The 70935-nt window shown below is 45.4% G+C and overlaps 2 protein-coding genes and 3 non-coding genes across 5 annotated transcripts; all 5 read right to left on the reverse strand.

Moving 5' to 3' along the window:
- Positions 1 to 7995: 7995 nt before the first annotated feature.
- HSPA8 (heat shock protein family A (Hsp70) member 8) lies at positions 7996 to 12923 on the reverse strand. The gene is made up of 9 exons (XM_065738503.1): positions 12845 to 12923; positions 11932 to 12141; positions 11307 to 11512; positions 11059 to 11211; positions 10418 to 10973; positions 9898 to 10100; positions 9427 to 9625; positions 8888 to 9120; positions 7996 to 8476 (listed from the first exon to the last, which is right to left on the reverse strand). Exons 2-9 carry the CDS (start codon positions 12134 to 12136, stop codon positions 8291 to 8293), a joined length of 1941 nt encoding a protein of 646 aa, XP_065594575.1. The 5' UTR covers positions 12137 to 12141; positions 12845 to 12923; the 3' UTR covers positions 7996 to 8290.
- LOC136050006 (small nucleolar RNA SNORD14) lies at positions 8710 to 8806 on the reverse strand. Its single transcript, XR_010622363.1, has one exon. It is a non-coding gene; the product is annotated as a small nucleolar RNA SNORD14 (small nucleolar RNA).
- Positions 9705 to 9801, reverse strand: LOC136050005 (small nucleolar RNA SNORD14). Its single transcript, XR_010622362.1, has one exon. It is a non-coding gene; the product is annotated as a small nucleolar RNA SNORD14 (small nucleolar RNA).
- LOC136050007 (small nucleolar RNA SNORD14) lies at positions 10171 to 10261 on the reverse strand. The gene has a single exon (XR_010622364.1). It is a non-coding gene; the product is annotated as a small nucleolar RNA SNORD14 (small nucleolar RNA).
- A 4005-nt stretch (positions 12924 to 16928) lies between the features above and the next one.
- CLMP (CXADR like membrane protein) lies at positions 16929 to 53924 on the reverse strand. Its single transcript, XM_065738505.1, has 7 exons — positions 53542 to 53924; positions 22496 to 22653; positions 21799 to 22000; positions 20877 to 21044; positions 20427 to 20549; positions 18741 to 18882; positions 16929 to 17617 (listed from the first exon to the last, which is right to left on the reverse strand). Exons 1-7 carry the CDS (start codon positions 53687 to 53689, stop codon positions 17323 to 17325), a joined length of 1236 nt encoding a protein of 411 aa, XP_065594577.1. The 5' UTR covers positions 53690 to 53924; the 3' UTR covers positions 16929 to 17322.
- Between the last annotated feature and the right edge of the window lie 17011 nt (positions 53925 to 70935).

The raw sequence follows: 70935 nt of genomic DNA on the forward strand, positions 1-70935 counted from the left end.
CCAGCTTTTAGTTCTGAAAGGAGGACTGAGAAACAGAAGAAAAACATGTTTGTTATCGCCCCTCCTTTTCCCTCCAACTATTCACCCTAGAGGACATTGTTACCGTATAATAACTGGCCATGTCAGAATCAATTAGGCAACTCATAATAAAGCAGATGCTGCTATTGTGAAGACGATGCAGTGGAAGTATGGGTATAGGAAGGTCCTCAGTGCAGCCCAGGCTAAGCAGATATGATGCTAATTGAATTCTTGCTGGCAATTTTTCACCCCTAAGTGAACAAGAAAGAGAGGAATCTTCGAGTCTCATCTGTTTAGATTGTGAACAGGAAAATGTTTTCAAGCCAGAAAATGAGCAACCTAATCCACAGAGATGCTAGCAGGAGGGGTTTCCTTCAGAATAGTACCACACCAGAACCCTGATATGTTGAATGTGAATCGTGCCCCTTTACCAAGCGGCAGCAGGAGTCAGGGAGCTGGTTATTTTGTTTAAGCTTAAGGAAACTGAGTAGTGCTGTTTTTTGGTTAGAGGCTGCAGATCCCACATGAGGGGGGGGTTCCCTCTCCCATCAGTCTGCTGCTCATGCCAGGGCACTTGTAGGGGGCTCCAACAACACCATTATTTCAAATACAAACAGCAGAAGGACTTAATTGGACCCTGAGCACCCAAATTAGAAACTGCTGCTTTTTGTGCCCTTGCACTGCTAAACCCACACCAGAAACTTGCCAGTTTCTTTCCTTTTCCTCCAGAAGTCTTCAGGATAGTGAGAAACCCAACCCAGAGCCCAGCTGAGGAGATCCCTGAGCCCAGGAAAGGCACAGAGGGCTGCCCAGAGCTCCAGGTGCCAGCTGGCAAATGGAGCCTTACCAACACAAAGGTGAGGGCTCCTCCGTTTTAGTATGAACTGAAACCTATATCCCATGCTTAAACCTGCTGGGTGTTGGGTTTTTCTGGCTAACATCATTGCCTTTTAATGCTCCCAGCACAAAAGGAGTGATTTCTCCACCTCATAGTTATCAATGAACAATTAAGCCTCTTCTAGTAACTCTATGCTGAGGAGGCCTTTCAAATTAGAATATTTTCTGTATGATTTTGTTAGCTGCTAAATGAAGATAGGGAAAAACAGGCTAATTACAGCTACCCTAATTAAGCTCCAACAATAACCCATAATTACACCATATTTATCACCTTTGTGTTGGACTCTTTAACCTGTTGTAGTTTGTAATCAGCGTCTGCACTGAGGGCTGGAAGCTAACATCTCTCTGGCCTGGCCAGATTTTTCATTGAAAAGTGTGGAAACAAACTCTCTGTTTGTGAAACTGTAATTAGGGTAATTGATGAAGCTTCCCTATTAGCAGGGAAGGTTTGTGAGTTGGGCTGGGTGCGAGCACTCAACGTGACTCTAAATGTACTTCATTACATAGGGAGTGCCGCGTTACTCCTGAGCAGCACCAAAAGGACATCGAGGGGAAGGGAGAGCAAAGAGAACGGAATTTAGATTTGTAATTGGGGTTAAATGGGCTCCGCCGGGGCCGGGCTCCCTCTGGCGGCCCCGCAGTGCCCGGAGCGAAAGGTGCGGGGCTGCAGCATCACAGCCGAGAATCCGGAGTGACTCCGCTTCTCGGAGCCGCCTTTCCCTGGGTAAGGCTCTATTGCTTCCCAGGGAGGCGGGCTGCGATTTCTGCATCCCTTATTCTGACATTTCTCTCCCCCCCCTTCCCACTTTCTCTCCTTCCTGGGCTCTTTTCAGCCTTATTTATGTTGCTGAGCTGCGGAGACTTCGGCAGGAGCCAATCAGTGCCCCAATGTCTGTGAGTGGTGAAGTTTATCATAAGGAAATGAAACAAACCCCCGAAAGCAAAGGGTATAATCTCTGCACTAAACAGAGCTCAGCACTGCCTTCGTGGAGGTACTCAGAGGAAGAAATAGAAAAATTAGTTAAATCTCATCATTTTGCTGCTCTGAAATAAAGGGCACCAGCACTGCCCACGAGGCCATTCAGAGCTGATTTATTGCTTGAGACTGCAGAGACAAAATCAAGCCATTCCAACCTCTTAAAAGCTTTCTTGCCACAAACTAAAAATATCCCTCGCTGACAGATGCAGGCTGTCAATAAGGAACTGAAGAACTCAGTATGAAGAGTGGAAAGAGTGCAAAGTCTTGATAAACATCTCAAATTGGGTCTTACTCAGTGGGAAACAAGTAGTTTATAGTGGTAATGGCAAAGGGCATTTTACATCGAATCAATTAAATGAAAATCTTTTAAACCCTTTTTAAAAAGAGACCTTTTTAAGTTAACAGGTGATTTTAATTGGAACCATGGGACCTGCATCGTGGGAGGTGGTTTGGGTCTTTTTGTTGAGATTTTCTTTTTTGGATGCATTCAATACAGGGGAAAATCGATACACTTCCATCAGCATTTGAACTCCTAGAGTCTTGCAAGTTGAACTGGGAAACTAAGCAAGAATTAGTTTGCTCCTGCTTTGCCAGGGCCTTTCTAGCTATTAAATGTGTTTCCATCGTAACTGATTAATTGTGGAAGATGAAGGAGAGTTTGTCGAGGCCGCATCACCTTTGGGTAATCACTTTTAGTCAAATCCATGCCATTACCTGCTCTGAAGGTAACATAGGTCCTGCAGAAATGCCCTCTGCTGCTCTTCTCATAGCATTTCTCATAGCAGCTGTGTCGTGGCAGCCCTGGAAATCCACCCTGGCTAAGGAGGCAGCAGTGGGGATGTGAAGCTGTCAGCACTTTGCTTTTCCCCTTTCTGGTTAAGCTCTGCAGTTCACAAGCTTGAGCTCCACCTGCCCTGTGAAGCTCTAAGTGAAGAATCACTCCTTTGGTGGAGTCAATCACATCAACCTGTGGGTCCTTCTCCTCGCACGTTGTATGGGGACTTCAGCCCTGTAGTCCATGGGAAGTGCTCTGTAAAGCTGATGGGGCCGGGCTGAAGGGGGACAGCGTGAGAGCGGTTGCATGAAAGCTCACATTTAACAGAAGCAACCCAGGCTCTCCTTTTTGCCAGCTCTGAGCACATCCATTGGGGAACCAGCACCACAGGGGCAGAAAGCTGCTCCTGCAGCTGGGAGGGTCTGTCAGAGGACCCCCTGCTCCACTCAGGGCTCTGCTGGCCCAGGGAAACCCGAGGGGAAGGGGTGTGCTCCCAGCTCTGGGGAGCAGCAGCGTGTCAGAGCTGAGAACACATGGAAGAGGAAAGCAAAGGCAGCTTGGGGCACTTCGTTGTGCTCCTGGCAAGGAACGTGATGTCTACTAAAGCAAATCTGGGGTTACATCCCAGCGTTACCTCTAACAAGAAGAGTGCGGTCCCCCATCACATCCCCACCTCCTCCACGGAATTGCTGTGCTGCTGCCTGGTGCTGTGTGATTACTCTGCTGGGTGTGAAGTTACGGAGCACGGCTGCGCTGCTGCTCCAGTCCTATCTGCAGGGGTGAGCATTCTGCATTTTCCTCCCTGCCTGCAACAATCTCAACAAATAGGCTTTTAAATTAAGCAGTGATTTGGAATATAAGTGAGTGCATTTAAGCTGCTAAGAGACGGAAAGATCCTAATGGCTGAAATATTTGTCATATCACAAGTAAACTGGCTGTATCGGGAGCTACTAATATAACTAATTTTTACCAAATCCTTCACTGCTCTGTGATAGAAAATGAGGTCAGCATAGGTTGAGGCAACACAAAATGAGCAGCTGCCAGAAGGCAGAGCAGAATACTGATAAAGGACTCTGCAGGAACTGCGTCGCAGGAAAAGGAATCGGTTTGTTCAAATTAAGATATAGCTCTTCCAGAGGTTTTAATGACAAGGTGCCAACGAACACAGGCTCTCAATGGATCTGGAATACAAATGCATACCGGGGCTCTGCCTCCACCCCTCCCTGTCCCCGTAGAGCAGCTTGTCCATGTGAGGGCTGGGTGACTTCTGAGGGCAGGGATGTGCTCAGAGCAGCAATGGGATCTCTAGGAGTTTTACAGCTCCTGTGGTTCCTGCAGAGCTTTTGGAGGAAGCAAAGCTCCCCCAGAGCTGCCTGCTCCTGTGGTGCCCCACAGCTCTGCAGCAGTGACATGGCAGCTAAGCTGCTTCCAGTTCCCTCCAGCACAGATAACTGAGGATACTGCAGCCAGGAATGGGCTGTGTTTGTCCCACTGTGTTTTTAAGGCTGGCTCAAGTGCTCAGGAGCTCACGTTTCAGTTATATGAGGAAAACATCATTGTACTCATTAAAAGAATCAGGAATGCTTTAGAAGAACATTCTCCTTCTGTTACAGACAGGAAGTTTGAATAACAGGAGGATTTTGGTCCTAAGAATCAGCACTATCCATCCACAAACCTCTAACAAGTGAGGAAAAATCCAGCTAAGTCCGTTTGAGCAAGGGGGAAACTGAGGCACGATTCATCCCCTATTAAGTAGGAGTCTGAGGGTGCCCATGTCCCGTCCTTCCTCATCAGCAAACAGCGTGACTCCACTATGGCACAGCCACGTCAGAGAGGGGACTGGGGCGTCCAGCTGTGTTTGGGGTGATGCACCAGGCTTGCTCACTGCAGCCCCATGCTCAGCCCCATCTGCCTGGGCCGTGCAGCAGCAGCTGAGCACAGCTCTCCCAGGATCAATAGCCAAGAGCCTCAGCAGGGCAGCAGGGACCACTCAGGAGCATCAGACAATTTAAGAGAAATAAGATCAACATGGATTAACAATAAAACTTAAAGCATGCTGCACTTGCTAAATGGAACAGTAGAAGGGTTCATATTTGATAACCATTAAATGGTTTAATGAAATAATTATAACTCAGACTCCTGAGCCCAGCCACAATCGATACCCATGAGCTCTAAGCAACAGCATGACCCAACTTCTGCCATTTTCACAGTGCTCCCCAGCAGGCAGAGCGTGTGACTACAAATGCAATTGACAGTAAAGTTGCATTAAAACACCCCCATCGAGGGCAATCATAGATTAAAGGCTGCAGAGGCGCTGCAGTTGCCTGGTCAATACGCTTTATTTTCTGCATCACCCCCAATTTTGCCACCCCCCCCCACCACATACTATTAGCCTGAGTCGATCTGCTGAGGGTGGCCAGCCCTGGCAAGGGATGCATTAATGCACGCTCACAAAGGAAGGGCGCGTGGCGTTATCGCTTCGCTCGCTTTCAGATTACAGCCTAGTGCTGTCTGCAGGCAGCTCACAACGCGTCGACACGAGGTGCTGTTTGTTGGTGCTGCGCTAAACATTTCATGTCTGAGGATTTCATCCGAGATTTGATGACAGAAATAAAGCACCGCCCGCTGGGAAATCGTCCTGAGTGAGAGAATGAGGCGTGGGTGGAAGGATGGCAGCGAAGGGGTGGTGATGGTGGGGTGGGACAGAGGGGGAAGAGCAGGGGAAGTGTGCAGGGAGAGGGAAAGCTGCCTGGAAGGCTGCTGCATGCTCATTTTCTGCTAATTAAAGGCAGTGTTATTAATATATCCAGTGAAGGGGCGGAGATTACCAATCAAATTTGTCCATGCCTCGCCCCAGACCCCAGGCTGGGTGCTCTGCTGTTGCTTTTGTGAGTCAAAATCCCCACATGTTGGAGATCTTTCAGTGGAAAAACAGTAAGTGCATCTCAGAAAACACCTCAGTTCCCTGAGATTTCGTTTACCCCAGTGAGTGAGTGCAGAAGGCACTCAGCAGCATCCAAGCAGCCTTCAGAGCAGCACAGCCCAACCCTGGAGCTAACTGCTGCCCTGTGCAGCATGCTGCTGCTGCCTGCAGCATCAACAGAACAAAATTCAACCTCCACTGCTGCAGTACCGAGTAAAAACCTTCCCTCGGCCTATTTACTGCAAAGTTCATTGTGCTTTCTAAGACCTGCAGCACTGCTCAGTGCTGGAAGTTGGTTTAGTCGCATTTTACTGCACTGGTGAGTCTTAAAAGCATTGGAGAGCCCTGCATAGCTGTAGGAAAAGCTCTTCCTTCAGCTTTTCTGTTCCAGGCAGACTCACTCAGAGCTGAGATAGTGCTCCAGCAGCACTGCAGTGCTGAAGGAACAATAAATGATCACTCCTTTGCAGCATTAAAGCAAAGTGTGATGGAAGGAGCTCCGGTGCTGGCAGAGAGCACTCAGAGCCCGGAGCCTGACACGGACCAGCACGGGTGTAATGCAACCTCACAGCTCCTGAGGACTTTCCAGGGAGATGAGAGCATTTTCTGAGCCCTCCTGAACAATTTAGGGATCAATTTTGCCCTTTCCAATGAGGCAGCAATCACACGGGGTGTGGCACAGCCATTGAGGAGGGGAATAACTGTTCAGATCTTACCAGGAGAAATCAGTGCGTTACAGAGCACCATCCAGCTGCACCTGGGAGGGCACTGAACCCATCCCTCAGTGTCCACTAAGAAACCCTGTAGAGAAAAGGAAGAAAAAACCCCAGCTTTTACTGCCCTGTACTCCTTTGGTGCTTCCTTTGCTTATCCGTGTGTTACCCAAAACCAGTTTCCCTATTTTGCACACGCACAAAAAAATCTTTGGGTTTCTTTGTTCTTAAGCCAGTTATTGTGAGCACGAAGAGCTCCCAGGTTGGCTGCTTTGTGTGAACGCTCTGCCCACACCTTACTCCTGACCCCAAGCTCCTCCCCATCTCATGCCTCCCGTGTGCATCTGCCATGGTGCCGTTTGTGATTCCTCCTCAGGCAGACACCGCAAAGCAGTGCTGGTTTAATCCGTTTCAAAAAACATCCAGAAATAAAACCTTCCCCAAACCGATCGAATTGAAGCCTCTGTTATGGGAAGGAGAGCATCATGAGCTCTCAGCAGGATAGGAATCCCTTAAAGAGGCACTGCAGGGGCCTCTACAGTAAGAACGCGTTGGGGATCTACCTGGAGGAGGAGTGGTTTTTGGAGATGACGTGGGCAGATATCGGCCCCTGGTGGCAGAAGCCCAGCAGGACAGCTGTGCTCAGAAGTGCATATAAGCACAGGGATTAATGCCTGAGGTCACGTGAAGACGTGCACCCTTCAGAAATGCACTGTGCTGCTCCTCTCAGCATTTCTCGTGGAAATCCACCCTGGCCAGGGAGCTGCAGAGGCAGCAGTGGGGATGTGATGCTCTCAGCACTTCGTTTCTCCCCTTTCTGGTTAAGCACTGCTGCAGGAGCTCAGCTCTTCCTCTACTGAGAAAGAAGTTGATCAGGAAAGAGAGGGAAGCGATGTCACTCAAGAAACTGATTAAAAAACCACCAGTTCCAAAAGGCACAGCCCGGAACTCAGTTTTACAGACACGAGTGCACACTGCTATCTACATTCCCATCCCCGTGCCTCTGGTTCACCCCTACCCCACTGATCCCACTCACTAAGGCAGCAGAGCCACCTCCCAGCACAGCAGTGACCGCTCCCACGGTAACAATGCCTGACTGCCCCCGGGTGACACGGGGTGTGGAATCTTCGAGCTGATAAATGCTTCGAAGACCACAAAATGACTTCTTCATATTAAAATAAAACAAGCACCGTTTGCTGCTGTAGGCTCTGAAACACTGCCTGTCTTCCCAGGAGCTCACTCAGCTCATTACACCCTCCTGAACAGCTCATCTTCATGTGGAGCAACCACTGAGCAAATCCTAACACAAAGATATCAGTGATGGACTTAGAAGGCACCTTAAAGCCCACCCAGTTCGACCCCTCCCCCCCGGACCTCCCCACAGCTTTGGGCACCTCCACAGCTGCCCCTCCGGGTGGGCAGTGCCCAGCCCTCACCACTCTGAGTACTTTCCAGCCAACATTTCACCTAAACCTCACCTCTCCCCTTCCCCTCGTGCAGGGGGAGCAGGGCTGGAGGCACTCACAGCCGTGTTACACGAGGTTCAGGGTGGGCAGCAGCCCCCCAGCCCTGCCCCGGCTGAGCATTTAGGTGCCCCTAACCAACACCCACGACCTCAGGGAAACCTGTCACCAAATCACCAACTTCAGCAGCACTGACACAGCTCTTACACAAGGAAACCAGAGAGACATTGTGATGCCCATTAAATAGTTTTTATTCTTTTAAGACATTAATTGCATTTCCACTTGTTTACAGTACTGTAAAGTGCAATGGTATTCATCTCCCCTCCTGTGCACGTGTTCAAGTATCTAAAATGCCCAGAAAATTAAATTTTATTGTTTTTTTTCCTCTTTACAGCAGCTCAGTTATGGAGTTTTAATCTGGCAATATACCCAGATGTGCCTACAGGTTTGGGTCCTTCAATCCAACCCCCAGGCAGGGGCCCTCCAACACTAACTGCCAGTGGAATGCATTTCCCAGCATCTTTAATCCACCTCCTCGATGGTTGGTCCAGAAGAAGCTCCACCAGAGGGAGGAGCTCCACCACCAGGGAAGCCCCCGGGCATTCCTCCTGGCATCCCTCCCGCACTCTGGTACAGCTTGGTGATGATGGGGTTGCACACCTTCTCCAGCTCCTTCTGCTGGTGCTCGAACTCCTCCTTCTCAGCAGTCTGAAAAGAGACAGAGAGCTCAGGTAACTCTGCTGCCACAGGTGGGCAGACACAGCCTGACCATAACCAGCACTCGATGCCTCAGTTCAGCTCAGGGCAAGGCCACCCTAAACAACTAGAGTTACACCTGTACTGAACTAGGGCACAGAATCACTTTGCCTCATATCAAGCCAGCCTACCAGCAGAGCACTGGAGCCTCAATTAGAGCAGAGAGCTCTGCTTGCTAGCTGAGGTCGCTCAGACATCCAAGGAAGGAACTTGGACCAACACAAGTCTTTCGACTTCTGGTGGAAACTACGAATGGCTTTGGAATCACTTTCATCACTGCAACCAGCAGCAATGCTCCACCCCGGGCTGGCTCTCAACTTGGGAAGTGCTAGAGAAGAGCACTGACCAAACAGTACACCATACCTGATTCTTGTCCAGCCAGTTGATGATTTCATTGCATTTGTCCAGGATTTTCTGCTTGTCCTCATCAGAAATCTTGCCCTGGAGCTTCTCATCTTCAACAGTAGCTTTCATGTTGAATGCGTAGGACTCCAGGGAGTTCTTAGAAGACACTTTATCACGCTGCTTCTCATCTTCTGCCTTGTACTTCTCTGCTTCCTGAACCATCCTCTCAATGTCCTCCTTGCTCAGCCGGCCTGCAGAACAGAGCATCTCATGTTACAGCTTCCTGCCAACCTCCTGCACACTAGCAGAACCACACAGCTGAACTAGCTTGGCTATGTACGCAGTAAAAAGGACTGCTGACTACCAGGTGCCTCATCTCAAACCACCTCATGGGCCTTGGTAAGCTCAGGGATTGCTACGCTAGCAGGCAAGGCTCTTGTCTGCCACAGGGGACGCATTACCAAGTTTGATAATTTGATAAAAGCAGAAGTTGGACACTTCAGTTTCCTGCAGGCACCTTGCCCAGCCCTCCACCCCCAGAACCACACACTATTTACCTTTGTCATTTGTTATCGTGATCTTGTTCTCCTTGCCAGTGCTCTTATCCACAGCAGACACGTTCAGGATGCCATTGGCATCAATATCAAAGGTTACTTCAATCTGAGGTACACCCCTGGGAGCAGGGGGGATACCTGTCAGCTCAAACTTGCCCAGCAAGTTGTTGTCCTTCGTCATAGCACGTTCTCCTTCGTACACCTATAGCAGAAACAGGGAACAAATGCATGAGCCTTGACTATGCACTGCTGCAATGCACTGTTAGACTCGGGTGCTTTGGTCGCTCAGACATCCAAGGAAGGAACTTGGACCAACACAAGCCTTTCGACTTCTGGTGGAAACTACGAATGGCTTTGGAATCACTTTCATCACTGCAACCAGGGTTTTCTTAGTAGTAACTAAGCACAAGGTCTCTCACATAGGATTTATTTCAGGTACCAACCACTGCTCCATCACGAGCACCACGTGCCTACCTGAATCAGCACCCCAGGCTGGTTGTCAGAGTAAGTAGTGAACGTCTGAGTCTGCTTGGTGGGAATGGTGGTATTGCGCTTGATCAAGACTGTCATCACACCTCCAGCAGTCTCAATACCCAGAGACAGAGGAGTGACATCCAACAGCAGCAGATCCTGGACATTCTCAGACTTGTCTCCAGACAGAATTGCAGCTTGAACAGCTATGGAATGAGAACAGAATGTTCAGAACTGTGTACCACACGGACCATACGCTACAGCAAACCCCACGGCTCGCTCAGACATCCAAGGAAGGTTTTGGCCATCATGAGTAGACTTCTGGTGGAAACTACGAATGGCTTTGGAATCTGATTCATCATTGCAAGTCCCAGTTTCACTGCTCTGAAAAGCAGTACCAACACAGGTGGGAAAAAACAGACCTGCACCAGTACTGCTTTGAAACCAGTTAAGGTATCACCCTGCTCATTGAGAAGCCCACCCCGTTTCTGAATATGGAACACACATTTTAAGAGCTAATTACCTGCACCGTAAGCTACAGCTTCATCAGGATTGATGCTCTTGTTCAACTCCTTGCCATTGAAGAAGTCCTGCAGCAGTTTCTGGATCTTCGGGATGCGGGTAGAGCCCCCAACCAGCACGATGTCGTGGATCTGAGACTTGTCCAGCTTGGCATCCCGCAGGGCCTTCTCCACAGGATCCAGGGTGCCACGGAACAGGTCAGCGTTCAGCTCCTCGAAGCGAGCTCTGGTGATCGATGTGTAGAAGTCAATGCCCTCATAGAGAGAATCGATTTCAATACTGGCTTGTGTGCTGGATGACAGGGTACGCTTTGCACGTTCACATGCAGTACGAAGGCGACGAACTGCTCTCTTGTTCTCACTGATGTCTTTCTTGTGCTTGCGCTTGAATTCAGCAATGAAGTGGTTGACCATGCGGTTGTCAAAATCTTCTCCACCCAAATGAGTGTCACCTGCAGTGGATTTCACCTCAAAGATGCCATCTTCAATCGTCAGAATTGACACATCGAAGGTGCCACCTCCAAGATCAAATATAAGAACGTTCCTTTCAGCACCAACCTGGAAGAAAACATTCATTTTCAGAACAGCTTCATTTTTAAGACAGCTAGTTCCACATCACACAGCTGTCAGTCTGTTAACATACCTTCTTGTCCAGACCATAGGCTATAGCAGCAGCTGTTGGCTCATTGATAATTCGCAGTACATTGAGCCCTGCAATGGTCCCAGCATCTTTTGTGGCCTGCCGCTGGGAGTCGTTAAAATAGGCTGGTACAGTGACTACAGCATTAGTTACTGTCTGCAAAAGAGCAAGGAAAGGGAGTGAGTTCCAGGCCATTAACCTCTCAGCTATGCACAACTATTTATCACACTGGCTTTAGAGCCAGGCCTTACCTTCCCAAGATATGCTTCTGCAATTTCCTTCATTTTGGTTAAGACCATGGAAGAGATCTCTTCTGGGTAGAAGCTCTTTGTCTCTCCTTTGTATTCCACTTGGACTTTTGGCCTGCCAGCATCATTCACCACAGTGAAAGGCCAGTGCTTCATATCAGACTGGACAACAGAATCATCAAATCTACGCCCAATCAACCGTTTTGCATCTGGAAAAAATAGTTTCATCACATAAAATCATATTTATTACCACACAGAAGCATCTCTTCTAAAAATACAGTACAACCTAGCATCACACTTCACCTACAATTACTGAAAGAGATCTCATCTTGAGGAGATACACGATTACTGTTTTCTCACAGCGACTGATAAGCAATAGCCGAGTAGCCAAGGCCACTGAACATTGTGCCAAAAAGCAGCCTAGCAAAGAAAGCACATGATTCCCCAATACCCAGAACAAACTTGGATATTGGCTTAATATTATATTGAGAATATAGAAAGAGCTTTTATTTTGCAAAGAAACCAGTAATCTAGCTACACCTGAGCAAACAGATGCAGTTAACATCTTGTGTCACAATCTTAAGCCCCCACGTGCACACAGATTATGCAAGCCCTGCAACCTTCTTACCAAAGACTGTGTTGGTGGGATTCATTGCAACTTGATTCTTGGCAGCATCGCCAATCAGCCTCTCTGTATCTGTGAAAGCGACGTAGCTTGGCGTGGTCCTGTTACCCTGGTCATTGGCAATGATTTCCACCTTCCCATGCTGGAACACACCAACACAGGAATAGGTGGTGCCAAGATCGATACCAACAGCTGGTCCCTTCGACATCTTGTCTGGAAAAAAAATTAAAAATCGAAGCGTGAATTGAGTTTTCATTCCTCTCAGCCTAGTGCAGTAGCAACCATTTATCCCTCAGACAAAAAAAAAACAGCCATGTATCCCGCTGCTATGCCCCGCTCGGCCGCTAGCTGCTCACCAGCGCATGGGCCCAACGCAGCCACCCCCGGCCCCGCGCGGGCGCCATGCGGCTCAGCGCACGTGGCCGCGGACTCCATTTCCCAGCATGCGCAGCTGCAGTCACGTGGTCGCGGCGGCCATCTTGGCCGCAGGGCAGCGGACCCGCCGCCTCCCGTAGGCTGAGCTTGGCAGCCGCGGGGCCTGGCAGAGCCCCAGGCGCTCTCTGAACGGCATGGAGGGCAGGGACTGTCCCCCAGCCCTCGTCTCTGAGGAGCTGCGGCCCACCCTTCCCCCACACCGCAGCTCTCTGGCCCTCCGCCGCTTCCTGAACGGACTCGGGAACGCAAAAAGCGGTCGAGAGCGACTGCCCACGGGTGCAACGGGGAGAAGAGCCAAGCGAAGGGAGCGCTGCTGAGCCGCTATTTCCCAGTAACAGCTAAAAGCCGGTACTACGCTAAATTCTCCCCCCACCCCCCCTTTCCCCCTTAAGAGCTCAAAACCCTAAAGCCCTCTCCCTTCCTCCCCACACCCCAGGCACCCCCCTGCGCTGCCCCCTCTCGATATACTAGGCCCCAGTACCTGAGCTGCGCGGGCGGCAACAGACGCGCAGAAGAACAACCGCGGGCTGGGTGCTGCTGAATGAGAGCGGTCGGCTCCCGCCCCAGTGTCTTTATATATCCCTTCAGAACCTTCCAGAAGCGCCCTCCCCTTCTCTCGGCTCCAGCCAATCCGCTCGCTGCTTCCGCAGCCCTTCCAGCCAATGGCAGGCTACCGGAACACGCACCGTCCGATGCGTAGCGGAAAGGGGGCGTGGCCGCCGGCCGGCCGGTATTCTCGAACCTTCATGCGCTTTCCCCCCCGCTCCCCCGAGCCGCCCTGCTCGTCCCCCGCCCGCACGGAAGAGGGCGGAGCTTCCTGCGGGCGGGAGCCAATGAGAGCCTTCCGGCGGCTGCATGCAGATGACGACACGGCTGAAGAAGCTGCGGGGGGAGGGGGGAGCAGAGAGAGCGCAAGCGTCAGCCAATGGCAGCAAAGCGCCGCTGGTTGGCCTCGGGTGCGAGCGACCAATGGGATCGCAGGGCCGGGGCCGCTCGTTGCAGGGCGCGGGGAAGGCAAAATGGCGGTGGTGTGGGGGTGGGGGGTCGTGGCGGGGAGCACCTAAGGAACGGTCCCGTTGGGGTTTGGAAATGAACCAGAGGCGTTCCCCTGTGCAACCGTGCGTTGCACAGCGGGGGAAGGCAGCCCGGAGCTGTGTGAGTCAGGGCAGGGAGGAGGCCTCCGGGCAGTGACTCACTGCCTTGGGAACTAAAGGCCGTTGGCACACACTTGGCTGAAAGAACCCACTTAATGCACGGCGGGAAAAAAAATGAAGGCCCAGCAGGCTGGTCGCCAAGTATTTTGCGTTTGCTTTTTTTTTTCTGTCCCCTAAGATGTGCACCACCAACGTTATTTTCTGAAGGCAGCTTCACGTATTGCAGCTCAGAAGCATCAGGAGCTTCCCGTTCGTGATAATGGCAGTTCTCATGCACGCCCTCCAGTTTGAAGATGGTGCGTTTCTAACGCGCTTCTCCCTTCCCCCCTCCTCCCCCCCACAGCCCCCGTGCAGCAGCACAAGCCGATCACGGTTAAAAATAACCCGGGATTCCTGATAACAAAATAAAGCAATTGCACAACTCCTCTTGAAACCTCATCGGGATTTGGGACATCATCAACTCCGGAGCGAGCAGCAGCGTGGCCGTACCCCATCAATCAGGGACAGGCGGAAGGACACACCTATGAGACCGCAGTTGTCAGGATGGTTTAAATACTGCCTAATTATTTTGCAACTTCTACTTCCAGATTTCTGTAGAGAAGATTGCTGGCGTTGTGAAATCTCATCACAAAACACCCCCGGCGGAGGGAAGGCTGAAACCACCACGAGAGAAATGAACCAGAGCTGTATTCAGTTAGCCTGAGTTCCACCCAGATCCCTGGGACTGGAGATTCCTGTTAGCTGGTTGGAAGTGTTTATCTGCAGACAAGATCTCAGCTGTCTGAGCACCGCTCATGGTTGTTCGAGGTTTCATCGCCATGTCGTGCACAGCTCAGAAGATGAGCTGAAAAGCACAGGGTGGTTCAGCAGCAAGCTGGTGTATGTGGAAGGAGGAGAGCTGGGAGATGTTTATCAGTGTTGTGTCTGCACTGGCAGTATTTACCGCGGTAGCCCACGGTACCTACATCCTCAGCTGCAACATCACAGGTAAATGGTTGTGTGGAAATCCACTTCAGCCCAACATGCCCAAGATTTCACACTGTTTGTACCGTGTTGTATAATCTAGACTGAAAAAATCTCCAGGAAAAAACCTGTGTCTTCCCTGCAATTCTTACACAAATGTACATGTAGCTTAAAAGTACTATTTTTACCTCTATCTTTTTTCCCTTGGGTTCAACTTGCCAGCATGCAGCATATCTTAGCACAGAAGATGGAGTGCAGATTCAGGTTTAGTTGAGCTGTAGCACTTCAGCTGCAGCACATTTATTTACAAAACAACAAAAAAAAGTATGAAATCATTGATTCAAAGGAATCAATAATAAATATTTGCTTTCCTCTGAGTTGTTCAGACACAGTACAAGTACACCAATTATAGCAGGTAGAAGAGATGTAAGCTCAGTTTAGCTGCTTAGACAAAAGAAAGCTACATTACATTGTATGCATTTAATCACACTAGTAATAACTGGTATATGACAGTAAATGATTTAAACACACTATTTTACACAATCAAGTTTGGCTTATGGTTCAATTGTTTCCCTTGTGCAACTCCTGGTTTTCTAGAGCCCAGAAAACGTTCCTTTGGAAATGAGATACTTAAATGAACACTTTCTCCAGGGAAGAGGCTGCTGGGTGCAGGTTGGGTGAGCTCTGCTTGACGGCAGCAAGCAGCCCCCAGGCTGCAGTGGAGCACAGCACCCTTTGTAATTGTAGGCCTGGCCTGTGACTCAAAACTAACCTCCATTATTAGTTGCTTAGGCCATAACCAGCTCGACTGTTTGGACTGTTATCCTCATTTTGTGGTAATGAGGTACCAGGGTTGCCTGGAGCACTGGCTTTACTGAGAAATTCACTCCTGGGTTTCTGCATAGGATAGGTGTCTGCAGATAGTCTGCTGAAGCAACATCGAGCACAATCAGCAAACTTAAAAGTCACAAACAACTTCACAAGTCCCAGGCCTTGAATGCCTTGGAAGCACTTAAGAGCAGTGCCTATGCTTTTGAGGCCCTCAAAAAGAGGAGTCACAGACACTGAGCAGCAGCCAAACCCACCAGAACACAGCTGACCCAGGAGCATGGCTCTGAAATGGTCCCTGGGCAAAATGACCCACTATCCTGGGCCCTAGTGAAAGTAGGAGCTTATCAAACAGTTAATTCCCTTGGTGGCTCAAGGCTTCCCATCACAATAAACAGTATTTTGGCCTTCAGAGGGTGGGTGGTGCTGACTGTGCTGCAGAGAGAAAATGGTATGTGTGATGAAGATGAATTGCTGTTAGGAAGAGAAGTTCTCAGCATAGGGCAAATTTGAAAACTATTTCTCGTAGGGAAGTGACCCAAACATGGCCTCATTTCAATCAGACCTTCTAAGATCTCAAATAAATGGAGTGTTGGGTGTCAGAAAAGAATTTAGAACCTACAAGCTCAGTGTCTTCTGTGTAGCAGTGGTCAGAGTCAAGACCTTCAGAGGAAAGTATAAACAATAGACAGTTCTGGGACCATCTGCCCCCACAGGAAGCCTGTCCCTATTTCCCATCATTTCTTACTGGCCTTCACATTGAAGTGTAAGACAGTATCACTTGAAAATGTCTATTCTGGCAAACAATCACAGAAAGTGTTTTTTTTTTATTCCTGCATTATTTTTTTTTTGAGAGCCCTGCTAAGGTTTAAGCCTCGAGGATAGCACGTGGCCCACAGGTCAGTGTATGGCACTGCACACCAGTATTTTGTTCCCTTAGCATTGCACTTTACCTGTCCCTGGTGTATTTTCCTCACGACGTGTTCATTCACTCCATCTTCAGTCTTACCTGGATGTGTGAAGGTCAGTCCAGGAATGCTGTTCATTCAGTCTTGGGAAAAGTTCTCCAAGCCTTCTAACACAGCTCACCCTAAGCTGGTGAACTCACACCCTGGCTGTAGCAAAGACCTCTTCCAAATCCTTCCTCCGGGCTTTTTGGTTGATGAGCAGCCCTCAGTTTTTGAGGCATGCCTGTATTTTGGCTTCAGCATCCAGTTTTCATCTCACTAAGGCTCATCTCACACAGATACAACTCTGGTGAAGTCACTGCAGCTTTTCAGTGCAGTCCATACAAGCAGAGTCAGGCTCCTGGCCATATCAGGGTGCATCATTACTCTTACCCTGTCAATCGAAGCATCTTTGCTTCCTTGACATGCAGGCTCCTTTCTCTTTAGTACAGAGGTTAGTTCAGAAACGTGCCTTTGTACTGCATCTCTTGACCTTTCTTTCTGCTTTAGTTGCAGCCTCCAGAATTATTTCCCTAGAAGACTGAATGCAGAAAAAAAAGCCAACCATGAGTTGGTTCCCTTCGAGGTCGGCCACCAGAACACCCTCAGCAGACAGACTGCCTCAAAATCTTCAGGTAAAACTATGCATTCTTCTAGAAACTTCTCCAAAAACAGTACGAGAGACTTTCCCCTTAAACCTCACTGGAACATCAGATGTCTTTCTGTCGATCCCTTTTAAAAAATCCTGAGGTTTGGCTTCATTTCACTTGTACAGCGCGTAGCTGATACTGTTTTCAGCTGTAACTTTCAAATACTCAGTGATCCATTTTCTAAGAAGGTACTTTAAAAAGAAGGCTCCCTTTTTCCCTCCATGTTATCTTTCTTTTAAAAGAAATCTGTCTCAGAACTTTGAGTGCTGGGAAAGAGCTGAGTGGGAGGGCTTCTTGTGGTGTGAACTGTCACAGGTGACTAAAATTAAGCTGACCAGGGAGGTAACTAGCTAATCTAACAATTCCTATGTGGCTGGTGGTATGTGGTGTGTTTCTGGATGGCAGGAGTCAGAGCAGTCACACGGTCTGGAACGCTCGGCTCTGGGCAGGCACCATGACCAGCGTGGCTCCCATTTTCATCAGGTTGGCGTAGTCGACTTTCTTTGGCTCCATTTCCTTCCCTCCCATCTCCCTCTGGCTGTACTGTGGAGGAGTCAGATGGGGAGTAGCTTCGGTTGACAAAGTCCGCTGGCTGCGAGAGGCACTGTTGGCTGTCGACCTGGTTGAGGAGGAACCCGAGCGTGAGCTCCTGGAACCAGAGGATGAGGAGCTGGGTTTGACAAGATGGGCTTTGGGTGCCTCTGCGTCTTCTCTGCAATCAAACATACCACGAGAACAGAAACAATTACACATTTTACTACACTGAATTGCTGCTGCAATGGTTGCTTGCTGAAGTTTGTCCACATGTTAGAGCAAGGCAAGGGGTTTTCCTGAATTCTGTGCGACATAACTTTGTAGACTGAGTTTGCTGTAGCTCTGCAGAGCTATCTGCCGAATTGATTTGGAATATGTGTGCACATCTGGCTCTGTGTGTGGATTTGAGGTCTGTGGAACACATGCCCGGTGTCAGTGCAAACAGTTCAGACAGAACTGTCTGCTCTGTTATCTTTATTTGTAATGACAAATTACCTATACAAGACTAGCAGGACCTGTTCTGCTGTTTTAAAAAATGTGAGTAGTGAAAGTAGCACAGTAACTGAGCCCAGAGAGGGGGGAGAGGTGTGAAAAGATGACAGAAGAGGCTCAGATGAGAATAAAAAGGCATGCAAGAGAGAACAAGGAAAGGAAGGGAAGCAATGAGCAGAAACTGCCTTCTTGCTGGCCATATCAGCAACCCAACCACCCGCAGAGTAATCAGCTGCTGAATGGATTATAAAGATGCCTGCTTAACTGTACATGGGTGTCATATAGGGGCAGGCAGAAGTAAGGTGCAGTGAGGTGAGGGGGTTCTTTAGGGACAGGAGCAGCTAAATCCCATTCCTGGAAAGAATTTTTTTTATTTTTTTTTTCCATAACTTTGCTTCCTGAGCTGAATTGGCTGAAGACCAAGAGGAGTGGCAGAGCTCACACACACGGGGCAGATGAGTTTGAAGAACATGTGTCAGCGTTCTTGGGACGCCCGATCAGGGGTGAGGCTTCCCAGCTCTGCACACAGAGGCTCAGAGGGTTCTCACCCTGAGCTAAGGCCAGCAGCACAGCTGCTCAGAAGACTCAGGAAAGACTGTGAGAACCTCACAGCATTCCCGACAGAAATCTCGACAGTTGTGTAACATACCAGTGATGTTTCAGGAAGATTGTTAAAGCTTTATAGAATGATCTTTTAAAGAACCAGTACCTGGGTTACTTAAACCTAGAGTGAAAAGAGATGTTAATTTCGTTCATGCTGGGTGTACAGGAAACTGAAAGAAGGGAGGGGATTAAGGGAAGGGTGTTACCTAATTTCATTTGGGGCCTCCTCTTCCTCATATCTCTTTTTCTCTTTCCTCCTTATTGTCAGCCTCACCACCAGGAACAGGAGGCAGAGTCCCACCACGACCCCGCACACTGCTCCAGCAATCATACCGATATTTTGGGCATCTGTTGTCCAGAAAATGAGCAAATTAACAAGTAAACTCTCAGTGGTGGCCATATTAGCACATTCTGTGTCTCACTAGAAATTATACCACTGTGTATAAATCAGAACTTAGACTATTTATTCGTCTCCATGCAGTTGAACCAATTTACCTTAAATACTGTTTCTAAACATGAAATAATCCTGAGAAAAGTATTCACTTCTAGAAGGGTGGGATCACACGAGCTATGCTTTCAGCTGTGAGTCAGAACTGAAATGGGGAGGAAAAATCCTTATGTAAGGGCCCAGAACCACAAACAGCACAACAGAGGCAGGCAGCACAACCCACGCTCAAGGAAAAGTACCAAACAATTTTCTAAAAGCAGGAGAGTGAACTACAGATATTTCCCTATGAGGTATGAATCCTGAAACATTTGCTGTCTACTTACAGAATGAATTATGCAATTTTGGGGAAAAAAAAGGTGACCTAAGGAGGACAGAGGATGGGAGAAAGGAAAACTGTGCTGTGACAGTACAAGGCATTTTTCATCCAAAATAGGAAAGTTAATGAAACATCACTTCCCTGTCTGAGCCCTTGGCTGAACCTGCATGAAACCTTTTGATAACAGTAGTTAGGTTGGGTTTGGCTGTAAGTTGTTTCCTTAGGGCTTGTCCCTGTGGAGGCTTTAGCATATCAAAATGAGGTTTTAAACCAATTCAGTTCAATTGACATGAAAGCTGCAAGGACACTTTTACTTCAGGTGCCTGAGGGAAAGAGGTTTTCCTTGCTGCATGACCATAATGCACCCACTTCAGGCCTGGCTGGGCAGATACATTCCAAAGCTATGGAATCCCCACAGGAAAGATCTCTCTGTCAGCAGTCATTTATTGCAATAATTCTGGCTCCCTCTGATCTCCCCTGAGATCTGCACATAAAAACCTTCCAAACTGCAGTGTTTGTTTGGATTTGCTGTATTTGCTGGTGCTCAACTCCACCCTTTTCCTTGCACACATATGCAAAGACATAATACCAAGATATGTACACACCTTTGATGTGAGTAATCACATTGATACTGATTTTATTCTCTACTTTTTGGGCCAAATTTATTAAATCTGGATTAAAACCAAGCTGTGCCCAAAGTTGCTTTTTAACTTTTCACATCACGTCCTGTCAGTCAGCCTCTCAGGGCTGCCTGGAGGTAGCTTGTGTCTCAAGTACAGCGCAGAATTTTGACTAATACTGAACATTAATCTCATGCAGTCCTTCCAGCCTGAGCTAACTAACAGCTGGATGCCTGGCAAACCATCTCACCTGTTTGTTTTTTTCCCCTTTTACTCTGTTGGTCATTCTCAAAATCAGTATTTCTCACAGACCAAAACATTTGAACCCAAATAACATATTTACCACTCCAGGCCATAGGGAATACTGCTGAGCAAGTGAAAATTGTTCCATGTGACTGAAGTACAAAAGGGCAAAGGTGTGGCACAGAGTTCATCCAGTGAAGTGGGTCAGCTGAGGACCTGCATTGCTCATATGGAGGTGAGAATACCAGTTACGTGCAATACTCACGCTGCACTGTCACCCGAACAACACAGCTCTCTTGTCCGGCCTCGTTGGTGGCCATGCATTGGTACAACCCTGTACTCATCTGAGTGAGGTTCTTCAGTAAGACTTGCCCAGGATTAGAAATGTCTAAAACAGGAGAAACAATACTCAGATTAATAAAAAAAAGACTAAGAATGAATGGATGGAACACAAAAATAAGTGTTGAACTTCCAGGTCAGTTCAGTTCAACGTCAACGAAGAAAGACCATTTGTCAATCTTCTGCAAAACACTAGAACTTGTGGACTTCCTTGCTCAGGGTGGAGCACACGATGGCATCCTGCTGTAGCCAGAAGTTCTGGTAAAGCTCTGCTCTCACTGCCAGCACTCTCCAGTTACAAGGCAGACACACCATGTGCCTGTGGGTGGTAATCTGTCTTTCAGCACATGGAGAACTCTGAGAGGAAGTGACTTACTGACTCTCGATGTAGGTGGGAGGTGTTCAGCTTTCTCATCTTCCTCATTTATGCGCTGCCACCGGTAGGAGATGGGCGCAGTGCCAGAGGAAGAGCGGCACTGCAGGGACAGGTCTTTCCCTTCTGACAGCTCTCCTTCTAGCCAGCACTTGGGCTTGGAGGGTTTCTCTGCAGAAAACAGAGCACAGGCCGTGCACACACAGCAGATTATTTTCTTGGTGGAAAACCCTTCTTAAAAGTTACTATTATTGCTGTTTGTTAATGGACTTTAACTGCAGCCTTGTGCAGCTTTGTAGCCTCAGAAGTAGAAAGAGCACTTTTTGAGTCAGTCTGCTTCATGGATACTTGTGCCAATGGAGCTGCATCACAGTGTTCTTCTAGGCACAATTTAGAGAATGTCCTTTCCATGAAATCCTTTCCCTCCCCCTACTTCTCCATTTCTTCCTTCTCCCTACAGGATCTGTCAGGTCACAGCAGGACTTCCATGGGGTGATAGTGTAGGTGCCAAATGCCAAGCAATAGACTGGAATCAGGGAAGAGAAATGCTAACCCCAGCAGCTTATCTGTCACCTTCATTGACCTGGATCAGTTTAGGCTCCAGGGACACGAACCCAGAGTCCTCTGCAAGAGATCTGAACAGAGTGACAGCCACTGGAATATCACTAGTTTGTGTGATGAGATCATAGGACAGTTTAGAAAGGAGATGTTGCAAGTGGGTACACTGCTTACTACAGAATAGTTCTCTGGGCTCTTGCTGTGTTCTGTCCTTTGCCAAAAAATGCCAAAGGCAGATACAGACTTAACAAAACCTGACCAAGAGATATCTGTGTGTATTTATACCCCACTGTAATAAATCTTTCTACAGGAAATGTGCCTATATTTATATATATATGTCTTTGGAAGAACAATGAAATGATCATACCTACAACCTTCAGGGTGATGTGAGCCCACTCGTACTGCCCAGCATTCTTCACCTTACAGATATACTTCCCTGCATCACTGGACTGCAGGGAGATGATCTGCAGGGATGCATCTCCAGCACGGAAGTTGGAGGTGAATGAAACACGGCCCTTCTGTTCTTCATTCAGGTCATCATAAACGTGGCCTCCAGAATAGGTGATCACCTGAGGAGCACAGATGGACAGTTGTAATTTTACTTTCATATGGAACAACAAAACAAGCTCCAGAAGCTGCAGGCTTATAAGGTTTTGCATAGCTAAGAGCCTTACCCAGGGTCACCCAGGAAGCCCAGAGCAAGGTGGAAAATTAAACCTGGATTTTGAATCTGAGGCAGATACATGAACTTTATTTACAATAAAGGTTCATGTTTGAGCATTTGTACTGGCATCAAAATAGACATCATCTTATGCCACAAGTGGCCTCTCATTTTGGCTGGTTTCAGCTAGATGATTCAAGTTACAGCAGACCTGATTTTTTAAATACCAAACTACTATACTATCTTATCCCTTTATTTTTTATAAGTGCTGCTTACTTCCTCAGTATAAACTGCAAAGGAGTTCATAGAAGACAGTTTAAACCAACGGCTGCTGTTGATGCCTGCATAGCAAGATGGCTGTTGGGCTGTTTTCCCAGCAGATGCTCGTCGTGGATGAACCTACCGCTTTCTGCACCGATTCAGAGGTGTGCAGCAGCCACTCAATGTCCAGGCTGCCTTGCTCCAGGAGGCCCAGGCGGTGGTGGCAAGGCAAAGTCACGTTTTCTTCAGCCACTCTTTTAAATTCTGTCTGAGCCTCAGCCAGCCAAACAGAGCAGGAAGCTGAAAGATAAGTGCTGGTGGTCAGAGGCTGAGAGTGAGGATCCATCTCTGCGCTCACCATTTCGATTTCATTGTATTCTTCATCATTTCCTTCGTGGCATCAAAGAAAACCTGACAGCTTGGCTTCCTGCACAGACTGCAGCTGATGCAGGGGGACGTTCATACGTACACAAGGGGCTCATTTCACACCAATACTGAAGCACAAAGGACAGATGGCTTTGCACTCCGGAGCTGTCAATACCAAAGTCACAGAAATTTTTGCTCCTCTCTGCATCTACGCTGCACTCAGAGTTTCAGATTACCTCACTGTTTATGCCCTCACCTTTTATCCCCTTAATTCAGAAGTGACATTTCAGTCTGGAAGGCTCTCCCAGCTCATAGCTTTATCCCCATCTCAGCCTGACGATGCTCGGTCTCTCCCCTAACACCGGGTGATGTTTTTGCACGCAGCTCAGCACTGGGAACAAAGTTCTAGCCTGGGAACAAGGGCAATAAGCAGAGTAGCGAAGCGTCTGTCAATGGCAACACCGAAATAACAAAACCCCCCGGGAAGTCGTCAGTTTGTCAGAAGAAATTGCCGAAAAGAACCACCAGAGGGAAGCCGAGTCCTTTACACGGTGCTAAATGTAAGTGCCTGACCACACATCAGAGCCCCCAAGCCAAAGCCAGGAGATGGCGCACCCAGAACGGCACCGCGTTGCAGCAGCGCTGCTTAAACCCGAGCATCTGTACTGCGTTCCTGCTCAAACCAGACCGGAGCAAGGATTTCTGTGGCATGAATGCCATGAGCATTCTGTGCTTGAATCTGAGTGCATTTGGGTGTTAAATTTTACTGTGCAGGAAGAAAGCCCCCAAACGTGCTTTTTCTCATGAAAGGAAGCACATGAAATCTCTTGGTTCCTAGACCAATTAAGATGAAAGTGATTAAAACCAAGCTGGCAGCACTGGGGACGCAATCCATGTGTGTGTTTGAACACACAATGCCATGATTTCGTAGCAAGATTACTGGCAACAGCTGCAGTTACACAGGCTACTCCTGCACTTGGATCCAAACGGTGGATTTTTAACATTGCCTTTACTTTTAAGCACAAAAAAAAAAAAAAAAAAGCAGCAAAAATGACATCCAAAGCGACACTGCCTCAGCTTTTTCTGTTTCCTCAGGACTAGCACTGGTCTAAAAATACTCCATGCTCCTGCTCCCATTCTCAGATTTGCCTCTCGGTTGTCATCCCTAGCTCCTGGTATTGAATCAATACTTGTTAAGTGCTTGTACCAAAGGCATCAGCTTCTACATACATGCACGTGTGTAAAAACGCCTAGAAAGAGAAGACAGCAAGAGTCTTTCAAAGTATTAAACCCTCCTCCCCTACACACATGAATTGATGGGTATGAAAGCTCCTTTTCAGCCACATTAGTTGCTTTCTTTAAAGGGAAAATTAATCCAGTTTATCACTGGGTTCACTAGGCTCAAAGCTCCATCTGCCAAATACAATTATACCTTCTGCTAGGGGAAATGCCTGCTTTCTCCTGCAGCCACACTGCTGCCGGCTGCCTTCATTAACATGCTGACACTCACTATTTGACTGATCAATAAGTTTAATTAAAGTCCCACAATCACGAGCATTCACATAACATTTGCAGCAGCTTCAAAGGCCTGTGCCAGCAGGGCTCTGAGGCTTTGTGTACATCTCACAAGGTATTCTGGGTTTTAAAATGTAGTTTTACATCTGATGCCTCAATCAGGATCATAAATTGTGTTTTGATGGAGTGTGATAGCAGTAAGCAAACTGGCTTGGACAGACTGATTTCAGAAGAGCTCATACCTCGTTCTGTTCTTGTTGCCCCCAGTTATGCTCTGAGATTCAAACTGAGCCCCAGCTGGACGTGCCCACCAGGCAAGGGGCTCGCCTGCTTTTCCACGATATAGCTAACGTTCCTATTTAAAAAGCTTGTCCCTTTAATGCTTATGGTTTTCTAAGCCCACAAAGTCTACAAGAAATCCAAGTTCTTCAATATCTGTGCAAAGTCAAAAGGAAGCTTGAAATATGGCTTGCTGGAAGTACTTAATGTAGGGTACCGGTGATGGAAATGACCAGTGCAACATCTGAAGAAAGCTGGAGGTGAACAGACCTTCACAACATCTAGAGTGGGGTATCACAGCAGCAAGTAGAGCTGGAACAGAAATGGGAGCAGCCCCTCTCAGAGCTCTGGGGCCACAGCCCTACACTCAGACCACGGATGTAGCACAGACAACAGATGGTTTTCCCAAAAGTTGGACCCACGATCTTACTCAGTAAGGCAATGCGTATGTAGGCTCTATGGTTCTCACCCCAAAAAACCTCTTCCCCTTCCACATCCTGTGTGGGACTCTGAACAGGAATTCAGGAATTGCTTCAGCTTTACTCAGGCCTTACTCAGATGCATTGCATGACTCCAGGGGGAGGTTGGTTTGTTTTCATAGAGCAGCAGCACCACAAAGCAATGGCTCTGAGGCCTCTAACAGCCCAGCTGCAGCGACAGGCTGCTGGCACTGCAATCCTGTATCATCAGAATTCAGAAGACAATAGCTCAGTCACCCAGCACCCACCAGAGCAACAAGCATTGTTAACAACAGCAAAGCAAGCATATGTAAAGGTGGGCCAGCTCCTGTGCAATGCAAGTACCATGCTCCTTGCAAGTGGGGTCTGGCAGAACTCACCAGATTGTGATCACACAAAGATGTGTTTTCATGCTGAACACTACATGTGCTGTCATGAAGCCCAGCTTTATTTTCATAGCCATCCATTAACAAAGATATGCATATAGTGACAAAAAAAAACCCGCATGCATCTGATAATATTAAGTATACATAGATCTAAGGCACAGAAACAGACACGCAGGATCAGATGGAAAATACATGTTTTGCTGAAATTATTTGTGGGCGAGTTCATGTGCTAAAAGCTAAAAAGCTTCCAGAGTTAAATCTTTCATCAGCTTCAGACAGCAGATGAATTAGGGAGAAATGCTCAATATAGGTGATACTTTCCAAAGTAGAAATCCATGCTTTGTCACCTAACTGCTATGCTTAGAAGGAAGAGCCTATAAAAGCTTCAGAGAGCCATGATACAAGGCATCCACGGTGATGTTTTGGAAACCCAGCCTCAATCACAACTGCACTGAGATCACTTGAGATGTCAGCATCAAAAATGGGTCCTTGCTGCTGGGACTTTTCTGGTGAAGCACGTTTTTCAGCTAAACTTAACACTTTGTTTTTTCTTCTTACATTTATTTTGGCTTTTTTACCAAATAGGACAAACTTGAGCTGGTAACTGTAACTTTTCCAAAGAAACCCTGAAGCTGCAGGAGTCCTTGGTCTGCTGCTAGCACATGATGTCTTGAGTCACAGGAAAATTATAGGTTGCGTTTCTACTCCTGTTCCTCAGACTCAAGTTGGTGAGCTGAGACATAAACACTTGCTTAAGTTTAGCCAGGTTTTAAAAGCACTTTACCAAATGCAAACCTTAACCATGGGTCATCCCAGGGCAGTCACCTAGGCTGACCTTGTTTTGGAAACATCAGTCTTGAAAGCTGTCATGCAAACACTTCGTGCTACTGTCTAAGCAACTTCCAGTCCATCTGTAATAGGTGCTCCATCTGCTTTAGTTCAATAGCATCACAGTGTTTCCTGGAAGAGAATGCAGCAGGAGCAGTGAATGGCTGCTGTTGACCAGGCACAGCACATACTCCTGAAGAAAGAACAGCTTGCTAAAGACAGATAATTTTGAACATAACCAATATATTTGGTAGACCCATCTGTTGAGTCCTCCTTGGGATCCTGTACAGTTAATTATTTGCACACCTCAGTATGATCCCACTGCCTGAAAATGAGGTCCTTTTAAGAAGGAAGTTTTGGTCCTGCAGTCTTTGAGTAACATATTCTTCTCCAAGTCCAGATCTTTGCTTAAACAGCATAAGACAGCCCATCCCTGCAAAGGATTATCCAGAATTATCCAGGCAGGTAGTGTTCCTCTAGCTGAATAATCCTGCACATACATGCTGAACACATGCATATTACGTGTTGTACTGAGGGACATGGTTTAGTTGGGAACTATTGATGGCAGGTGGATGGTTGGACTGGACGATCTTGAAGGTCTTTTCCAACCTTGCTGATTCTAAATCTCACTCGTGGATTTGAATACAGAGTAAATACATACAAGAAGAACATTTGAGAGTTAAATGCAAAAGCACAGCTCAGCCCGCAGTGTTGCAACTTTGAACCACTCCTTCATGCCAGGAATTTAAGACTTCACATCTGTTAGAGTTCTGTCTCACTGCTGCCTTGTAGGAACAGACTTACTAAAGCTGCTCCATGGAAAAGACAGAGCCTGCCCTCGCTCCATCCAGTGCTTGTGAGAGCACTAGGGAATGCAACCAGAGCATTTTGTAGCACACAAGTTTGAGTTTTGCATGCTTAAATAGGAGCTGTCTGCTCTTCTGATCATGGAACTGTCTCTGGAGTAAAAATCTCACACCGGAGTGATTTTGAAGCTCCAATCAGCTAGGCATCAATGATACTACACATACTAGTTCTATAGCTTTTCTCTGCTGAGAAACTGCTCATTTTTTCCCCTCAATAATTATAGTGATAGGACAGACCTGTGCATCAAGTCCTGTACCTCCCCTTCCAAACCTCCTGCAGTCTCTCCTGTGGATAACTGAGCCAGTAAATAGCCACGCTGGGTTGTGCCTGAGCTACAAGGGGAACATAAAAGGTCAACACCCCATGCCCACCACTGGCCTATGTTAGCCCTAATGGCTAGCTGCACTGACAGCAATTTAGGCCAGAATAAATACGAAGTGGTGTCTTCTTGCAGACAGCTATTTTGCATTCTTTGGACAAGGGAGGAAAAGCTGGGGGCGGCTGCAAGTCTCCTAAGGATAATTAACTCAGCCAGGGCTGTGCTCTGGGACATCTGCTTTCTGTATTCCTTGGCTGGCAGAGATGTAAAGGCCAGAGGTTGCCTTCTCCCGAGAGCTCGCGTGCTCCAAGTGACCAGGAGCCGGCCCCCAGCGCACGCCGCCCGCAGCCCGCTCCCCTCCGCCTCCCTTTGATTTCAGGAATCCAGTTGTGAAGCACAAGTGTCTCAAACAAGAAAAATGTGAGCTCACAGTCAGCTCCCGCAGGGACAGGCTGGCTGTGTCAGAAGCGGAGAGGTCGGCCTATCCTCATCCATATCCACATCTCATTGCAGAGGTCCCCTGTAATTGGAACCACATGCGCTAGGCTGGGGCTGGAGGAGGTTGTTAAGCAGAAAGCAAAGAGCAGTCCGGCATGCTGCCGAGTTTCCAAGTGGTGACGTGAAGCCTTTGGAATTGAAACCACTGCAGAGCTAGGAAGGCCCGAAGAGAAGAGAAAAGGGCAGGATTTCACAAAGCAGAGCCTCTGATTGTTAGAGGTTTGCAAGGGACAGAGCAAGAAGTGCTTGAGGGGCAAGAACCTGGTGTAGGTGACACACAGGCCCTTGCCTAAAGAAACACTGAGAGCTGGAGGGGCAGAGGCCCCAGGTGGCCATCCTTCCTCTGTATCAGAACATCCAGTCAGTCTCTGGTCTGGGATGAGGAGGAGAGCTCTGGGATAGCCATTACCAGGACATGGTGTGCACGTCAGTGCTCCAAGCACAGTGTATCTCCATACTGCCCTGAGGCAGGAATGAGGTGCAAGTCTGGGTCTCCCCAGCGGTCCTGGCAGCAAGGATGCAACACACCTGGGGTAAGCTCAGGGTTTCTCCAGTAGGTTCAGATGAAAGACCGATCCCACAGTACTAATGGCCATGCTGAAGATCTGACTTGCATAACCCCAACAGCAAGTGGTAAAATTGTCCCTGGAAAAGACAGTGGGAAGTTTGCCTTCCATACCAACACACAGCTGAGACCAAGCCTGCAGAAACTCTGGAATATTGGAAAAACATTGAAGCATTCAATTATCTAAGGATCTCCAGAGACAGCCAGCAGCTATGTATGTACTGTGGCTGTCCTTTTTCTTGTTGCATTTTAAAATAAAGTGCAAGCAGGCAGTTCTGGGTTTATATCCCTGGAGACCGCATAGAACAGCAAACAAGACATCAGAACTGCATCTTCCTATTTAATGCTTCACAGAGTGTACAGAGCAATGTGTGAAGTCCCTCAGCCTTCAGTCCAGGCATTCTACCACCAAAATGGTCGAGGTGTCTTCTGTTTACAGGAACACAGCCCAGCTAAGCCTTTTAGGGATGCAGCTGGTGATTTCGAGCTGTGTGGATTAGATGTGCACAGAGCTTGTCCACACAACACAGATCTCCCAAGGGGCTGAAGCACCTGAGGATGCCTGATATCCTTTTCTCTGCAGGTATCTCTGGGCTGCTTTGTGAACTTTACACAACTTTGTGCTGAGGAAAGCAAGAGGACGACACCTCTTAGCTGGTGCTGATGGACATTCAAATGGAGGCACACAAATGAAGGAACTAGTTGCAACAGCTGAGAGCTCTGAGCACAGGGGAAAGAGGAAGAGAGGTTGAAATAGATTCCTGAAAAAACCCTTGTTGTAGTGAGGATTCTTCTTCCCCACCTTAGCTTCAAATTAACAGGGGAACCAGAATGCACAGAACTGATTCTGCTTTGTTGCTGCTTCGTCACAGAACTTCAACTTTTTAATCATGCCAAGAAAGGTACTAAGAAAACTAGGAGGTACTAAAACTTCATGCCTTTTCTGAATTTTAGGCATTTTCAAAGTTGGTTATGGTTTTAAGGTACAGGCCTCAGTCCCTGTTCAGCACATCCACATTATTTCAGCGAGATGCTCAGTTCTGCACCCATAATTGCACATAACATGGTATGACATCTCACTTATCCACTACAAGCGCTACTAATATGATACAGAATGAATGCCTAATGTATTAGCACTCTGTCACTTTACATATTCTCATACTCACTCAATCTCAAACACTCAGCTACAGCCTAGCCTAGGGCAGAAAATGAACAGCAGCAGCTCCTCCCCATCATCCCCATAAGTCCTGTGAAAGATGTTGAACTCTGCAGCACTCCTGGGATGAATATGAGGTGCGATCTTTCAGGCTGAGCATAGTGCCAGGAACAAGAACAGTAACTCTAGAAGGGTTAGGGTTACAGATTCTTTCTACCTAGCAGTCTGCAGCTTCTGTTTCTCAACAATCCAGCAGCAGTGAGGATTAATTAAAATGTCCTCGACCTGCTGGAAGTTAGAAAAGACAAGAAACCTTGAGCCTCGTCCTTGCACTCAGTTTAGTAAGTAAAAAAAGGAGGACCATGTTCTTAGATCTCTATGCTGAGTGTTAATTTGTGTTGTCCCACCTTTGGCAAGGTTCTGCGTTCAAAATGGTTGTGAGGTTATTCCTAGTGATACTTACAAGCAGAAGGCAAGGCTGAATGCTGCACTTGTGAGAACTTAATTTGACTTTAAAAAGAAAAAAAAAAAAAGGACAAGCAAATTTGGAAAGCATTCTCCCTTCAGAAGAACACATCTCCCCAAGTGGAGCCCAAGAGCTATTTTAACTCCAGCAGCTAAATGACACAGCTGTTACAACTGATCCTGAAGTTACAAGGACTCAAGTTAGTCAGGAAGTAAGAAAATGTTGCTTAACACTGAATAGAAAGCAGGATAATGGTAAAATCCATGCCTGTATGTTTTTCAATGACTAGGAGTGCAGCTGAACCTAAGATACTCCAGGGCACTGATAATAGCCAGAGATGGGAGGTCTCAGGAGGATTCCATCACCCACAGGATCGTAGTTTATGAGCTGAAGGCCAAAATCCACATTCCCCAGACTTCTGGATCTATTCCACGTGACAACAGCCTGCTGCCCGAAAAAGGACATGGCTACACAACAGCATCACATTGATCACGTTGGTTAAGTTGGTTAAGTTGGTTGCATTGTTGCTACAACACAAGAAGCACTGGAAGAAAACGAAGAACATCTTTTTGCTTCTTTGAAAGTTTCATTGTCTGTACACTTGTGGAAAATGTGACATTTTCTTTCCTACACAATTATTTTTTTAAGCTTCATGTATGTTAACAAAACTTTGCCTCATTTCAAAAGTTCAAAGCATTAAATTGCCATTTAAAGTATTTGGTAAAGGCGCATGGACTAAAATAAAATAGACCCATTTTGCTTCCTCAGAAATGCTGCAGCCTTAGAATACTGTTTTGTTTTGTTTTTTCTTTCAAATCTCGAAAGTGGTTTCAAAGTGGTTCTTTCAAATGTGCAAGTTGAGAGACAAAACTTCAATATCACCTAAGCTAAATAAAACCTGCAAACTATTGGGAGGGACAACAGAAAGGGAACCTATTCCAGAGGCAAACAGCTCAGAATCTGTCAGAGCTGATCCATGCTGAACTACTTTCCAGCACTCATATCAACCTCTGCAATAGGAGATGGAGGGAAGCGGATTTTCTTATCTGCTCACCTCAGGGCTCTCATGCCAGCAGCTGAAATGCATGTTACATATATTTTGCATGTTTGCAAATACCAAGGGCTCCACAGAGCAGGGAAGTCTGTAAAAGCCTTGGGCCATTGCTAGGGGAAATCCTGAATGAGAACACGCGAGCATCGTGCTTGCCAAATATTCGTGTGACCTTTGCACAAAAGAGTAATCTAGTTCTCCTCCGGCACATGTCCCTTCTCAGGAGTGAGGGATGCCCCAAGTGTGTCTGCAGAGAGAAGTGGCATCTGGGCAGCAGCCTGGGAGAGCAAGGAAGACCTGGCTAAGAGCTACAATACATCATTGAGCTCTATTGAGCAAGCAAAATGTTTCCAAGATACTAAAAAGAAAGGAGGATAAAGATGTGGTTCGGGCAACAGTTGAACAAATCTGCTAATTGGAAGTGAAAAGGTCAGGCATCTTATCAGGAAACAGACTGTAAAGGTCAGGTGAAGTATAGAGAAGTAAGCCTAGGAGGAATGGGTGGCACACATGGGCAGCTGAATCTACCACTGGGACTCTTCATTTCCATATGGAGAATGTTTATGGGAGATCTGACCATCAACCCAAAAGCAAAGAACTTTTTCCTTGCTCTCAATCAGACTGAGGTCCCTACCACGACTTGGCCAACTCATTTCCTCAGCTTCAAGAACTGTTTCTATCAAACATAGCCCTGAATATTGTCATGCAACAGGAGATGTTAAAGCAATAATGTGAAATGTTAAAGGCTATTCCTGGAAAAAAAAAAAAAAAAGCAAACTATTACATTATTCCTATCTTGTGAACAACTGTACTTGGGAATTTGTTAGTCTGTTTCTTATATATCTATGTCTCATAGCGGAGAGCCTCAGACTGCCTGCAGTCCCAAAACACTGCCACATAGGGGTGTGGGATCACCTTTCATCACCTGATAGCCACATCCTTCCCAGTGCAGCCCTGGATGCTGTTGGCCTTTGCCATGAGTACATACTGTCAGCTCACATTCACCTTGCTGTATATAACCAAGGGCTTTTTCTGAAGAGTGGGAAGGATATAAAGCTAAAGAACATGAGTTCTCCAGTGCTGGTGCAGGAATACAGGTGTTTCATAGAAACAAGGATCTCAGCAGGTCTGTACAGTCCAAAGAGAAATGATTGAATAGTTTTGCTGAATGATTTAGGAGATTTGGCAGTGGGCATTTCTCAGGCAACTCATCTAAGCTTGAACTCTGGAAAAGGACCTCAAGCTCTGCTACAATTGGAAGCATTCCTGGACAAGATGCAGCTTCTGTGCCTCACTTCTGTCCTTGTAAATTTATGTGAGCATACCTGCATGCCTTGGGCATGAATATGTAAACCTTACAGAAGGAATAACAACGTTTTAAAGAAGTCTGAACCTAACTCTTCTCAGAGGTACACAAGGAATGGATGAGAGACAACAGCAGGTTGTGAAAAGGGGAATTCCAGTTGGATATTGGGAAAAGCATTACCACAAGGGTGGTCAAACTCTGGAACAGGTGCTTATAGAGACTACGGAATTGGCACCCTTCCTGGTGTAAGCCAACTCTTCTTTGAACTAATGGCTGGCACAGAGGCCTCCCCAAATCCCTCCTGCTTTATACAGTCCTTCGACATGCTCTAAGCCATACAGCAGGTCAAGGAGAGACCCAGGAGACTTGAGCACCACTCCCTAAATCTTAGGACTTCCTGCTTCACCACCACCTCCAGACCACCCAGGTAAATCACGCTGTGCTGCTCTCCTCCTTTGGCTCCAGAGAGGTTCCCGAGTGCCCCAGTTTGGCCCCAGCAGCCATGACGCACTGTGTACACAGCTGCTGGACCATGGTGGTGGGCTCTGCAATGATTAAGTCCATTGTAATGTCTGGCAGCCATCTGTCAGCCACATTTACAGTAAACTGCAGCTCTCCTAGCATGGGTGGTCTGTGGGGATATAGCTGAGCACATAATTTAGTTGATGAATTTAGCCTCTTTTACTGCTGACAGTATCTGCGAGCAGGTCACAGCTGGCTGCAGTTTCTTTACTCCAGTACCAGTTGTTTTCTTGTTTAAGTTTCTTCCCACATAACAGTAAAATCCAAGCTCTTGTAGTTGATCACATCTATCACCTGACATTGCTTCCTAATTAGATGAGCTTGTAAATAAATGCCCTTGTATATTTAGCACTGAGTTCTCCCTAATAGTTACTTGGAGAGGGCTGAAATTTACTTCTAAGTACCAGAAGAGTACATCATTAATTGACCACAGAAAGTTGCAAGTAGGGTCAGATTGCTAAGGTAAAGTATTACTATCTGCTGAGTAGTTTGCATTATCCAGCATTGCTGATCTTGCTAACTGGAACCAGAATTAGGTTGCTCGAACACTCATGCTCTTCTCTTTGCCTCCATACCCTGTGGATGACTCTGAAAACGCATCATAACACAGCTCTTCAGAGAGGTACTCTCTATACGAAAATGTCCAAATCTGCTTTCCTCTAAGCTGAAATTCCTATTCAGTATTCCAATGGTTTAATGCTGCCTTCAAAAATTCCCAATATCGTCGTGCCACAACTGCTGCAAGAAGCAGCCAACAGAGCATGTGGTCGGCCACTGCAGAGCTTGTGTATTTCTGCTGGTTTTGTTTCTCTAGAAAACAAGTTTCTTTAATAGAAACTGACACACAGCTCTCCCCCCTCTTTGTTTAAGAGGGCATTTCCAGTCAGAAAGCAGTTGAGATGGAAGCACTGCCTGTCTGAACTGAGCGCTCTGCTCTCCCTCTGCCTCCCCAAGGTGCAGTTCACCTTCATACCCTTCACAGAATACATTCACAGCTGCAGGTATTCAGCACCTCTGCAAAGCACCATCTCATATCCCAGCTGTAATTTCTCTCTGTTTTACCATATGCTTCTAGGAGCAGTGAGCACTCAAGCCTATCTGCTATTTTTCAGGAACCTGGATATCACCAAAACATATCAAGAGAAGGAAAGCACATGCCAAAACATTTTGTCACTTATTTACCTCAATTTTAAACCCAGTGGACTTCATCCAGTGGCATTCAGTTAACTAGTTTTGTATTGCAAGAGCATCCTTAACAGTTCCTTTCCCAACTGGTGCTCCACAGTCAGCAGTACACATTGTACAACTAAAAGGACCAAACCAGTCTCCCATTGATCCTCCCATACTGAGATCTCAGCGTTCTTTTCACAGGCATTAGCTAAATGAGCTTTGCATCCCCACAGAGAAACTCCCAACTAATGTTATTTTCAGTTTGCAAAGGAAAGAAAGCAAACTCATCCGTGACTAACTGGGGACACAGCAAAGCTGACCAGGGTCACAAAGAAACAGTGGTGGTGTCTGCAATTTAGAAGTTCCAGTTTAAGCTGAGCACTCAGAACACCTCTTGGTTGGTCCTAACCAGCAGGCCAAGCTTTTTCAACATCACCAAAATCAACCTGTGGCACAGAGTTTTTGCTTCTTGCCGAGGTTAAATGATGATGAAACCCATGCAAGCTCATGCTGAATCTTTCAGAAACAGGGGACTGACACCATATGCCAACCATGGTCCATTAAGGGATGAGGAGAAAAAGAAATGACTGATGTCAGCTTATTACTTCTGGTTTCCAAATAGGACAGCAAGTGAAGCCAGCACAGAGATCAAGCTGTGAGGAGGTAGCTGGCTTCCTGCCCAACACATCGGTTCGTTTCTCCGAGGCCCCTGCAGCTTCACATTGCCAAAAAAGGAAGCTGGAAAATGTTACACCAAAAGCAAGAAGTGCTGCATCTCCCTCTTGCTCCCTGCCTGGGGGAAGCAACTCCTCTGGGAGACCTGCAGCCACCCAAAGGAGAAGCTGGCGGCTGTGATTTCCACCCCATGCTGGCTGCACAGTGGGAGCCCAGGAGTGGTGAGCAGTCATCAACCATCCCTGACACTCACCACATTGCAAAGGAGCTGGGCTGCGAAATATTGGTGCTATGTTATACCACATCCCTTCCAAAAAATCCAGGTCCTGAACAAAGACCACAGTTTCTGTTTGACATAGCCCTGGTGCCGTATGACCAGAGCTGGCAGCAATTCCTACTGACCTTTGCACAATTTTAACTATTTCCCCTTTTATTACTAAATAAGAAAAAGCAACAATTTATACCACAAGAGCTGGGTTTTGCAAGGCTTCTTCTGCCTCAAACTGCTCTAACACAGCAAGCAAGCACTCCAGAGCAGTGCCATCAGCTCCACTGTAAACTTTCCAGTGGTCCATTTCAACTTTAGCCCCACACTGCTGAATAGGAAATCAGCCACCAAAACAGTGTCAGCTTTGAGAATCTGACGGTCCATCTCACTGGACAGATATCAGAAGGGTCATTTTATCCCAAGTTAGTGGAAGTTAATAGGAGAACCAGAGCCTTAAAACTCTTCCATCCTAAAAAGGCCTGGTCCCAAAACCAGATGATGCATTCACATCACCCTAAACATTGAGGTGTTGCTACTGTCAGCTGCTTCCTTTTTGACCCTTGTGTTTAATACCACCCTTCTGACAGCCAGCAGAATTGCTCATGGTCTGTGCTCCACCTCAGCACAGGGGAGCTGGAACACCCTCAATTGATGCAGCTGCTCCCTCCAATGGCAAATCAAAACCTAGACTATTCAGGTCTATTTAGACTCCTGCTGCCAAAGTGGCTCCTTTTAGTCAGACATAACTTTCCTGCAGTGAACATGCAGTGTATTTGCACAACAGGCAGAGGCTCTGATACTTCCCATAGCACAGCAAGGGGCTCTGTGTGCTTCTTGGCCCATGCTCAGCACGCTCAGTGGAGAGAACCCAGGAGCCTGTTTGGATTATCACTTTACCTTGAGCCTTTGCTGTGAATTCTGAGAAAGCTCTATCTCCCTTCTGAACCAGCAACACCTCCCTGCACAAGGGTTTGGGGACAGTGGGAGGGGAAGGCAGTTATGTAACTGCTGCAGGAACTGAGGGGGAGAACGAATGTCAGAACTTGCTACAGCACGAACCCGGGAGCCTTGCGGATTCCGTCTCCAACATCCATCAAACATGATTAATTTTAATGTCACAACATTTTAATGTCAATTACTTTTAATGTCACTGCTTCCTATTTACTGGTGCAACCACATTTTAGAGCTGATAAGAGATTCCCCCAAAGAACTTTTAAGATCAAATAAATAAAGCAAGAAAAATAAACGCAACAAACACAAGCAGTAAACTGGTGCCTCCCTGCTATTGTACAGCTCTTAATGTGGTGAATCCAACTGTATTCACAAGGCTGAGGCAGTTGAAAAAGCATGTATATGAGAGGCTTTTCTGTTTGAGGGTAAATTACTGCTTACTAAGACTTCCCTTCTTCACATGTTTTCCAGGCTACATAATTTGACTAGTTGATGTCCATCAGACACATGGCTTGATGTCACTTACACTAAGCTAAACCATAAAACAATATAATTTGTTCCAGTGCCACACAGAATAGAGAATAACAGCTCTCATCCTGACTGTCACATAACTGGAGATCAGTATGGCCTTTGACATGGTCCCCCATAACATCCTTCTCTCCAAATCAGAAAGATATGGGGTTGATCAGAAGACTGTTTAACGGACAAGGAGCTGGCTGCAGAATCATACCCAGAGCATGACAGTCAATGGCTCAGGGTCCAGATGGAGGTCAGCAACAAACGGTGTCCCTCAGGGATCAGCACTGGGACCAGTACTCCTTAATATCTTGATCAGTGACACTGACAGTGGGATCAAGTGCACCCTCGGGAGTTTGCAGGTGAAACCAAGCTGTGTGATGTGGTCAGTGGGATGCCATCCAGAGAGACCCAGGTGGGCTGAGCTGTGGACTCAGGAGGACCTTGCGAGGCCCACAAAGTGAAGTGCATGGTGTGCACCCAGGTTGCAACAACCACTACTGTCAGTGCAAACTGAGGGATGAAAGGAGGAGCACAACCCTGCTGAGGTCTGGGGGCTAATTTAAAAGAAAGGTCATTTTTCTTTTAAAATGAATAAATGAAACAGCACATAACCATTTTTATTTTCTTCCTTTATGCTCAGTTAAATAATGATGTATACAGATAACTCCACCAAGTTGAATGAGAGGATAGGAAAAAAAACCAACAGATTTGTATAAATAAACTGAGTTGTTTGGAAACAAGCTACAGACTGAGCTGCGTGTTAGGCCTTTTGTTATAGCTGGTTTTGAACCAGCGAAACTGTCCATGTGGTTTTCATTTCTCAGCTACTGTACTGTTATTCCTGACCCACTTCTGTTCTTATCCAAAATGTACTGGTTAGAAGAACCATCTCAGACAGCAGGTAGTGACATTACAGCAGGTTCATTGTTGATGATCTGCTTTAATAGAAGTTGGGAAAATTCAGCAAAGCTGGACACCATCTTTAAAGCCATACTCTGAGCAAAGACTTGTCAGTTAGGATTATACTAAAGGAAATGAAGAGAGGAATACAGTAACTTTGTGGTGACTGCCTAGGACAGACTGCAGGCCACACTAACAAGATCTGTTGGTTACACAAGGTTCACAGCACCTTGACTCCATAGTGGTGAGGTGTGTGTCAACTTTGGGAGGTGACTGCTGGTCCTGAGGGAGAAATACTGCCACTGAGAGTTAAGGAAAAAATCTTGAACTTAAGCCATTAAGTTTGCAATTCTGAATGCAGTACACACAAGGCTTGTGTTTATAGGACAGCTCATCAACTTCTAGTTACCAGCTCTTGAAGGTCCTTACCTTCTAGATTACAGGGCCCTCTCAACTGCTATTTAATAATAACCCCTCAGAATGAGAATTACCTCCAACAATAAAAGAAAAAGGCCCATGACAAAGCTTGCTGTTTTCATCCATTGAAACCAAGGCAAAGCCAGTCACCTCCCTGTGCATTATTGCTCCAAGTTGTTTCCTGTGCCTGGAGCAGGGGCTGTCCTGAGCCTGGGCTCCAGCCCCAGCTGTCAGTTGGTGTTAGAATCCAGGGCTCACTCAGAACCAAGGGTGGGATTTACATGATGAGTTGCTTAATTCTCTGCTTCTTTTTAGGGTATCAGTCACAGCAGCTGTTGATCTGGGCAGAGCATCTATCACATCATCCTCCTGACTGCACTGGCCTGGACACACTGATGCATATAAAACAACATTTACTATACAAGGTAATCAGGTAAAATGTGCAGAGGCGCCAAGAGATGCAAGACAGCACATTCTGACTGAGCTTTGTATATATCTGACAGCTAGCATAGCCCAGAGTCATCTCCCAGTCTTAAACAATTCACATTCCTTCCTCAAGCTAAATTGTGCTTGGCTGCATTGTTTCAGAAAGACGAAGAGCAGCCTTGTGCCAGGGGTTTACTGCAGGGACCTTTACTCCGACCCAGACGAGGAGCAGCTCTCCAGGCACAAGCTCCCGAACAAAGCATCACATTCCAATTGTTTACGCACTTCTGCTGACCTGAATCAGGCAGACACAAACAGGCTGTGATGCTGCAGGGGGACCTGGTGTTCCAGCTTTGCTAAACCACCTGAGGCTTAGGAAACTCAAAGCTCCAAAAGGCTCAACATTATCCTCAGCCTATTTTTGGCTTTTTAACTTTCAATCAGAAACCTTCCTGCATGCCTCGTCTATTACAGAGGATACAAACTCACCAGTTGGAAGAGAGCCTTGTATTATCCGTGGGCTTGGAATGGAATGGTATTGCTGCAGTACCAGCAATAGCTATTATGAACATCCCCCATTCCCACAACCTTAGAACAGTAGTAGTGAGACTTGAATGCAGTCCTTGAAATCATCCTCCTCTTCTGGAAAGGAGGAGACACACATAGGGTAGATATTTCCATTTCTGAAAACAGTTACCTCTATGGCTGCTCACATTTAGTGAGAAGACACGATGTCAGACACCCAGTATTGTAATGTTACAGACTTACAAAGGCAGAAGAACAGTTTCCCTCAGGAATGCACATTAGGAAATGAAGCATCTGGCTACAAGACATTTAAAACACTGACCTTTTGTTCAGGAAGATATATTTCAAAGGCTCAGATCAAATTAGATGAGCTGTTTTTCCTAAAATATATTAATATGGTTTTCCCTAAATGCCTAATATTCAACAACAACTTTCCCATGCAAGCATACAATTCAGCATACGAGTTTTCTTCCATTTCCACCTGACACTGGGCCATGTTGGGCTGAATTTTAATTGAGATTACCTGTCAGAAAGCATTTATTCCCAGAAGGAGTGGTTAGACACTGCCCGGAGGAGCAATGGTGTTGTTGACCCTGGAGATATTTCATAGATGTGTGAATGTGGTGCTGTGGGACACTACTAGTTGATGGACTTCCAAGCATTAGATGATGGTTGGACCTGGAGAATCATTTAGGATGGAGAAAACCCATAAAATCTCCAGCTTTATGAATTGATAGTTTAGATAAAATATCAATGATCTGGTCCAGTAGTTCCTAGTTCCTTGTTTTCATGATTGCTTCCAGGCAGGAGCATGACTCACTGATGGAATCTCTGCAAGAAAGTGAAATACTCATATATGAGGGTTTCTGCAGATTTTCCAAGGCATCTGGCAGGCAGGGGCTGATGCAATTGTGACAGCTCACAGAAATGAATCCAGGCCATGAATAACCACAGCAAACCTGCAGGCCAGAGGAAAACGTGGCTAAGTGTACTTGAGCTATTTGCTATTACCGAGTGCAAAGCAACGAACTAGCAAATGCACAATGAACTTCTAAGCGTGTGTAGTTATGCAGAGATGTTTCTCACAGCAAGTTTTGTCTTCCCCTGAATTGCCAGGCTCTTGAAACACCCATCCAGGGGAAGAGCTCACCTTATTTTTACCCCATTCCTGTATTCTTCCCCTCAGATCAGCACTTAATAACGATTTGAAGCAGGATACCAGGCTAAGCAGGTATCCTCACCCTTATTGAACTTCTTATTCTATAGCACATGCATATTAGATGCTGGCATTCTGTCTGAGACACAGTTCTAATGTGTGAATCTCACACTGATAATTAACATGCCTATTTGCTCTCTAGTTGCCTTATCTGCACTGACATGAGCTGCACACCCCTTGCCTCCCAGTTTCAAGCCTAAGATTTCCTCTCCCCCAGCCTCAGTTTCATTTCTTTGGCTCAAGTAGAAAAGTTTTAACAGCTTCCTAGCACTGCAGATACTTGACCAAGTTTGCCTAGTAAAGGAAGTAAATCAAACTGCTCCATGCTGGAGACAACAGCAGCTGCTTGGCCCCAGACCACACAAGCCTCCACATCTGCCCCCCCCGGACATCTAGAAACAAACCCAGAGCATCTGTCCACCAGGCAGAGGGGCTCAATTAACATTAACACAATAAGCCAAGTAAGATTGATCCTCAAAGCCTCATTTAGATTGATAACAGGTAATGGTAATACTGGAGCAGGCACGTCTGGGTACCCTGAGCACAATGTATGATCTGGTTTGTGGTGAGCCTAGGTCTCATGCAACCCCTTAACTTAGCAGCCAGCTGCTTCTGGCATCCTTCAGGATGGAAACTGCTATTTGGGGAATGGTATGAAGGGAGGGCAGTTGTTGCTCAGAAATGTTTTATTCAGGCTGTTTATCCTCAAAAGAGCATTTTCTTTTTAGATTGAAGTATCTGAGTTTCATATATTCTAAACACAGGAGACAGGATTCAAGCATTTCCTCTTTTAGGAGGTATGGCTGAGCACATTGCCTTCAAAATTTATAAGGAATTGAAGTGAGGACTTATAGGGCTCATCATCACTAAATGCAAGGAAGGAGCTCACAGCTCTGTCACAGCATAGTTAGAATGCAGGGGCAGGAAATGCAAATGAAAACAGACAGCAGCCTACAAGCTCTTTGGAAAGGAAAGACCAACCAAAACATAATCAAACTATTTACCAATACTCTGCATAGTTTTATCTGAAGACCATAAACCACATGATATAATGGACAAGGCATTTCCCTTTTTACAGATGGAGAAGCCAAAGCCCCAAAAAGATTCATAAGGCCACCTGCTGGGATCACGGTGGTGATGACAGGCAAATTAACAAACAACAGATTTCACGTGTATCAGTGAAAAGCTTTCAGTCCAGTTAACTAGAGTCACCACTGCAGCTGGAAACAGAGCCACAAATTCCTGCCTCACCATCCCTTCCACTTAGCCCAGTGTCTTCCAATCAGCCCAGTGTCTTGCAATAAAGATATTAAGTTTAATGCATGAAAAAAAGCATACAAACCACTAGACTTCATACAGGAGGTCTCTATCTCCATATTCCAGGAGATGGGAAAGCTGGATAACAGAGTTCCCCTACCCAGAAGAGCAACCTGTCTCAACTTCCATAGCATACCTCAATGATTGATGCAAGCCTAATGTTTAATCTCTCCCAGCTGCCTAAGACATTTTCCCTAGCATCTACTCTCATATATTATGCACTACTTTCTTTTGGATTGAAAAGTAGCCATAGAGAATATATAAAAAGTGACTGCTATTTCAAATGCAGGAATAACACTTAATCCGCTACATCAACTCTCCCCTGTCTGCACTCTGAACATAACTGATGGTGTGTGTTTATAAAGCATGCATAATCATTACCTGCTCAATTACTGTTGTTATAATGCATGGTTTAGCAATAAGCACTGCCTATTGTGGGGCTCCACCATTTCCATAGATATTAAGGGAATTCTTAATGTTTATTTCTGCATCATAACCAAGCCCTAGCTTTACCCATGTGGGCTCAGGATATTTTTCCTTTCCTTTACATTATCAGTCTGCTTGCCACATCCTTGCTGAAGGGGATTCCTCACTTTAAGTCCTCCTCTTGGTACAGCAGGATGGCCTCTTTTGGTTGAGGATTATAGACTCTGACAGTGCCGAGACAGAAAAATAAAGCCCTAGAATGATTTAAAGCAATGAGCAGAGCTGCTCCCTGAAGACCAGTTACATTCACCCAACTACCACTGTCTCCTGTAACTCAGACCCACTCTAAATGTGGCCTTCTAGTCTTCATCCAGCAGGAGCTCATCACAGACCCTGGTGCTTATATCAAACTGTCACAGAAATTTTTAAATCACCAAGGATGGAAAAACAGTGCTAATTCCTCCTTGAACCATCCCCACCCACAGCAGAAACAGGAAATCCATCCCCCTCCCAAGGATGGAAGGTGTTCCTGTGCCAAAGTCACTACACAAGTGCTTTCAATGGAGAGCTTTCCCACCCTGCTGCTGGAATTTGGGGATTTACAAACATTCCAGGCTCCATCACAAAGGAAAGCTGCTGATGGAGCAGCTTGTTTGGGGATCAGAAGGTTCTCCATACATGTGGTGGCAGAACAGGAAGTACTGAGGATAGGGACCAAAGGAAGAGCAACGGCCAGATGGAAATCACACTGCACATGGTCTTACACCACACAGTATGGGAGAAGCTGCAATTCTGCTCTGCATGTAGGAAGACAGCAAGATGACTTGCCTCTGCCCTGCACAGCCTCTAGGAAGTCACAGCTTTAAAGGGCCCAGTATAACTGCTGAAGCAGAAAGCTTTTAGTTGTTCATTTAATACATATCTGAGCTGGGAAAGGGTGTGCCACGCACTGCATTATTTTCTTTAAAGCTAAGTGCGAGTTTTATCAGCACATTGGTTTCTGAAGACAAAGAACAGATGGCCTCTTATTTCAGAGGCAGCAAAAAGACATTCTGTGCCTTCAGGAACCCTCAGAAGAACACTGATACAGGAGAAAAATATGAAGTGCCAGCATTGCCTGGCTGGTTACAGAACCCTTCCACATGCACAAATACACCCCTCGCCCCAGCTTTCTGCCCACGGAGAAGGGGAGGGACAAATAAGGAAAGCATGCACATTGAAGCTGGATTTTCATTCCTTTTAAAAACAAATACACAAGTTGGTTCCAGAAGAGAAAACCCAAGTGAGAACATATCTGGACTAGACTTAAATGTCTCTACAAGAAAAGCACTGATTAAACTAAATGGATATATTGGAAAATATCCAGGGACCACACTTTCAGAACAGTTTTCGGAGATGACCTCTGACAAAACCTAACAGGTAAAGCCTTAAATGAGTCCTGAGTACTTGGCAGGGATGTGTGGCACCTGCCTTTGCTCTGCACTACTGCAAATCACTCTTGTTAGTTAAGTCAGCATTAAATAAAAGCACTGAGAGCTCAGGTAGAGAAGAAAAACAGGAACTCAAACTGGATATAATCAAGTTAATAAGGTAGATGATCTTGGTGACAAACTGATGGGATTTTTTACCTTGAGGTCTTCAAATCAAGCCTGGCTGCCCATCTGGAAGAGATTTTACTCAAGTCCTTAAGACAAATGTGAGGATAAGAGCACATTCTCCACCCTCTGATATGATCAGGCAATTTTCAGTACTGCCCTCAATTTCCTTCTACCTCAAACTCTGACAGGGGGCTGATTCCTCTCTTCAAAATCACTTGAAGACCCTCTGACACTGTGTGTAAGTGAACCTGTATCATTCTCAACCCTTTATCTGATCTGTAGCAAGGTAAAGCTCGCTAGCAGAAGCTGCTTTGAGATCTGGCCAAAACCCAGTTTAAAGAAGCCCCTAAGTGAGCACCCTCAGAGCCTCAACTGGTTTTTCAGATGCTCTCTGAGCATCTTGGGTTCCTAGCTTCCCACATCATTGCATGAATTTACGCTGTAGAATTACCTTGCATGGGTTTCACACAAGCAGATGCTAACCTGGTGCCTGGTGTCAGACAGCAAACAGGAAGAAAACTAGGTTTAAGACATTCTGGCTTGCTAGGCAAGCTTTTGAGAGTGCAGTGTTGTAGCAACAGCGCAAACAAGGAAATGGCCCCTGTGACAGAGCACTTAAAACCAAGAAAATATCCTGAATATTTACATCTGGTGCAATAAGTTTTGTTCCATTCACATTTTGATTTCAGCTTTTGTCCTTCTCCTGGTGACTCCACAGAAGAGAAGACACAGGGTAAGGAAAGATGTTTGCTGGCAAGTTTAAGAAAAAAAAATGCCTCCACCACATTCAGTGCCTTTTTCCAATGGCTATGTATTCATCACCACTCCACAATGGAAACAACATGCCCAGGGCATTACTAAATCAGAAAAAGATGGGAGCTTAACTGGAGGAAAAAGGATTGTGCAACGCAGGATCATTAACCAGAGAAGAGGAGCTCAGTTTTGAACATTGGTTGTACCAGGTCACATTGGGCCTGAATTAACTAGCAGCTGCAGAATTGTCTCCTTAGTTTACTCCAGGGGTAGCCCGGGGTGAAGTGGAAGGAGCTTTAACAAAGCCAGATACACTGGGACACATTTGCCATACTGAGTGACACTGATGGGGAGTCTCTTGAACTGCGGCATCATCTTCACTCATTAAACCAGTGCCTGATGTGTCTTAACAGGCTATCACTCCTGACTTATGCAGCACTGTTTCTACAGTGACTTCAAAGCATTTTACATCTCATGAGACAAAGTTTGCTTCGTTTGTGTGCTCACAAAGGAGCATGCAGCAGCTGGAACCAACATTTTCAAGAGTACCCCAAAACCTCGACTGCTTTAAGGACAACTAACATGGTTGGTGTGACCACATCAAGTTCATGAGTCTCTGCATTTCCATCTGCACCAGTACTGGCCCTTTATAAGCAGCTCGCCACTTGAAACAGAGACACTCAAAACTAACAGGCACTTAAATGGAGCCTACAATTACTTAAATCGCAGTTACTGGCAAAACCAACAATGGAATCTAGACATCCTGAATGCTGCTTTCACCAGACAGTGCTCTTGGTTACTTAAAATTCCCCTTTGGAAAAGAAATGAGAAAAAATACAGCATTTGTTAAAACAAAAGCTATGCTTTGTCTTATAAAAATCCCCATTGTTTTCAAGCAAGAGCTGGAAACAATGGAAAGAGAGGGGTTTTGCCCACAGCACAGACCACATCAGTGTGACAAAGCAGCACTGTGGAAACATCAATCTGGATCAGATGGATGCAGGAAAACAGCTCCTTGTGAGAAAAGCTGGGACTTCATGGCACTAGTACAGAGCATTCCACATGGGACACTTCAGTCACAGCTGCAAGGGATGCCTGCTGCAGTACAGACATGGAAGCATGATGCAACAACACCTTCAGAACTAATGCAAAACCCAGACTGAGAGAGAGGTCTTCTTTTGACCACACAGCTCAAAGCCACCAAATATTTAACATTTATACCTCTTTCTTCCTACAGCATGCTGGGATCAGCCTCCATCTGCCACTGCCGTTGGAAAAAGCAGCAGCCAACTTCGGCCTTGAGGCATGAGCCCTGAGGGATTCTGCTTCTTTATCCCATTGCCTCCCTTCAGCCTTCCAGTCCCGTGGACTTTCTGAAGGGCATAACAACTCACAGCTCTTCACCACAGCACCAAATTCTTCACAGCAAGTTACCCAAAAATCAGCAGAGTCCCAGCAGCAGACATTTCCCATTTTGAGCACAAAAAAAAGTTGACTTTCCATCAGCAGTACTTGTGTGTGCTCACAGTGTGTTATGACCCGCAGAGCACTAGACAGACATTCGCTGAAACTGCATATTGCTGCAGCAAAGTGAGCCCTAGAGGCAGTAAATGCCTGAGGAAAATGAAGCAATACCCCAACATTACCCAAGAAGGCAGGATCCCAGCAGAGCACCCTGCCAGACGCTGGCCTGGGGCCTCACTTCAGCAGATCTGCTCTGGAATTACCCTACTGTAACAGATTTCCAGATCTGGCTTTGTACTTTTTTCTGCAGAGGTTTGATAAGCCATCTTTTGTTCGGTAGGAAGCCCTGATGTTGGAGAACGTGGCTTTTTTTCCTCTTGTCCCTGGAATTGTGATTGGAAATAATTGGAAGTGTCACTGGAAGTAATCAGAAGTGACAGTCCCTGGGCTATAAGGCTTTTGCTTCGAGTCTAACGATCTCCCCCCCTCCCGCAAAACAAAACCTAAATTTAAACAATGAAGTCACAAAGTGATTTGCCTTCAAGGTTGAAAACCCTTCAATTTTCTTTTCTCTTTTTTAGAAACAGAAAAAGTAGTGTTTGACTATTTCAGTTCAATAGTCAAATCTTACACGAGATGTCCACTCCCCCTCCGGCACTTGAACACCCCACCCTACATATAAAGCCTCACATCCATATTAAACATCTCTATGGCCTTTAAAATTTTATCAAGGCTTTAAAAAGCAGAAAAAAAATAGCCTAAGCAGTCTGAGCTATGAGACTCAGCCAACACGCATCTCATAAATATTCCGAGTGCTGGAAAACCACCTCATTCTGCTGCTTTTTTGCTGAGGCACATATGGGGAAGGGAATAGGGCCACTTGATGTTTCACACACCGGTTCTGATGAAGCTTCTTACACTGAAGACCAACTGAGCACATAAGGAAAGACTCACCTGCTCAAATAAACAGTCCTACAGCCTCAAAAGCCAAAGGAAGTCATGGACAAGGCATTAGGAAAAGGGGTACAGTGGGATCCAACAACACAACTTGCCACAGCCTAGAGCTGCATCCACATTCCTAGCCCCAGTGCTTCCCTAGCTGTTGCTTTTTGATTCACCTGAGGCTCTCCAGCAGAGCACACCACTCAGATGCAAACCCACTGAGAGCATGCTGTTTGTTTTGCAGTTCCTGCACCACTGCTCCCAGTCACCAGAGCACCAGAGCTCTATTCCAGAGGGCTGCTGCTGTGCATATGCTTTACGAGACTTACAGATGTTCCTCCTTACCAAAAACCACAGTTCAGGACAGGGGGACTCTCCTGGCCTTCATCTAGTAAAGCTGGTTCCACGTTCTGCTCTAACAAGCAGCTCAGTGCAAAGAAACAGCTTAACAAGCTGACTGCTCTGCAGGTCTATGTCAGATAGCAAGATGAGAATGCTCTCCACATTGCAGCTCAACTTCTTTCATGGGGACTCCTCTGGTAACAACATTCATACTGCGAGTGGAGTTCCTCAGCACATTGGTGCTAAAAAATCCATTATCCCACTTCTTATTTAAGTAGGGGTAACCCAAACCTCCCCTTCTCATCATCCAGACAACTGCTCAGGATACTCTGTCTGATAAGTTACAGCTGATGGATTCAGTTATTTGCCACTGATCACTTCTTGTGTTTTAGGACACACTAGAAAGGAAAATAGTTTTCAATCAGAGCACAAGGGTTTAAGACATACAACAATACTGCTACCTTGTCATGACCTGTATCCACCTGTGTCTTAGTTTCCTTCTCTATTAGATGGGGAGGAGTATTGGGAATTCCTAGGTATTCTCTACCCAGTGTTACCCAGTTAGACTGAGCTCCCCAGAGCTTTATACGTGGCACTTATCCCAAAGGATGCTACACAAGTAGCAGCAGTGCTATGGCAGATCACATACAGTCTGCCACCATTGCCAGCAGTTGCCTCTAACTGTGCACGCTCCATTTCAAAGGACTGTTTCCAGGAGAATGGCCTCCCTTCTGCAAATGCATATTATAAACACAGCAAAATTGTCACTGACCTTTTCCTACCACAGGCAATTAAACTGCAGGCACCAAGCTGAACTTTCACCTTTCCACCTAGTCAGTCAGGAACAAGTCACACTGAAGCTTCATACTCATTTTGCAGCCACTAAAATGTGGATGTCAGCTACGTGGAAGAAAAGCCAGGCTGAAAACACCCTCTGTAATGTATATTGATTCTCGAAGGACAGCAGTTCTAACATCACGAAGCTGTGCCTGGCCCATTAAGAGAAATGCTGAGTTTAGAAAAAGTCAGATGTTCTAATTGTCCAACACAAAGATGAAGGAACAGGAGAAGGACTCATGATTTTTTCATGTTGTTCATCAGCTTCAATGCATTTCACAATTGCTTATGCCCCTTTGCAACTTAAAAAAGGTAGGTTTCTCTAATTAGTCACATGGAAAAGCTGAGACAACAGGAAAAAGGGCTTCAGAAAAGCTAGCAGTGGTGTTATGCTGAGACAGGGCAGCATCCATTCTATTCAAATTCCATGGTTTCTCTTCCCAGCACTCAAGAAAGCTTCTGGAAAAGAGGTCCAGCTCTACCTTGAGTTGTTGACCCACAGCTAGAGCTCCACTGCCAACACTACCCTGTATTCTACCCAGGTAGAAAGCATGTTTTAGGCCAGGACTGAAGCCCTGGCAGGAGATGTAGGCTGTTGGAATGACAAGACAGTGGAGCTCTGCTACCACTCAAGATACTGAAGTAGTAAATTGAAGGATCCTCCTTCCCCCTGTTGACTGGCCACATTTGCCATTGCTGCTCTTCCTGCTCTCCCCATTTCCTCATCTTCCACTACTCTGTCCTCTCAGCATCTATTCAGACCTCAATGACCCGACTTCACCCTTGGCTTTTTGCTGGGCTGCTTCTGTAAAATAACCATTTCTAAAAACAGATGAAGAAACAGCTTGAGGAAAAAAGGAGATCCATTCATCTTTCAGACAGGGCACCACCAAGTTCCCACTGCACCCAAAGTAGCCTCTGTTTTGTAACACATCAGTGCAAGCAAGATACACACATTACATTCCCAAGAGCCAAGCTTTCTCTGCACAGGTATAAACCTCACATCTGCACTGTGCAATATACACAAGCCTTGGCTAACTAGAGAGGAGAGCTTCAGCTGGATACCAGAAGCATCATTTGACTCAAGCTTTGGGAACAACTTCTGCAGGGAAGAGGCACAGAAAGCAGTTTGCAGCACCCCTCTTTGTTGCTACTAAACACATTTTGCATCGCGTAGCAATCTGCCTCCACACAAAGCAGATTTTTGCAAATACACACTCTGCTTTGTCAGAGTGACTGTTTACATTTCTTTTCAGGCAGTTCCTAAGAACTCAAACAAATCCCAGGCTGCAAACCTGTTAAGTTCCCTATAAAGCCCTGTGTTTGCCTTGAGGAAGACAGGGGCATCTGTTGTGATCCAGAGGATAAACATCAGGGTCTCTCTCCAAGCCAGTTGTGCAATGACAAGCATTGCTGGGAAGCTTGCTCTGCTGTTACACAAAACCTCCCACTGAAGTGGCTCCGAGTGCCCCACAAAAACAGACCACTAATTCTGCACAAACAGAGCCCACTGTGGGCACAGTGGCCAAACACCAGTTGTGTTCTGAATTTCCCATGTGAAACTTTGCCTCCGCTCAGCACACTGTTTCTCATGATTAAGAGATCAGTCCTCAGGATTTCAGCTGACTTGCACACCACCTTCCACTCCTTTTCCTCCTTACAGTAAAACAGAAGAAGAGAGATAAAAACAATCCTCAAATTGAAGCTAAGGTTTTCCAAATGCTAGAAATCTGAACTCTTTCATGTAAAAGAAATAATCATTGGAAAAAGAGGCCATTTTCATTGAGAGTCCTGATAGGAAATACATTATGCAAACCCAGCCTGGCTTTAGAAGTATTTGCATCTCACAACAAGAAATATTAACCCTGATATCCCACCAGATAGCAACTTGGTTCTATCTCACTTCTTTGAATTCTCCTGGAGCACCAAATGGACACACTATTTCTCTTTACTCCCTTCCCCTAGAGTCCTGTACAAAAGCCTCATTCACAGCGACAGATTCACATTTTTCTATTCCAGTCCCAAGCTGAGGATTTTTGTTAAGTGCTGTTAAAATGTGGGACAAAATCCTCACCCCACCTAAGTACCCCATGAAACAAACAGGTAAAGCCAACAGAAGGAGCCCCGAGAAAACCAGGAGATTGAGAGTTCATCCTACGTTGGTAACCTATGAAATTTGGGAAATACCCAGAGCAGCAGTGAAAATAAGATCCCTCAGTTTAACTTTCCAGTTGCTTAAAACATCTCCCTTGCTTTTTACTAGTTCAAGCAGAAGCAGTCTATTAAAAAAGAAAAGTTCAGTAACCCTACTGGAAGCAGGAGCACTGGTTGTTGTAACAGTGCAGTGGTTCTTGGCTTTTCTGGAACACATTGCACGGTTTTAAGGAGAAGGGCTCTGAGGAAACATGACAGCACCATTCAGGATGCCTGTGCTCTTAAAGCAGGAGGGGAAGCAAGTCTCAGAAGTCTGAGATTCAGTGTAGAACAGCACAGCCCCGGGCTGACCTGCCACTGCCAAACACCGCGGAGCAGCTCCCATTTCAGCAAGGATTCTCAGGCTAGAAGTCTGGTGGATACCTAGGCAAATGCATGCTGTCAGACCCAATTGCTCATGCCAACAAGCACTACAGGGATTTGCACCATAACCTTTCCCAGCACAGTGAGACGATCAAGTCTTGGTGTTCAGTGCAGCAACTGTGCACCCCTGGGACAGCCCTGTAAGAGAGTCACTGACCTTAGAGCTGAGAGAACAGAGCTCAGCTACCCCTGCACAGAAGGTAGTTCTGCCATTACAGCTGCATCCACTTCAGCAGAATCACTCCTGTATAATACACCAATTCCTACACACTGAGCACATCATACTGTCCTAAGCCAGACTCAGCACCCAAATCAGAGCCACCTGCATCCATCAGCCTCAGTATGGTACATGCAATTCTCTGTACTACTGCTCACTAAATCCTACTCATCTTTTTCCAAAGACACCATATATATAGTGAAGATTTAGCTCCAAAGACATCTATCTGTGCTATGTCATGGAGAGTTGGCCTCCTTACACCCTGATGGACAGTCAGCTTTAAAGAAACCACGAAGACAGCTCCTCTGCAGATACTGAGGTTGAAGCTGAGAAGATAAAGGACTCCTGGCCGTTCTTCCCAGTAGGAGAACTCCTAAGGACAAGCAGCTGCCCATTCCTCAAGAAACAAGAGGAAGCAATTAGGGCACCGTGGAGAGCAACCCCTAATGCTTTAACACAAAGACTCCATCTCAGTAGGACATGAGAAAGCTGAACGTCTGCGTGGGTTTGGCACATCTCCTTTGGATCCAGAACCCATTGCTTTCTGAAGGATAAAGCACATACACTAGCCAACAAGTGATATGTAATACCAGAGTCAAAAGTAGGCATACAAATGCCTCAAAACCATATTTGATTACAAGAAAATGAATTTTCCTTTAAGAGGAGTTTGTTTAAAAACTCAAGATTGACTTTAACAGGGTTGTGGGAAAAGACAAAGGAGATGTCTGGCTCCTTTCTGCTTCTTCTGCCTTGTCCTTGTTACAGAGCTGTGGTCACAGTCCGACACTCAGCCCACATTTAGTAAAGCCTTCATTCTTGCCCTGTTTTTAAAGCCTCCTTCCAACTATTTGTCTTTTTTTCCTGTCTCCTCTGCTTACTCAAGAGGTGAACAGTACCAAAGACTAGGACCATATACATATACTGCCAATAATAGCTCAGAACCAGCAACTTTTCTTTGAGGTTAGCTTGGCTTCACCAAACTCCTGCCTCCACAGTATTGCTCACTGTTGAAGGGAAGGAGAAGTAAGCACTCACACTGCTACTTCTAAACCTTTTCATTACTTTCTCAAGCTAGCAAAGGAGATCCCCTATCTCCTTGCTTTCTCCCAGGCACAAGCCAGGAGCAGGGACAGCAATACCTCATGTTCCCTTAATATGTTTCCATCATCGGTAAATGAAGCTGGATTCAAAGAGGAACAACCAAGCTGTCTGTTGACAACATGGGTACAGCACAGGTAAATCACATGGCAGTTCAGTACTAAAAGCACCAGGAAACAAGGCACTCCAGGTTTGGCTGCGAGCTTTGGGAAGCCACTTATCCTCCTCTTGCCACAGCTAGGACAGTTCCCAGAGAAACTGAGGAACTCAGTTCTTGGTTAAATGCAAAAGCTCTTCAGGGCATGGCTTGTCTTCTCTGCTGGGCTTATGCCTTGCCAGCATTATGAGATCCTAAATAAAGAAGACTGCTCAAAGCCCATTGTGTTTTCCAGATAAAACCAGCACTGGTGACAAGAGAGAGTTACTGTATCACTGCAGCACTTCTCCCGTGGCAACAGCTTATCCCTTCTGCTCCAAGCCTTCAACACACATCCTCTGTGGGAAGATTCAGCTGCTGGAGAGGGTTGGTGGATCCAAGACCACAGCTCCCATTCCTTCTCCTTCTAAATGAGCAGCCTTGCCACCCGTCACCCAATTCCCGCAGAACATTACAGCCATTTCTGCAGGACAGGCTCAGCCCACACACCATTGCAGCTGCCCAGCCTGTCCTTGGTTCCTTTTCTCAAAGCAACACCACCACATTGAGACAAATTGCCACAGCAAACAGAGGGCAGAAACCACTGCCTGCACTCCCCCACAGATCACACACCACGTTCAAGTCCCCTCACATTCATACATGTAGAACCTTGGCTAGCAGCAATTCTTGGAGCAACCATCTTTTCTACAGACAGACACACATGCCTTCTGGACACCTAGGAGTCTGGCTTGTCCATGTTCCTCACCTGTGAGACTAAACGAGGGCTGTGCCTCACAGCATTTCTTCCTGGCATCCTGTCTGAAACCTCTATCGTGACTGTGTCCACCCACATCAGTCTGTCATCTCATTGGGCTTGACTCTTCCACAAAAATCAAAGACCTTTGCCCCTTTCACACCAGTACCCGGGGTCCTGAGGAGGGCAGAAGGACCCACGAATCGCAGATTAGCCCAAGCACTACAGATTTCAGAGCTGTCTGCTTGTCAGCACTATGTGCTGAGCAGAACGAAGACAGAACCTCACTCGTCACATCCCAGTGCCTCTGGAGATGTGGATACTCATGCTTCTGAGTCAGTCCTGTAGGCAAGCTCCCCCAGCAGACCTCAGGACTGCAAACCCTCTCGTCACTGGCTTCTCCAAACAGCTCTGTTCAGCCCTTCTGCCTCGATTCTCCTTTTGTTCAGTCTCCTCTCCCGTTCTCTTCTCCTATTCAACCATTAACTTCTACCTTTCCCCCCTTTATCTCAGCAGCCCTTTTCCCTCCCTTTTCCTTGCTGTCTCCCTTTTGTTCCCCCCTCCTTCCCCCATTCTTTCCCCCCCCTAAACTCCTCCTTCTCACACTTCAGCACATCTGTTTTTAATCTGAGGCATCAATTGGAAACAATAACCCCTTTTTATTTTAAAAACCTGAATGTTAAATATTTGAGCAAAGCAAAACAGTTAAACAGATCTGCCACTATGCTTGGAACAAAGATATTTTGTTCCCCTAGTTTTATCAAAGAGGTTCAAGCCCCTCACTGATACATTGCTTTAAACTAAAAACCACACATTCCAAGAGGGGTCTTAATGACCATTACTCACAAAATAAAAAAAGCCTAAAGAACACAACAAATTCAGATATTAAGAAATCCCTGGCCAGCAACCTGCTAATAACCAAACCAACACGAAAAGCACTGAACCCAAACGACACTGAAAGCAGAGTTTGCCGTAAAAGTTTTTCCTCTGCAGATCCGAATAGCTCATCAGAAATGAATTTCAGTCGCACAGAGAGGGGCACACGAAAGTCCGATTAAACACCAAAAAGCCAACCTACCTAAAAAGAGGAAGGAAAGCGCAGACATTCCGTCTCTGAATGAGAAAGGGACTCTTCCTCCCTTCTTCCTTCTCTCTCCCAGGAACAGCAGGCAGACCTGCACAGGATTCAGAAGAACGCCTCTGGAATGCGCTGAGAGTAATTGCATCCATGTGCCAGAGAAATAACCAACTTCACTCTTCCTTCCCTCCTGCTATTCATCTCCTTGTCCATATTCCGTCCAGATTCAGTGAGAGCTTGCAGAGCTGCGGCTGCTAATTCAGGCCCCAGAGTTTCTCGAAAAGAAGAGGCAGAGCAGCAAGGAGTTCGCATCGACAGCAGCACAGACTGATTTTGCACATCTGAAAAGGAAAGGAGAGAAGCAAGGGAAAACACTGCGCTCAATGTTCACCACATGGCTGCCTCCCAGAAGAGCCCCTCCCTGCCATCAGCTGGGATTAATAGTGAAGACCAGTCATGTGGGTGAGGTAGAGCTAACTTCTAGCAGTAACATATAGAGATTTACCTTGGGAGGAGAAATAAGGGTTTTGCAAGTGTTAGAGCGTTTAAGTTTGGAGGCAGCAAAATCCAGCACGGAAAAAAGATTCATCCCTCAACAGCTCTCAGGAAAAGCACACATGCTCTTCAAAGCTACTAACACAGATATTTCACATATAGACTGAGTATATAGCAAGTAAGCTCCAGAATTAAAGCTTTTGCTCTTACTGAAGGCTTTCTTCCTATCTGGTTTTTTTTTTCTCCTTATTTTTGAATAACTCAGGAAAGAAAAATTCTAAGAATCAATCAAATTGTGCATTGCTTAAGCAATACTGCTCAGCTTTACCAGGTTTTCTGCTGTGAAAACAAAACAGTTTCCATAAGAGGGAAACAATCTAATAGGGAGTGGAGCTCACGAATAGCTCTGTCCACCTTTGAGCTGGAACGGCCAGGACTGAACTTCACAATGCTTCACTAATTTGTTTTTAAACATCACTGCTCCCAGCAAGGCCACAGGAACAGTGTTGTTTTATACACACACATGCTCTGACCTGTTGTACTTCACACACACAGAGCATGCTGACACTTTAACAGTGTGCTCTGGGGTACATCTGCTTTGCAGGTAAACCAAGCACTTGCCACTTCCCAACACAGAGAGGAACAGAAGGGTAACGCTGGTCACCTGCAACTCCACAGGAACCATGAAAGCAACCAAGAATATCACTGAGTGTTCAGGTGGCTGCTCTGTGCTGATCTGCTGCCACAGCTATGCTGACATCAGGGCCCTAAGATGCTCTATGGGACTTAATTACCTTAACTCTTGATTAATGTATGAGCTTTGCAAGCATTTACTGGAAGACAGGACACAGTGCTAACTCAGACAATGTAGGACCTGAGATTCAGGTAGATCCATTTGAGAGAAGTAACATGGATGGGAATTCTCTTCCCACATCATGTTTCAGTAAGCAATTTCCTCTGCCCCTCCTTGCTTCACAGGTGGAAATAAAACCCTGTGTTCCCTGTAACAGTGAGAAGACTGATGGACAGTGTTTGACTAATACAGCCTGACAACACAGGTGAATGGAACAGTTCCTACAGAGCATCACATGCTGTAGCATGGGAGCTGGATACCCTCCTAACTTCTCCCCACACACTTGGCCAAACAGGCTGCTTGCTTTCAAACAGTTGAGTGGACCTGGGGAAATATCATCAATTTCCAGTGTAAGACATAAATCAATGGAGAAAAGTACATTTAATCCTTCCCCCCTCTCTCCAGAAGCCAAGCAGCACTGCGCCTGTCTCTCTGCATTACAAGTCTGACAGAAGATGTCCCAAGCAATGCTGTAAACACCCGGCATGCTGCTTTGCTTTCATAGAATAAATGCATCAGAAACAAAGACAGAGATGTGAAGTCACCCTGCGCTAGCTGCCCAGCCTCCACAGAAACACAGAGCTGGGATAGCTGGGAGCTGGAGACTACAGAACAGGGGGAGGATGTTGAGAATCAGAAGAGCCCACACATGTAAAGCCTCCTCCACCACCTCATACAATCCATTCCTCAGCCCACTCCCACACAGTCCTTCCAGGAAGCTCCTCGAGAGCAAAAAAACGCTTTGGGGTTCAGTGGGGGTTCTCCCTCTGGTGTTCATACCAGTTATGGCAAGGGCATATCCTTCCAGTGTCAGCCCAGTAAGGACTGGGAAAAGCATACTCAGGGACAGATGTGCCACTTATAGCAGCACATCCTCTCTCAAGGCTTCTGCTGTTTGGGGCTTAGGCAGGTCTTAACAACACACACTTTTAATCCCCAGAAGGGGCTAATTCTTCCAGCAGGCTCATAAATTATTTCTCCTCCTCCAATACAACACCAGCACAGCAAGAAGAAGGTATATCATACCCTCCTCAGCAGGGGAACAGCACAATAGATGAAGAGTTGCTGTCATAAATGTTAAGAAAAACTAAGGTTTGGATTAAAATAGCTGCATACAGAAGACCTTTAGAAACTCTCATGGGTCATGCACCAGCTTCTCCAGGTCCTCGAAGTACCACCTCAACATCAGCCTCCTCAATGTTTCCTTAAGTTCTGCCAAGAAAATATACTTTCTGACCCACACATCCCAGGAACCTGCCCAGTCCTTCTTAGCTTGTTCCCACACCTTAGCTACCAGAAGCCTGTAGAGAGATCCTCCCTAAACATAAATATACATCCTTCTTAGACACTTGCGAAAAGAAAAAACAAAGAAACCAGCTCTATTATCACCTTTCTTTCCTGTGTTTTCCTCCAGGTATGCTAGCACATGGCAATCACAAACCCAGCCCTTCTGTATTTATTCTTTTCTTCTGCTCTCCAAGAGCTCAAGTAGAAGATTGCTACCAGCAGATAAAACATTTTAAGCAACTTATTGATGGAGCCATTTGAAAGACAGGTTTCATCTACAAGGACAACCAAAAGAACACTGTGAAACTGCTGAGCAAAGCTCTGCAAGGTTCAGCCTTCGGCAAAACACACTTTGACAAAGGAAAAGCAAGCCATAAAAATAAATCAGCGTCTTCATGGGAAAGCTCAAAACAGACAAGGAGAAACACTAGGGCAGAAAATAAAACCCTCCATTCAGTTTCCACAAATCTGCTCTTGAAAAAGTTGCTTCACACCACATCAGAGCTCAGACACTTACTTACAAACCAGTCGTTTGAAAATCTCCTCTCTCTCATGCAGGCTTCAATAATTGATCATAAAAGCACCATTAGTCATTTAATATTAGTCAAAATTCTCACTTCAACAAGCCTTAGCACTCACTGTCAGTAAGTGCATCTTCAATGGGGAAATAAACAACCAAAAAGCTTCTTAAAGCTTTCCTTAGTCCTGAAGGAACTCAGGCCACACAGCTTAATTTCCAAGCATTCATTCTGTAAGAACACATCCTTGCTACAAGTTAGAAAACCATATCAGGTACATAACCCATAAATTAATTTGTATGAATATACATATAGTTAGCTTAAAAAACAGAAAAAGTGGATTTTATTCTATTTTTCCTGAAGGCTCTATGCAATGCAGCATGTAGCAACAACAGCATAAAGCAAGGTCCTAGGCTGAAGCAAGGCTTAAGGTCAGAAAGATCTTATTTTGCACTACTGACTTGCTTGAGTCAATAGTAACTAAAGGTGTGAAGGCAAAGGTGTGCTGTTATATTTTGATATGCTATATAGAAGTATCTCTTCTATAAATGAGATGGAAGTAATAGGAAGTAAAATACAACGGTAGACAAAGAAGACGAGTTAATCAGGACAACTTGAGTCTGTAGTATTGAGTGGTAAGATACTCATTTTTCAATTAGGATCTGCAAGGGATTTTTTTTTATTATTTTTAAGAATAAACAGATATTTTCTGGAATAGGGATGTGGTTTGGGCATGTGAAGTTAATGCCAAATAAATACAGTTTAAGGAAAAAAACAAAAAGGTATTGGAGAAGGGTTGAGTAAGACTGAATCCCTTAAAAGTGCTCATCAATGGGATGAGGCCTTTGGACTCCAGAAGGAAGCAGGAAGGTTTGTTCCAAACCAGAGAAGGTGAGGAAATGACTCCTTTGTAGAAATTTCTCTCTCGTTTATCAATCTCGTCACTAGTGACCATGACATGTGTAAATCTGATCTGTTGGCTGCTGCTGAATACCTAATTCAATTTACAAGTGGACAAAGATTGGTGATGTGCAGCGGCTGTTTGGAGGACTGCAGGAAACAAATCCAAAAACATCACCCAACTGCTGAATGGGTGTCCTCATCCCCGTGCTGTTACAGTGACATGTCACAGCAGGGGCAAAAAGTCTGGAATTAAAATCCACAGTGGAGACTTGTGGGCTTACTCTCTAAAAACATTTCTTCTAGGTCAGGGTTAAAAATCCTGTGAAGTGAAGATGAGATGGGGGTAATGTGGTTTTGAATGGCAGCCAGTTCACTGCAAGCAAGGGGCCAGGCAGAAGCCCTCTGTCCCTTGGGCTTTTGGTTTAGCCCTCACTAATACAGAGTTCACTTGCAATATGTGGAATGTTAAAAGCCTATTTATCCAAGAATAACCAATGGGAAGCAATAAACTGGAATTGTTTTCTATTACTATTGACTGGATGGGATTTGAGCACCCACCCTACTGGAGTCTATTCTGTCTCTTTTCTGAGAGTCAACAAGCTGTTAATTTGCCAACCATCTGAAAACAGTCTTTTTGAGATGCTTAGAAATGATTTGATACCATAAGATGAAGGCTGTTGTTTGTAGGTTGTGTGTTTTGGTTGGACGTGATGCCTTTCTTCCTTCTTGTGTTTACAGTTGTTGCACTTGAGTTGTGTTTTCCTTTTCAGCAGTCAAGTCTAAATCTGATGGCTAAAACGACAGGATAATTTCATTAGGTATCCAGTGTTGCAGGAAACATTTACGAAGCTGTTAGGATAAATCTTTTTCTTTTTTTTTTTGCCAATGCCATCTTGAACATACAGTTCTACAGAGTCAAGATTAGGAGATCCCAAGTATAATATGAACACTGAAGCATGCATGCTTCTATCGAAATTGCTCAATATTTAGTTTTAATGACTGTGTGCTGTGGTCTTGATGCCTTACTGGGTAGAGCAGCATATTTGCTTCTTGGTTGGAACAGCTTGAATGCATTGCTAAAATATTCTTTGTTGCTATTCCATTCTTGTATCAGTACAATGCAGTGTGCAACTGTTCTGACAGGCTCAAATGTGTGGAGTGAGTTATAAGGAAACAAAAAATCTGGGATGGTTTCAGGGCAGTCTGCATGCTTTATGGTCATTATTGTTGGCATCACAATGATGAACTATGCCTATGGTGAGAGTACAACCAGGTATTTTTCTTTCGATTAGATGTATGCGTTATATGCACTGATAAATTGAACTTTAGTCTGTTGAAAAATGACTGTTTCAGTTTAAAAGTGCTGGCTTAGTGCATTCCTAATGGGTTTGGGTTTGTGCCCTGTGTCCATATGCTCTGAAAATGCTGAAGCCTGTGAAGCTGCCCAGGCACACTTACATGTGCAAACTTGTTGTACGCTCATGCATATGTGAGGTGCATAATTGCTCAGCTTTTCTTTTGCAGTTTGCTCGAGGCAAATGTCCTGTGAGGTTATGTTTAAGTAATGCCATCTAAGATAATCATTTAATGTATATTACTAATTTAATGTGAGCTGTAAGGAGCGAAGGTTCCAAGACCTGTTCTTTCAGCTCCTATTAAGTTGCCAGTGTGGTCACTGATGCTCTGATGCTGTCTCTGCATGGCTAAAAGACACTTGGAAAGGTTTACTGCTCAACTGGGAAACCTTTTCTGACAGTCTCAGTGGCACAAATCAAAGACAGGACCTAGATCTTGGCAATTAGAGTGAGTCATTGCATCACTTAAGACTGCATGGGCAATATTGAGACGGGAGACTTCCAGTAAACTGGCAAAAAATAAAAGGACTCAGCTTTACCTGATGTACTGATCAAACTATAGCCATGCCTGGGAACATAATGGATGCAAAGGTCAACAACGAGAGGCATGGGCTACAGCTGTATTATTGGGTTCAGACAGCAACTCCTTACCTGGTGATGAAATGAGTGGTGTTCCTTGGTGTCCTTAGGGTTGGTGCTGTGAAATTCACATTGGTCACTAAGCTCCTGTATCGCAGGGAATTAGCTGTTAGATTGAAATGTATGGTTGCTGTTGGGAGAACAGTTATGGAGCTTCCAAAGCACAGGCAGAGGTCAATTCTGTTTGTTTTGTTCCTTGATTTTGACCACATTTCTGCTAGTAATGATGATGCTATTTCTTTCTTTAGCCTCTTGTTTCTTTATGATGACTTCTGCTCTGTAAACTACTGCACTGTAGCCCTTTCTTCCTTTTAGCTTTAGTCAAAGGAAAGCAGGTGGACAAGACAGGTTTGTTCAGGCTTCTTGAAAGCTGAATTACAATAGCTGAGCATCTCTAAGGAAAAAAACTTCACGGTCCCTGTAGTAAGGACAGACGCATAACAATTTCCTTCCTGTGCACACAGAAATATTCATGAAGTTGTTGAGATTGCTAGGCTGGAGTGAGAGCACACCATCAATAAATAAAGAGCATCAGTATCTTCCGACATTAGTGAGGAAAGAATGACATTTTTTGCTTCCATTTCCTTCTACTTTAGAACATTCAGGTTATAATATTCAGTGCAAAATGACACTTGAAGCAAGTTTCTGAAGATGTGACTAAAAAATCTACTTTGTGTTGTACTAAAGGAATCCATTAAGCTCAGTGGGGAACATACAGATGTGCAAGACTAGACTTCCCCAAGCATCTCCATTGGGCATCTAGGTGTCTGAAATAGCTGGCTGATGAGTGCCTTGACTTTGGGCTGGAGATGGCCTGGAGGCATGTCAGGAAGACAGGTTTCCCAGTAAATGTACACAGAGAAGCAAGTGAGCTGTTGGATCTCAGTATTCTGTCAGGACTGGTAACTGTAGGCATCCTACAGGCTTATTACTTTAGTCTGAATGTATCACCTGCAAGGCAGCATCCTTCCTATTTGTTGTTGTCTGTCTACCTTTATGCTGTCCAGCAGTGGATCATTGCCTCTCTGATACAGTATTACATAGTTCCCATTGAACGAGGTGTATTGGTCTGTCAGCTCTTCCATGCAGTACCTCGTATTAAGACAGAGACCTTGAACTTGGAGGATGTGGGAAAAAAAATCGAGTTTTTCCACAGTTTCATTTCTTTCATTTCTTTCAAATCTAAAGCTGACCAACATCTATGCTAATTCTTAATGCTTGTTTCCTTCCTAATCGCAGCATAGAGGTGTGGACGTGCTGATAGATAGCATAGGAGGAGGCTGTTGGCTACGTTAAGATGCAGCTCAGATTGGGAAAAGCCATAATGCATAATCCCATAACCTCTGGAACAAAACCATAGCTGAGATTCTCCCCTCTCTTAAACGTCTGGGGGCTGTTAAATATCTGGGAAGCTGGAGGTTCCCCAGTTGCTGATTCATGTCATCTCTTCTGTCCCTTGAGATGATCAGACCTTTATCATATTTACTATGCTTGCTCCACTCCTGCAGAGGAAAGATCTCATTCAGGTATCGCTAACCCTAGCTTCAGACATGCAATCTGATAGGCAGCAATCCTGAGCTTACAGACAGCATGCACCTCCTCTATTAAACACTGCAGCTGAAAAAGCAATGCTCAGCCCAAGTACATGTTGCTGTTCTGGTGCATCAGCGGGGTGGTGGAAGAGGAGGGGCTTGGCAGACACAAACTCCTGTTCTGAATGACTTTACCTGGAGGTAATCTCTTCCGCCAGGCTGAGTCTGACATTAAAAATGGAAGAAGCCAGGGACATTTTTCACCCAAAGCTCAATGGAAAGTGGCAGGTGTCAGATTTTTGCAAATTTCTCTCTAACTCACAGGCTTCTGCTGACAGGGACTTGAAGGCTCCAACCTGGAAAAGCTCCAAACTGTATTTCTGCAACTAACTTAAAATACGAAATATTTTTAAAAGATGGAGGTGAGGGAGTGGGAAGGACAACAAGGTTAAAGGTAGGAATGGAAATCAGAAGCGATGTGGGGGAAAATCTCATTGGCACACTATTGGCTGAGGAGGCTCGCTTGCATGCTGGCTCTGCCATTTAGAACTCTGTGCCTTTGCCAGGAACATGGAACAGGATTTTCCTTCTCTTGTCATTCGAGAAGTGGAGAAAACTGTTCACTGGTCCACTCCCTTTGCTATCCTTCCCACTTCCACCTCCTTCTGTGTGCTATATTCAAATGTCCTCTGGGTATTCTGTATACAGGTTAATTCTTGGTATCCTGCAGTGCAGTGGCTGACCATCACGTCAGGAAAGTAGATCCCGACTTTTGTTGAGTCATTTCCTGGTTCTGACAGACACAGGACAAATCTGTCTTGAGTGGCACTCGTATGTTTTGTCATGGCAGTACATTTCACAGAATTAATGGGCCCTGCAGTCTGATTTAGATAGGATGCAGTCTTTGTTGAAGCAAGTGATGCAGATACAGCCCATCAACCAGTTACCTTGTGCCAGCTGCACAGGGGTAGCTGTTACTCCTCTTCGGCTGCTGTGACTTCAAGTGATGCAACTTGATTAAGATTGTAATGGGAGACACTGGGTCAGCATAGAGGTGGTGCTTGGGAACCTCTGACCTAAGCTGCGAGCTTTCAGAGAGCAGCTTTGAAGTAGTGTGTAAATTGATACCTAGGAAGCATTGCTTTTCCCTCCCCACCTCCCACTGGTGCTTTCTTAGACAAAGGAAAACAAACTATTGAATCTCTGAGCTTGAGACATGCAAATGAAATCTGTCCACCACCCTGGGTAGGAAGAAGATTGTGTATTCACTGCTTGGAGGAAACCACTTTACATAATAACCACTTTACATAATAACCAATAATCCAGTTTGCAAACAGGAGTGAATTGGTGTATGATACCTTAGGAAGCTTTTGCTTGTTTATATCTGGACAGGAACTAGTTGGAGCCAACTTACTGTCCGATGTTTCTGCTTTGGATTACTGCAACAGAAGAAGGTTTGAAGTGAGTTGCTGTAGTTCAATTAAGCTGCATGACCTGTTACACTTGCTCTATTGCTTTCAGTTTGCAATGGCTGAATATCAAAGCTTGAAATACCTCATGGAATGTCTTTTCTGCTTCAGCTTCTGATTTTGACTACTTATGCAGGTGGAGTTTCTTAATGTGATATATCCTTGGCTTAGGACTGGAATTTCCATTCAGTGACCAACAGCCACGTCAGAAGCACAAGCAAGCTGCTAAAAGCCTGTGCAAACAGAAAGTTGAATTTCAGGTTATTTTTTTCTCTTACAGTAATGTTCATTGATCTCCCTTTGACATTTTACAGATTCAAGATACTCTGATTGTTCAAAGTAAAAACATCTTAAAATGAAATAAAAGGAATAGGCAAAGGGGATATTTTGACTTCTGGAATTTTTTTTTCTGCTGTATTTCTATCCCTATGTCCCTCACATCCTGTTGGTGGACAGAAATTGAGTACTTGATGCGTTATGATCCAATGAAATATTCTGACTTCAGCAATATTTCCTCCTTTTGAAGGAATATATCATTACATCTCTTTTCCAACTGAAAACTGAATGTGGGGTGTGTTCAGTTACTGGAATTACTAGGCAGTGTTGCTGTTCTGAAAACACAGGAGAGTCGAGGTTTAGGTTATTGCCCTTTAATCTGCTTGCTCCTCCCACGTTGATGTGATTAGATTTTTCTTTTCTTTTTCTTTTTAACTCCTGATAACTTCCTCTGCCTTTGGTAACCCAAGGATAAGAAGTTTGTTAGAGGAGAGGTAGGAATGAGTTCTTTCTGTGGAGCAGTGATGCTGGTTGCTTCTGTTACAAATGTTTTAGTGAACTTTTCAGCAAGTTGTCACGATGTGTTATTGTGAGAATGAAGGAGAATCTCCATAAAAAGGTTATAAAATGATAGCAATGTGAACCGTGCTGTTACTTTGTGTTACAGACAAATGGTTTTTAACAGCCTCCTCCAAAGAGGATGGCTGCTGAGAGCTGAAGGCATCCAAAGCTTCAGGTGAAGAGCCACTGAGGAATCTTATCTTGGTTGTGATACACAAAATATTCTCCCTGCCTTGTGGAAGATGAGATCTGAATACAGAACAACTGTACTAGGTCAAGGTGGAAGTCTGGCAAATGGAGTTTTGTGTGATGCTGGTTGGTAGTAGGATGTAGTGGTACAGTGTATGAACCAGGCAGGCACAGTGAGACCTTGTCCTTTACACCATCACAGATTTTTGCAAGGAGTAACTTAGAGAATCTGTGAGCAACAGGCTGAAGCTGCCCCATAATGTTAGGTGGTTGGAAAAATAAACAGATTCAATGGAGCTGGGGAAACAGGAAGACAAAAACCTACTGTTTTCAGCTTGTCCATTCCTGACTCAGTTCTGTTTCTTACAACTGTATGTCTGGTGTTTCACTACATCTGAGAAATGACAGAAATTATAAACATTCTGAGGCTTAAATGTAGTCACTGTATGCTTAGTGATGCTCCTAGCTACTAGTTGAGATAAGGTGGTGTGTCAACATCCTGTGACACACAGTATGACACAGGAATATGTCTGTGCATGATGGTGACTGAATTTCTTGAAACACCTCATGGTTTTGTGCTTATACTGGTGCTTAAACTTACACAGTATATGTAACAAAGCACAGATTAACACGACTGATTTTTCTATGGATGGTAAGTTGTCCTTTAACCCTGGTGTATGTAAAAGGTTGAGTATTATATGTTCCTTCAGTATGTAGCTCTGAATTATTTATGACCAACCTTAAAAAAATAAAGGAAAAGGAAAAAAAAAAGCACAACTGGTTAATGGCAATGCTCTCAAATGTAAATATTTTTTTGTAAGTACACTATGTGTCTGTTTGGAACTGAAGACAAAATAACATGTCTGGAAGATAACACAAAAAGCTCTTTGGAGCCTGCATTGTGGAAGCTGTGCCTGCTGTCTGAGCTGGGAGATGCTGGGTGGTCTGGCTGTTGCTGGCTGGGGAAGCAAGTTCCAGCCCTTGCAGAACAGGCAGATGTAGCTTTCCTCTTATGCTGCATCCCATCATTCATACTGAGGGAAAAAGACAATGAGATCACTTACTGAGAAGTTCATCCCTGGGCAAACCAGATGCTCCATTGCTGATGTTGCTGGGGTTATGTAAAAAGGGATATTTCTGGTATAGCAGATGCATAGAACAAGCCACCTCCTGAACTAGCTGCTTTACTGAGTAACTGCACAGTTAGGAAACTGTAGCCTGATACTCAAGTGCGTGTTGGAAGTTTGCCCTTAAGCTTGCATCCCATGATGGGCAGCTTTAGTGAGCTCAGGAGGTAATGGTGAACAGTTAGAGGCTGGGGAACAACAGCTGTCAGTGTCCAATACCAGCACTCCTCTGTGTGTGTAAATCAGCTCTGCGTTAACGACAGCAGCCTGCTCGTATCCTTCGTGCCATCCTCTTTGCAAGGAGCCCTTATTGCTTCCCAGACAGCTCCATTACTGTGATTTGAAAAAGATTAACGGGAATGAAGCTGCTGATCTAAAGTGGTACGTGAGCATTGTGATGTGAGCTGAAAGTCAGATTTGTACCTCAAGAATAAGTTTCCATGATGCTTGCTCAACCCTTTGGGCTGGCATGCTTCTGACAAGGCTATGTGGACCTTTTGTGAGCTGTCCCTTGACACCTGAGTGCAGAAGGTCTGCGTTTGCTATCGAATATGTCCAGAAGCCTTGTTAAAGTATGTGCTTCAGGCAGACATGTAAGTTGTTACAGATAAAGAGCCAGATGTTTCCAGCATGTTGTGGATTTTTTGGAGTTGAACTGCAAGAAGGGAAAGAAAAAAAGTTGTCCCATAAATAATTCACAGACCATGCTCTGTTAGGATTAGCACTTCTAACTGGGCAGATGCCCATCAGCATTGCTGTACTTCCTGGAGCTTCTCTGTGTTGAAATCCTGCACAGCATTGTCCTACAGTTGGATGGAGGAGCAAATTGCAAGAACAATGAGAATGCATTCAAACATCTGTCTTTATTTTCTAAGCAAGCTGGATTTCTGGAGTGAGAGATGGAAGAGCTGAAACAGCTTCCTCTTCTGAACAGATCATGAATGCAAGAATCGCAGCGAAGATGTTTGCTTCAGTAAAACTTGTTTTTGCTGTGGGTGTATACATAGGTGCCCCTTGAGAAAGGATAATGAATCCAAAGCAGTTCTTGGGATCTGTTTTCTACTCTTTCTCCACATCCAAGGCAAATGTAGGAATCCTTGTTGGGAAGCGTGCCACAGATCATAAGGATTTCTTCAAATTATATCTGATTTGATCCGTTGCCTGACTCCAGCAATGCTCTGAAACCCACAGCAGAGGCTTTTGAATCTCTTAATTTGATGTGAATTCTGTTCAGCCCATTTCTATGTTCCAAAACCTTTAAGTACTACATTACGTGGGCTGTGGGAAAAATGAAGAGAGAGGCACGTGTTGTCACAGACAATAGGGATAGAAAAGAGCTTCTGGCCACAGTGAAAGAAAGTAGACCCAAGAAAAAGGGGATCTTAAAGATGCTATGAGCTTCCTGTAGATTTTCTTTCCTTCATTTGTCAAGATGCTTTGGACTGCTGGTAGTTCAGGAACACACCCCGTTCCTACTCTGTGTTTTGTACAGTGAAGTAGAAAATGTCTCCTCGTTTCAGATTCTCCTCTGTCACATTGATTACCATGATCATAGAGAAGGATGGGATGATCTTTAGCAGCAGAAACCCACAATTTTTTTGCAGCGTTTGTGCTCTGCAGGAAGTGCTAAAAATTGTTCATCCTGGTGGTGAATTTCCAGCGGAGCTGGACCTTAAGCTGAGTTGCATCCAACTGCAGGTTCTTAAATTTCTTGATTTAAAGAGGTGTTAGAAGCTGATGTCAGGAATAGATAAAGCACTGCTGGTTTGTAGATAATCTAGCTTAGCACATGCTGTTCTTGACAAGGATCTTTCCTTCTGCTTTCAGGGGGCTGGTTTAATACTTTGCTATATCCAGCACTCTGCCATTCTAGTCCAAATTCTTTACCTCAGGAAAGAGTAAAGCTCTGCCAGTGCATCATTGTATGCTTAAGAGAATGTATTGTTCTGACTGATCTGGCAGTAAGACAGGCTTTGTGCTAAGGAATGCTCTCTTCTGTGCCTTCTGTGTTTCATTGAAGAAACCTTTTTACAAAGTAGGTGCTGCTTGCACCCTGTTCTCAGGCAAGCATTGATTTGTATATAATTTTAGCATTTTTTTATTTCAGCTTTGTATTACCTAAGAGTTTTGAAGGTGCAAGTTAATTCTAAGGTGAATCTAGATGGAATTCTGGAGCAGTGAGGAACAGTTTAACGTGGGATATCTCCATCTATTTAACTTCATTTCTACAGGAGAAGATTAATGGGTCTTGCAGCATAACTTGATGTGCTGCTGCTTTCTATGGCCTACATAGAAAATGAAGGAGTTTGATCTCCAGCTACAGATTTGGAGTCAGTGCAATTTTTGCCTTCTAAATATGCCTGTATGTACAGTTTGTGGGTATTGCCATTTTTAGGAGTGTTTATTAACCTGGTACCATGAGAAAGGGGGGGAAGAAAAATGGCATAGGTTTTTGCTGAGGACAAGTGCAGATGTATCAATGAGTTAAACAGAAATAACAGTGTTTTCAAGGGATGTCAGTAGTGTATATGGTAAACAAATATGTTTATCAGTCTGAGGTGAAATAGGAAATTCTGAGTACCTTGAAATGAAAATGGAACAAGGGACCTATAAATGGAAAACAGTCTATTCTAGTCATTAAATATTGAGGCATATGTCAAAACCGATGAAACTGATGAGAGAATGCTTCTGTTGATGCTATTGTTATGAAAATTAGGAGTGGAGTGAAGATACACAGCAAGATGAAAGCTCGGGGGTACATCAGACATAGGTTTATTACAATTACTGTCCAGACAGTAGATGTTCAGATTAAAATTATCCCGATGCAGGACTCCGTATCTCTCTAGATACAGAGGGGGTAGTTGAATAATGTGTTACAGCAGCACTGGGAGGCTTCATTCAGAACTGTGCACGCTGACGTTAGATGCTCTACAAATACAGAACACTGTCCCTAATTTTCATTTCTTCCTCTCTGTTGGGCTTAAGGAAAACTTTGCAACGTGCTGCTGGAAAATGTGTTAGCAAACCGTGCAGTAAAATCTTGGGTTTCTTCTTTGGACTATGGGTTATGAGACAGAGCCTGAGAATTCATCATTTCCCTTATTTGTTTAGTAACGATGCCACCGTGTGGGATCGCTGGGTAGCAAGGAGGGTGTCTGTGCAATGGTGGCCCACTGCCGTTGTATGGGGCTGCCTGTAATCATAACACTTCCCAGTGCTGATGGGAAATCCTCAGAAGGAAGAGTTCCTGTGCTCTCCTCATGTCCCATTTAACAATAAAAAAAAAAAAACCAAAAACCCAAAATGTTCTTTTGTGCAAAGAGAATTGCTGTACCTCTCCTTCTCTTAGTGAAGACCTGGTGTGTTTTCAAAGGATGGGGAGTGGCATGGAGAATACTTTGGCCTGCAGCAGCAACAGAGAAATTGTGCCATGCTGTGATAGTTGGTGCCAGTGAGGGATGGAAGGAAGCAAATCTGTTAATGGGGCACAGGGAAGCTGTGTGGATTTCTTAAGTTCTTCTCAGATTAATATCACATCCTCCTTCCTGCTATGATTAGGTGTTCTTAAGGTATTTTCTTTTTTCTGTCTTTCTGTCTTTCTGTCTTTCTGTCTTTCTGTCTTTCTGTCTGTCTGTCTGTCTGTCTGTCTGTCTGTCTGTCTTTTTTCTCAGTTCCCAAACTGGAACAGGCTGGATGTCTTCAGCCACTAGGCTGCTGTATAGCAGCAGACACACATTGAATTATTGCTCTTCAGCAATTGGGTAACACGTCCTCAACTCTCCACATCTTCCTTGGTACAGAGAAGCATCAACACTGTGAGTCCAGTAGTAGACCCTTCATGTCTCTACCTGTATTCCTTATCTATCTTTGGTTTGTTAGGAATCCAGCCAGGCTTCTCTGGGGATGAGCCTCTGGTGTGCCTGGAAAATAGAGTATTTACAGAATTTGTCTATATGGTTCTCCTGCAAAAAGTCAGTAGCAATCTGTAATTTCTATCTGAACTAAATATGCTGTTAGTATAAAAGACAATAGCCAAAAGAGTTCGTGGCATAACAAGTTCAATTCCAGACATTCTGCCATTTGGGTGTTTTCTTGGTAATTCGGTATCTTTCTCACTGCTTGACTGGTTCTAAACAGGAAAATATACATTGAAATGTTGCTGTGTTTCTGTTAACTAAATCTTACAGAATCTTGCAGAGCATCCCTTTAAATTGAAGGGTTGGGAGGGAACAAATGTCTGCTCGTTATTTCATGCTGCCACTGAAATACCAGATTTCTGTCACAAGAAACAAGTGTGTGTAAAATGAGCTTGTGGGCTGCCTGCAAACCAGAGGCATCCCTTCTGTTTCCATTTCACAATAAGTATTCCTGGGGGAGACTGCCAACAGTTCTTACATGTTAGCAATGATTATCTTGATATGTAGAACAAGCACTGCCTGACTGGGATTTGGGTTCATCAGAAAACAGACTTAGCATACAAACTACGAATGCTATGGGGATGGGCGACTATGAAGTGGAATAAAATGAAGGAGGCTAGCTGCTTGGGAGGTGGTTTATTCTGACTTTAAACTGGGGCTCTGCTCAAACCCAGTTCTTAGCTATGATTGGAAGCTGCACTTGTTTGTTTTACTTTTGTTCTCAGCTTAATGCCCCAGGAAGCACAGACCATTTCAGTTTAGCAGATGGAAGGATGAAAGATGTTTCAGCAGAGCTCAGAGCCTGAACAACTATGCAACATCCAGTTTGTCCTATCCATCTATCTGCCTTCTAAATTTGCAGCTGTATGAACTGGCTGAATACAAGCATCCATGAATAAATGTGGTGAGGCATTGGCACAGGTTGCTCCATCCTTAGAGACATGCAGGCTGGACAGGGCTCTGAGCACCTGATAGAGCTGTGGGTGTCCATGTTTGTTGCAAGGGCATTGGACCAGATGGCATTTTAGGCTCCCTTCCAACCCAAACAATTCTTTATAACTTTCAGAGAAGCCTGAACTGCCTGCTAGCTCCTAACCTGCTGCGATGCAATCCCACCAGAGCCTAAGGCCTGTCCCGTGTCCCAGCAGATGGAGCCCTTGATATACAGGACAAATAGAGTTAAGCAAGGATGCTTGTTTATGAAGGTCATCTAGATCTTGTCAGTTTAAACATTCACCAAATGCAACATTCACATAGAAATGGATGTATGCCTGCACAATGGTGGGAGCTCATACTTAAAACATCATGCTGTTGTGTCTTAATTGGCACGCTGCCCCTGTTTCCTGGTACTCCTTTCTCTGTTCTGTTGGCTTTTGGCATTTAGTCCCAAATTCTGACTTTGCGTTTTCCTATCAGTGGTGCCATGCTGACATCCCCAGAGAGCAACTGCTTTACAGTAATCAGTGTTCTCAGTAGCAATCAGCCTGCCTTTCAAGTGGTTAGTAATTCAAAATGCACTTCGAAAATGTTGACTGAACATTGAAGACAGCATGTGCTCTTGATGCAAATAGAGAAGCTGAAGGCTTGCTCTGAAATTAGGTGTCTTGTAGGGTTAGCATGAGAAAAACACCAATCTCTGCAGGCCAAGGTGTGTGAGGAAGCTGTTACTTTCCAGGCTGGAAAATGACTGACACAAATACAAATGAGATGAACTAGAGTGCTCCTTAGACCTGGATGAGGCTTAAATGAAGAGAGATAGTGATAGGACAAGGGGGAGTGGTTTCAAACTAAGATGAGAGATTTAGGTTAGATGTTAGGATGAAGTTTTTTCCTCAGAGGGTGGTGATGCACTGGAACAGGTTGCCCAGAGGTTGTGGATGCCCCATCCCCGGAGGCATTCAATGCAAGGCTGGATGTGGCTCTGGGCAACCTGCTCTAGCAGTTGGCAACCCAGCCCATGGCAGGGGGTTTGAAGCTTAGTTGATCTTTGGGGCCTTTTTCAACCCAGGCTGCTCAATGATACTATGAGATTTTTCATTGCTTAGGCAGCAAGCTTTTCTTGATCAAGAGGAAGACATGGGGAACGAGGCCCAGCATCACGAGATCTGAAAACAGAGGAGGTATTTGACATTCAGATAAGCTTGGACATGGACTGATTCCATCACATGAAAATAACCCCGACATTCTTGATAAAATCACCTCAAACTTTGTGCATGCTGGCAAAACCAGGGTAGCCCTGCATTGTGGAGATCTTTTGCTCAGTCTGCTTTTAA

Source organism: Cyrtonyx montezumae, unplaced genomic scaffold, assembly GCF_038088225.1.
Source record: "Cyrtonyx montezumae isolate F1298 unplaced genomic scaffold, pur_monq_1.0 scaffold_22, whole genome shotgun sequence".
In the NCBI taxonomy this organism is placed as follows: Eukaryota; Metazoa; Chordata; class Aves; order Galliformes; family Odontophoridae; genus Cyrtonyx; species Cyrtonyx montezumae.

Excerpts from the sequence above, each read along its gene's own strand:
- HSPA8 (XM_065738503.1), bottom strand. The coding sequence starts at position 12,136 with ATGTCGAAGGGACCAGCTGTTGGTATCGATCTTGGCACCACCTATTCC. Across the intron at positions 10,101-10,417 it reads AGCTGTAGCTTACGGTGCAG|CTGTTCAAGCTGCAATTCTG; the intron begins GTAATTAGCTCT and ends CTCATTCCATAG. Across the intron at positions 9,121-9,426 it reads CACGATAACAAATGACAAAG|GCCGGCTGAGCAAGGAGGAC; the intron begins GTAAATAGTGTG and ends TCTGTTCTGCAG.
- CLMP (XM_065738505.1), bottom strand. The coding sequence starts at position 53,689 with ATGCAATTACTCTCAGCGCATTCCAGAGGCGTTCTTCTGAATCCTGTG. Across the intron at positions 22,654-53,541 it reads GCTTTCCTTCCTCTTTTTAG|CTTCCTGCTCTGTTTGGCTG; the intron begins GTAGGTTGGCTT and ends CTTATCTTTCAG. Across the intron at positions 20,550-20,876 it reads CCCACCTACATCGAGAGTCA|ACATTTCTAATCCTGGGCAA; the intron begins GTAAGTCACTTC and ends CTCCTGTTTTAG.